Source organism: Cololabis saira, chromosome 22 (assembly GCF_033807715.1).
Source record: "Cololabis saira isolate AMF1-May2022 chromosome 22, fColSai1.1, whole genome shotgun sequence".
Classification (NCBI taxonomy): domain Eukaryota; kingdom Metazoa; phylum Chordata; class Actinopteri; order Beloniformes; family Belonidae; genus Cololabis; species Cololabis saira.
In genome coordinates, this window is record NC_084608.1 from 34,657,044 (window position 1) to 34,729,132 (window position 72,089).

Consider the following 72,089-nt stretch of genomic DNA (forward strand, 5'->3'; position numbering starts at 1 on the left):
GGATATTCATGAAATATTGAGAACAAACGCTGATGGAGGATCCCAGGGTAATGATTAATATCATTTTTATGGTGATACATTTGATACAATGGAACGCAAGAAGTCTTATTGCTAATGGACAAGAATTTAAAAAATATATATCAGAACTAGAATATAGACCGGATGTTATATGTGTGCAAGAAACCTGGCTAAGGCCTCACCTTGATTTTGTTCTGCCAGGATATACCTCAGCTCGGCATGACAGGGTAGACAATCAAGGAGGTGGATGTATTACATTTATTAAAGATAACATAGAGTATAGAAGACTGTCATCACCAGCAGACATGGAATGTGTAATTATCGAAGTATATAATGCAGAGGTCAACATTAAAATTATTAACTTTTACAACCCATGCAAAAAGTTTAGTACCGAAATGTTTGATACAATTAAGCAGGACAATAAAAAAGAAATATGGTGTGGGGATTTTAATGCACATAACAGTCTCTGGGGCAGTAAACACACAGACAATAATGGAAATGTGGTGGAGGAACTCTTAGAAGAAAGATCTCTAGTCTGTCTCAATGATGGCAAAGGAACAAGGATAGATATATATAGAAATACCCTATCTTGCCTGGACTTAACACTAGTATCCAGAAATTTAGTATGCTCATCTGAATGGAAAGTTGATGATAAATCTAACATAGGAAGCGACCATTTTCCAATTCTTTGTTCTATAGAGCTTAATGTTTTTACCCAGGAAAGATACAAGCAAAATAAATGGTGCTTTGAAAAGGCTGACTGGGGTAAATTTCAAGAATACTGTATAGAGCAAGCTAGTTCGATCTCAATGGAGGGAAATATAGAAGAATGTGCTGCTGCAGTGACTAATATGATTCGGAATGCTGCATTAAAAAGCATACCCATAAGCAGTATAACTGGGAAAAGAAAAGTAGTACCATGGTGGAATGAAAAATGTACTAAAGCTGTCAAAGAAAGAAATAGAGCTTTACGAGTACTGAGGAGTAACTTGAACCAAGGAAACATAATAGACTATCAAAAGAAAAAGGCCCTGGCTCGTAGGACTATTAAATCTAGTAAAAAGAGCACATGGAGAGAATACTGTGGTACTATAGGCAAAGAAGTGAAAGTAGCCGATGTTTGGAATATGTTAAAAAAGATGAGTGGTAAGAGGAAGCGTACTAATATACCAATATTAGAGGATGGAGAAACAACAGCTGTAAATGATAAAGAAAAGGCTAATTTGCTGGGTAAGTTTTTTGCAAGTGTACATAATGGAAATCATTTGGACGAGCGGCATAAGAAGAGGAAAGATGAAATACTAAGTGAAAACCGGAATGTAATTAGGAAAAAGGATAATGTAGACTCAACTCTCGATGCCGAACTGACTATGAGTGAGTTAGAAATAGTGTTACATGGCACAGGGAATACAGCAACAGGACAGGACCAACTAAGCTATATAATGTTTCGCAAATTGCCTGTTCAAGTTTTAAGAGTTGTTCTGGAATTATTTAATAAGATATGGAGAGAAGGGGTCATGCCAAAAAGTTGGAAAACTGCACTTATTTTGCCTTTCAGTAAACCCGGTAAAGATCCAAATAACCCTGGAAACTACAGACCCATTGCTCTGACCTCACATATGTGTAAATGGATGGAAAAGATCTTGGTCCGGAGACTCAATTACACACTAGAGCAGAGAGGATTAATGGCATCATATCAGAATGGGTTCAGGAAAGGGAGATCAACTATGGATGCTCTTGTGGAAGTTAGCAATGAAATAGAGAAAACGTTCAAGATGAAAGAACTGATGATAATAGTATTCTTTGACATTGAAAAAGCTTACGATTCCATGTGGAGAGAAGGACTGCTAATCCAGATGAATAGAATGGGTATCAGTGGAAGACTATTTAACTGGGTACTAGACTTCCTTTCTGAAAGAAAGTTTAGAGTTAAAGTTGGGATGGAGATATCAGAAGAGTATGACATAGTCAATGGAATTCCCCAAGGAAGTGCCATTAGTCCAGTTTTATTTAATATAATGATCAATGACATCTTTATGAATCTGGACAGAAGGATTTGCTCGTCCTTATATGCGGATGATGGAGCTATTTGGATCAGGGGGAGAAATGATACAAATGTTTTGGAAAAGATAAAGGAGGCTATTTTGAAAGTAGAACAATGGTCCTACAACTGGGGATTCAAATTTTCAACTGCTAAATCTTGTTATATGTACCTCACCAGGAAGAAAAAGAGAGATGAACAGAATCTTAATTTATATGGGCAACCAATAGGAAAAGTCAAGGAATTTAAATATTTGGGGATATGGCTCGATGAAAAGTGTACATGGAAATTACATGTTGAAAAATTAGAAACAAAATGCAAAAAAGTAGTTAATTTAATGAGAGCTATATCTGGATATAACTGGGGAGCAGATAAGCAGGCATTAATAAATATATATAAGGCATTGATGAGATCAGCAATAGACTATGGATGTTTTGTCTATGGAGCAGCAGCCAAATCACACCTAAACAAAATTGAAAGAATGCAAATCAAAGCCTTGAGACTCTGTATTGGTGCCATGAGGACAACGCCAAATAATGCTGTGCTGGTGGAATCAGGTGAAAGCCCACTGGAGTTCAGAAGGGACAAACTTACATTAACATACTGGATTCGACTGCGAGGATGGGGGGCTGAAAACATCAAAGGTGTCTTAAACGAATGCTGGGAATATAATAGTTTTAAGGGAAAAGGTTTTGGATGGAAGATAAAAGATACAATTGAAAAATATGGTATCAAAGACATTTGTTTTAACTCCTCAATGCCACTAAGTAATGTTCCACCATGGTTTTTCCCTAAAGTCAAAGTTGATTTTAGTATTATGAACCTTAAGAAGGATTGGATGGAAAGGGAAATAGGACAATGTGCAAAGCAGTACATAAAAAATAATTTTTACAAGTTTCTACAGATATTCACTGATGGCTCAAAGGATCAAAACGATCGTGTTGGTACAGGAGTTTACATCCCGCTTTTCAAGATTAAATTGAGCAATAGGATAACTGATCGACTTTCAGTATATTCAGCAGAGATGATGGCAGTTATTTTTGGGCTTCAGTGGGTGGAGGAGGTCAGACCAGACAGGGTGGTGATGTGTGTAGACTCTGCAGCAGTGCTACTAAGCTTGGAGACTGTGAAGTCACTCAGGGAAGATTTACTATATGAAGTTCTTCAGTGTCTGTTCAGGATTCAGAGAATGGGGATTGAGGTGGAGTTCTGCTGGGTACCTGCTCATGTGGGAATACAAGGAAACGAAAGTGCAGATAAAGTGGCAAAAACGGCATTAAGCTCAATACATATCACTAATATCCCATTTGGAAAAGGTGAAGCTAAATCAATAATTAAAAAAAAAGCAGCTGATTTTTGGCAGAAGAAGTGGGACGAGGACAGTAAGGGTAGAACATATTATAGAATACAAAACACAGTCGGAGCACAGAGTATCAAGGGAAGAAGTAGAAGAGAGGAGGTAGTATTAATAAGACTAAGGCTTGATCACACTGGTCTAAATAAAACTTTATTTTTATTGGGAAAAGCAAATTCAGAACTTTGTGCCATTTGTAAGGAAACAGAAAACGCTGAACATGTTATTATGCAATGCAATAAATATAGCAAAGAAAGGACAAGGTTGAAAGACAGGGTGAAAGAGGCAGGGCGTGAGTGGAATCTGACAGGGATACTGGGCACTAAAGGTGATAAGGTGTGGGAGACACAGAAGGGGGTCATAGAGTTTCTTAGAAACACTGGCCTGTTTTGCAGGATATAAGGATATAGTGCTTATATAGCGTTTTTTTTTTTTTTTTTTTTTTTCTTTCTTTATTATTAGAGTTATTTTCTCTCCTCTCATTATTATTATATTAGATTATCTAATGTAAAGCTATAGACAACTAGATCCTGTCCTACATACTCCGGTTCAGTAGGTGGCGGTATGCACCTTACAGTTGGTATTGCAATCCGCCAAAAAACGCAAAGAAGAAGAAGAAGAATTGTTATTTTCCAAGTATGGGTAACTGCAGGCCATGGATGTATTATATAACGCTGCAGGCAGGGAGGGGGGGCGTGGTGCAGGGAAGGGGGCGTGGTGCGAGGGGAGTGGGGGCGTGGTGAGAACTGCAGTGGGTGTGCTGCGATCCAAGCCAATCAGTGGGTTTACAATGACATCTCAATTTTGTATTATATTTATCTAATTTATTATAACTATTTCCATTAAATAATTGCGGATTCATCCAAGTATGTGTTTATCTATAATATATAGGCTACTGCTAAATGCCTAAATTGTAAATTGTGTATATATATATATATATATATATATATATATATATATATATATATATATATATATATATATATATATATATATATATATATATACATACACATATATATATACACATATATATATATATATATATATATATATATATATATATATATATATATATATATATATATATATATATATATTTAGACGTTTAATTCAGAGCGATTTAGGCCTACTAAGCAAGAACAAAAAATACATCAGATATGCTAAGTAGTATAACAGTGTCAAATATTAATTATACGTAAGGGTTAGTGTATCACGAAGATCTGTAATGATACTAAGCATATAGTAAATAGTGCTGTGCCTATATAAAAGATAAAAGTTTACGTGAACTGTGTGTGTGTGTGTGTGTGTGTGTGTGTGTGTGTGTGTGTGTGTGTGTGTGTGTGTGTGTGTGTGTGTGTGTGTATTTGCCTACCATCACATATTCATGCATTATTAATAGTTCCATGCATTTTTAGTGGTGGTGTATATACATGGTTATTAAAAATGAGCTAAAGATAAAAGATAAAAGATAAAAGAAAAAGACAAAGATAAAAGAATAAAATGATAAACGGTCGGGAAATATATGTTCCCCACGTTTGAATTTCATTGGGCGGCTTGGTTTGCGGTACGCCCAGTGCTTAGTTCGCAGCACGCCCCCCTGTGATGTCACTCGCTACTCCCTGCCTGCAGTTACTCATGACTCTTATTTTCTGGCATAGCAGGCGTTGGACTGGATGGATGTTATTTTGACTGCAGTTGCAGCATTGCGCCGCTATGGGGGGCGCTGTTTCAACGACACAGCACCAGCAGAAGAAGACGAAATCTCCAGAATTATTTTCCGTGTTTTCAGGGAAAACCGGCGTCCTGGTTTTCCCTGGCTGTTCAAACAGGTAAATATTGTTTCTTTTGCATCCTAGCATGTCTTGTTTATAAGTCTTATATTCGGTATATACACAGTACTTTAAAGGCGACCTCGCGACCAGGAGAAGCAAGAGTGCAGGTGAAACGGTGCAGACAATTAACGTTACAGGCAGTTAAAAAGTAATAAATCATGTTACCGACGAGATGCGGCAATTTTGTCAGGTCTGAAAGTAGTGCACAAATATGCATGAAAAGTGATAGCGAGGGTCAGAGTGCAGGACGGGAGGCGAGGGGAACGTTAAGCCTGATTTATGGTTCTGCGTTAAATCGACGCTGAACCTACGGCGTAGGGTAGGCGGCCACGTGCACAGTACGCAGTAGGCTCTGCGTTGGTATAACGCAGAGGCATAAATCAGCTTTCAGTCAGTTTCCAAGTCATTAGGAGCATCTCAACGCGAAGCCAACGTGGACGTGATTTAAACATGACTTTTTATTCATCTCTACAGATCTTCTCAAAAACACAGAGCCAGTGGGTTTGACAAACGGTGGCTGAACCAATTCACCTGCTCAGGCAAACTGAGGAAGGTTTGGTCTGTTATTTATGACAAAAGCACTGTGACCCCCATGGAGCAGGAACTATCACTATTTATGTCTGTATCAAAATAAGTACAAAGATACTTAATGCATGAATTGTTTTGTTTAAGGTGAAGACACCTCTGCACAGCAGACTGAAGGAGAGGCATTTGGATGTCTGTTGTAAGGAGGCCATGATGGACCAGACCAGGACCTGGGGCCTGTACTACGAAGCGGGATTTGGGGTTAGCGAGGTAACTTCAGGTTTAACCCTGGGTTTTCAGGACTACGACGGTGGTTCACTTCTTAGCGGGGCACATCGCCATGGTAACTTATGCTGAACAGCTAACCTGCTCCGGAGCAGGTTATGTACGAGATACAGATCGCCGGGTATAAAAGCACCGCCCACTGACCAATCAGCTCTCTTGGAAAATGGCATGCCCTTTCGAAGAGAATCCAGTGGAGCTCGGTGCGCGGATCGTGAGAGGATCCCTCCGATCTTCTTCTTGTCATTTTTTTTTCTGTTTGCTGCAAGTAATGTCAATGCTATTTCATTGTGCTTTTGTATACTGATATCATCCTAAAACAGAGAGTGATAGAAACACTAAAGCCTTGTACTTGTTGTACTTCTAAGATATGAAAGTGAGCCTACTTACCGCTTTGAATTATGTTTTTATATTTATTTTTTATTTGCTCCCATGTGCGTTTCACTCCGCTGGGGTTGCAGCTGAAGGAATGAGGCTACAATTGTCATACACGCCATACGAATACATCTAAGCAACACATCCATTTAACAGAATAGACAACTGTAATTATAGTCAGATCTACTTATGCCCTAATGATGGGGCAGTGATGTTTATATCCCTATGAACTTACACATTTATACAGTCAGCGATCTTTTGCCAGCTGTCTTTCCTGCATTTTGCAGCTGCAACTGTGTTGCTTTTTGCCTGTATTATATGCCTATACTCATCATATTTCCGTAAAATTATTGTTTGCTCTTCGCTACTGAAATAAGCGGCTCTGACAGCGGACTTCTCCATGCTTGCGATTGGTCATGCGCTGAAAACACCGCCCCTTTTATGTGCACGCGCTCATATCCAGATTGGAGAAACCTGGGTTGATATACCGAGTTGATAACCACCGTTGTGTGACCGCTTAGCGTGATTGCAATTGTCCGGGTTAGTGAATCTGGATAAGGAAAAGATATCCTGGGTATGTTGAACTTGCTTCGTAGTACAGGCCCCTGGACCAGGACCAGACCAGACCAGACCATGAGGCCTTGGACTACAAGCAGCATGAGGATCTACGGATGGAAAAATAGGAGGCTGAAATGTTCTCTGTCTGGTTGCAAGATTTGTCAGTAAATGTCTGAAACCCTGCAAAAACTCAAAATCTTACCAAGACTACTTGTCTTATCTCCAGTCAAAATGTTTTATTTCTAGTCCAAAAAAAATCATTACATTTAAAATAAGACAGTCACTTAAAAAGTAACTCGTTCTAGAAAACCATTTTCCCTCATGTGAAGATCAGTGAAGATCTTCTCTTGTTCCATGGGCAGTTTTTTTTTTTCCTTTTTATTTTTGGTAAGATTGAGTTCTTATATTTGTATTTATATTTTTATGTTAATAAAATAATGCTTCAACTTGATGATTGTCATATTGTTTTTACATCTAATTTTCATATAATTACATTCTTTGTAAATTGGTTTCTTGGGAAGAAGGGACAGATTAAATAAGATTCTTTTTCTTTCTGCTCCCTTTCATTCAGAATTTAGGAATGTTTTTGTTTATATTAAATTGTTTTATTTTATCAATTAATGAAATAAAGAATAAATAAATAAATTTTAAATCATATTAGAACTCCCAAAATGCAAAATATCTTGTAAAAAGTGTTTGCTTGAGCCAGTTGAAGGCACGGTTTACCCGCACGCGTGTGATCAGGATGGTGCCACCTCTGTCTCAATTAGAGCCAGGAAAAACCCTGGGAACCTTATTACTGCAGTGCCCAGATCAGCACAAATGTGTAATGTAATGAGGAGGACATACACAGGATCTCTCTTTTATGCACTTTAATACAACAAACAATAAATAACTTAAGAAGTCGTCCTTCCAACCACCGAGTGCAAACAAAGTTATTTTAAATTATATCAATAAACAAAATAAGATAATGGCCCTCATCACAATATCAGACAATGAATGAGATTTCAATTGAACATAACTGAACATGTGAACTACAGCGTTACAGTAGATTTTTTTTCATCCTACTCAACGTGCTTATCAAAGAAATGGTTATACCTCAGCAGGAGGAGTCTCTCAAACCGTTTGTCGGACAACCTGTTCCTCCTCGGAGTCAGTACCAGCTGCCCAGGCTAAAGAGCCTCTCAACTGGTGCACTAGAGGGTGTCGCTGTGTTGTACTTCAGTGATAAAGTCTTTATTGTGGGGAAACGGTGCAGGATTTCCATCTCTGACCCCGACTGCAAATAGTCAATGACTTCAGTTTGGTAGTTGTAGGGGGCTAGATCCTCCTCCTCAAAGTCAAAAAAGTCATTCCTGCTTGTGCTGGAGGTGGGTGTCTGAGGTGTACGTACAACCTGCTCGTTGTGGGAGGAAGCACGGCATTCAGTGATCAGCAATGTCTTTAAGCCATCTCTCCTCTCTTCTTCTTTCAGCCACCGCATTTTAAACCTTGGTAGTGTGACAGCAGCTAGGAGGGCATCTTTGCTGTCCAGCACCAGCTCAAATCGCTTCTTGATGGCCTGCAAATTTGATATGGAAAGATTTAATGAGCGTGGCTGTGTACAGTATAATTTGCAGTGCACAATATAAGATTAATCTACTTATCTGTTATTGCCATGTGAGTAAATGAGGGATTGTGATATATCTGTGGGTTCACTTCAAAAAAATATTTAAGAATAATAATGCATTTACATTTTATGGTGCTTCATGTAGTGTACATTCATTTATTAGATTTTTATATGTATGTAATGTCTTGTGAAGTGTACTGTCCACATGAATGGACCTTTTATTCATTTTATTGTCTTAATAATATACTTCTGATGTGATTTTTGTCTGCCTGCCTAAGGTCAAAAGAAATTGATCAGCAATGAACTCTGATGCAATTACTTTTAATTTGTACTGTCCCTGTAAAAAATAAACAAAATAAATACATGCATAAAATTCATAAAATAATGCTTTTGACTTTCAAATTCAAGATTAAAAAACATCGTACCTGTACTATGGCATTAGGCAGGCCTGCTGTCATCTGGGAGAGCCCACCTTGCAGTGCCAGTGTCCTTGACATCAGAATCTCCAGCGTTGGCATGAGACTGCCATAATAGCAGTTATCTTCGCCTTGTAATATGTCCAAAGTCACTGTGAGCGGTTTCATGACTGTGCAGTATTCCTTAAGGAACTGATATTCCCGTTCAGTCAAGGCTTTCATTTCTAGTCGACTGCATAGAGTGTTCAACTCTGAGATGGGAATGTCAATGATGCGGGACAGGGCATCATGGAAGGAGTTCCATCTTGTTGTTGGTACGATGAGTTTTCTTTTGCATATACTCTCAACAAGTTCAGATGCCACGGTAGAACGGCTGGTTTTATTCCAGAGGGCAGAACACTTCCCGGTTGCACTTCTGTAAACAGCTCTGGAGTCGCAGTTTGCTGTGAGCCATTTGTAGCATCATTACTCGAAATCAAATTAAGTGTGTGCGATGCACATCTCAGGTGGGGGGGGCAGAGAAAACTGTCCCTCTGTATCGGCACCGCTGGAGAGCACATCTTCAACATCTGCGAACCTCACATCTTCATCCTCAATCTCCTCGTCTGAATCTGGCGCTGTCTCATACATTTTGAAAGCTTTAATAAAATTTGACCCGTTGTCAGTTACAGTAGCAGTCACCTTGTGAGACAATCCATACGCTGAGTGAACCTGTTCAATTTCGCCGGCTACATCATCATACGTGTGTCGTCCTTTTACTCTTCTGCAGGCAATTGCAGCTTTCTCACGCTGGATATTGCTTGGGTTAATCCAGTGGGCAGTCATACCTAAATAGCTTTTATTGTGGCTAGTCCAGATGTCAGCGGTAGTTGACACATACTCTAAACTCTCAAAAGTTTTTTTAAGTTCAGTTTCCATCTTGACATAGCACTTATCCAGGTAGCTTGCAAAAGTTTTCCTGTCTGATGACAGCGGCCTCCTCACCTGTATTTTGCCCAGGATGTTACGGAAACTCGGTGATTCCACTGTTGAAATAGGCAACATCTCTTCCACGACGTATGCTGCTACAAGCCTCTGTATCTCGACTGTTGTCGATGCATCATGTTGAAAATCAAGTCTCATCTGCTTGGACGGTGTCGGCTTGTTTTCCTCGGCGTCACTCGGGGTCCGTCCTTCTTTAGCCACTAGCTTGGTGTTAGCATGTTGCCGCTGCAGGTGCTTCGACAGATTTGAGGTGCTGTTTGTGGCAGTGGATAGTTGCCTCTGGCCAGGGCAGAGTTTACACTTCACTGTCCTTTAGCTCAACAAATTTGAAATAGTGCCTATATCTCCACCCGTCAAAAGACGTCCTGAGCGGCTCTTCCATGTTCGCTTCTTCCATTGTTCGCTTCTTCTCTTCATGAACTCGCGCTTAAATGACTACTAGGTCACGTAAAATCCCGTAAAATCACGTAAAATCACGTTAAATCAGACACGTGTTGAGCAGCGCATGAAGACACATGAAAGGCAATTTTGATTTTCTTTTTTGTTCTCTTGTTCTACATGTAGCTGAAAGGCTTAAAGTAACTAATGTAACGTATTTTTTTTTTGTCTTAGAGTAACTGTAACGGGATTACCCAAATTACAACTGTAACGCGTTACACCCAACACTGGGTTTTAGTACCCTCTGGTATGGGGTAGAGTGAGTACCCTCTGGTATGGGGTAGGGTTTTAGTACCCTCTGGTATGGGGTAGGGTTTTAGTACCCTCTGGTATGGGGTAGGGTTTTACTACCCTCTAGTATGGGGTAGGGTTTTAGTACCCTCTGGTATGGGGTAGGGTTTTTTTTTTTTTTTTAAAGTCTGTTTATTAAATTTTTCAAAAATTTTTACAATTGAAAAAGTGGAAAATACAAGTCATATGTCAACAATAAAAGAGAAACGTTCAGGAGTGGTTACAGTAGTGGTATTAAAACAGATTAAAATAAAAGAAAGCAAAAGAAAGAAACACATCTAACATACATACACGTTAGACCACAATCAGACCAGGACAGAAACAAAGACAAAGACACGCTCACTAAGACAAAGACAAAGACAGAGACAAAGACGAAGATATTGACAAAGACAAGGACAAGGACAAAGCCGAAGACAGAGACAAAAACATAGACAACTGGCTGGAGGGAGCATGTACCCGCCTAGGTCAGACGGACGGCACCAGGAGCGGACGCAGCCCACAATTGTACAAGTCAAATCATATAACAGCCGAGCCAGCGGAGAAGAGTAGAGAGATACACTATTTCAACCCTGCGATCATAGAAAGTAAAGGGGCCCATATTTTCTCAAACTGTGGCACCCTGTCGGAGAGAACAAATCTGATACTTTCTAGATGAATAACATTCCCTAGCTCCTTTATCCACATTTCAACTGTGGGAGGGCTCTCCGATTTCCAGAACTGGAGTATTAACTTCCTGGCCACTAGAGTAGCAAGCTTAACTGCCTGGCGTTCAAACTTGTTCCGTGCCCAGCCCCGTTCCACAACGCCAAACAGCGCCGTCAGCGGTTCAGGGGGAAAATCTCTCCGAAATGCTTTAGACATGAAATCAAAAATGCCACTCCAGAAGGCTTGTAATTTACGACAGTGAATAAATAAGTGAGCCAAAGTGCCTTCCTCAGTGATACACTTGCAGCACATAGGAGAACCATTGTGAATTTTGTGCAATTTAACCGGAGAGAAGTGTAGCCTGTGGATTATTTTAAATTGGATTAAAGAATGCCTGATGTTAATGGAGCTCCTATGAACATTGTCAATGCATTCTTCCCACATATCTTCCGGAATGTCTACACCTAAGTCTGCTTGCCACAGCTGCTGGAGGTGAGATGATGATGGGCTAGAGATATTCTGCAGGGTATCATAAACTCGGGAGACCGCACAGGGGGTAGGGTTTTAGTACCCTCTAGTATGGGGTAGGGTTTTAGTACCCTCTAGTATGGGGTAGGGTTTTAGTACCCTCTGGTATGGGGTAGGGTTTTAGTTCCCTCTGGTATGGGGTAGGGTTTTAGTACCCTCTAGTATGGGGTAGGGTTTTAGTACCCTCTAGTATGGGGTAGGGTTTTAGTACCCTCTGGTATGGAGGGTTCGTCCTCCCATGGCTCACCAGCAGGAGGAGACGAGCTGAACTCATGGGTCTTCACTGGATTTAATTTGTTTTTAAATGTCCTAGTTTCTTTTTCTGCCACCTTTTTTCCCTTTTTGGGGGCGTTCCCGTCAGCGCCCCCACCGGGGAGGCTGTGGCCAGTGGACCGGGCTGGTGAAAGAGCTCTGCTGATGCTGCTGTTCACGCCTGACAAAGACCCGCCGACGCGAGTCCGCCGCCTTTGTCTTTGACAGCGGCGCCTGCTGCCGTTTTTAATCCACCACACAAACAGAACTGCTGGGAAATCAACTCTCACAGGCGGCGGTCAGCAAACGCCCTGCAGGTTTGATGCCACCAACTCAGAGCTCTGATTCACCGTTCAGAGAAACAGCTGACTGAGGACGCTTAGCAAACAACACTTCAGAGCATTTTCATAGCAATGCATCCCTCGTTAGCTACAGGTATTTCTGCAGGGAGAGAAGTACAGATGACACAATCCTCACCAGATGAACTTCAGAGCTGCTGCTCTTTGGCCCTGATAATCAATTCAAGGAGAGATCTATCCCTATCGATCACCTGTCAACTACAGACTGGATAACAAGCCCTCTGTGGTGTCACCCAGAGGTTTCTGAAGACTTCAGAGTAAAGCTGCTTTCGTCAACAAAATTATGACTAAATATCGTCGTCAACGAACCTTTATCACCTGAGGAAAACGAGACGCAACAAAAATGCTGTTCATGTGACGATAACGATGATTAAATATATAATGCAATATCGTAGAGGAATAAAAACAAGACTAAAATGTAGATTACAAAATAAAAACTCTTCATTTTCGTTGATCAAAATGAGACCAAATGTTCTACCAAAGATCCTTAATGTCCATGTTTTCAGTAGTTTCTCTGGTTTAATGTCCATGTTTTCAGTAGTTTCTCTGGTTTAATGTCCATGTTTTCAGTAGTTTCTCTGGTTTAGTTCTGCTGGGTGACGTTAGTCCTCAATCCCAGTCGCTGCAGCGGGGAATCAGATCCAGAAGATGCAGCTGCAGAGTTAGAGGCTGATGCCGTTAACGCAGAGCTCTAGTTAACGTCCATTAAAAACAAAGATAAGTAGAGAAACCAGAAATCAAGATACACTTTCCTAGATAGACGTGGAAAAGAAAACCCAATGTGTCGTTGAAAAAGAAAAAGATGGGGAGAAATGCGGAAAAATAAATATGTTGTAAACTCAAATGAGAGTCTTCTGTATCTGGAATGAATGTATTCTTGAGTCTATAAGGTAAAAATAATATAATAAAAAGATAACCTTGTTTGAATTGTAAAATGGGTTTGGCTAAACACAATCTTTGACTAAAACGAGACTAAAATGGACAATTCTGACTAAAATAAGACGCAGACTTTTAGTCGACTGAAACTTGACACGACTAAAAGGAGAATGAACGTGACTAAAACTAATAAAAACTAAAATGATAGCTGGACCCAAAGACTAAACTAAAACTGAAACAGGCTGACAACAACAGCACTACTTCTGAGTACCAGATTTTAGTGAATGGAGGACAGGAACCAACCATAACTCAACAAAACTGATCAAATGTGTGAAATACGCAAACTGGAGAGTGAATTAGATCACACCCACCTCAACTCAGTCACTTAACTGCCCGTTTTAGCCTAGCTCAGCTCCCATTAGCCTCCGCTGCTAACTAAGGTTACCCGTTCCAGATGTTTCTCTGAAAGCAGAGAGGTGGTCCGCCAGATCTCTGAGGTAAAATAATAAAAAGCACAAGTTGTTAAAAAGTAAGGGCAGTAGATCCAGCAGGTGCATCTCATTCTTAAAATGGCAAGAATTATGTTTCTATACAGTCAAAACGTACAAAGACCGGGTCAAATACAGTATTACAAAAGTAATCTGTGCCGATTCGAGCGCTGAATTAAACCAATTCGGTAATTCTACGTCACAATGCCTGCATTCAGGGCTTATCCATAACTCTGCACGGTTTTCTGCAACGGAATGCAGTTAGCATAATAAACTAAATATATGATACTGTATATTAAAATATATATATATGATATATATTATATATTAAAAAAAAAATATATATATATATATATATATATATATATATATATATATATATATATGCCTTAGGTTTTTACCAACATGGTATTAACCATTAATATTTATGCAGACAAGTTAGAAAGTAAAAAAAAAAAAAAAAAAAAAGATTTCTGAGCCTGTAAACTACAACAGTATAATAAAGTCCTGTAATGACGGCTTTTGGAGGCCCCTGGTTGGAGTGAAATGCTTGGACCAGCCGTGCAAACGATGACACTAAAACTCTCTGAGGAGATAAGATAGAGTTTGTTAAAGTTGCAACATCCAGCCTGGGCCTTGGTACTCAACATTCAAATAAAATGAAAATCCCCGACCGTGTGATGAAACCCACTCAAAGACAACGTGCATCAGTGTAATTCCACGAACAAAGCTTTTATTTCAACCTTCTCAGCCCGTGAAGTCGTGCTCACGTGTACAAAGATCACAACAAACACACAAGTCCTCGTGAAGCTCATCTGCCTCATTTCAACCGGCAGAGGACCGGTTCTGTCCCGGAGCCGAGGAACCGGCGTGGTCTGGGCAGCGGTTCCTCTCCAGCCCTGCAGGCGGCGCTGGCGCCATCACCACGGAAGTCCGTTTGAGCTCCAGGTGACCCGAGGAACTTTCATACGTAAAAAGATTTAAAGAACCAGAGTTCTGTTTTAATAATGGTGTCGTCCGTTTTAAGGTATTAACAAACATTCAAGCACTAGAGATGGTTGGAACCATAGACATTTATACCTAGACGTCTTATAGACTGACGCTGCCTATTGGAGCTGACGTTCAGTGCAGCCACCATCTTGGATGGGTCTCCAAAGTGGCCGCCATCTTGGATGGGTCTCCAAAGCGGCCGCCATCTTGGATGGGTCTCCAAAGCGGCCGCCATCTTGGATGGGTCTCCAAAGCGGCCGCCATCTTGGATGGGTCTCCAACGGCCCCAGTGCATTTATTTCTACTGAGGAAGGTTTTATCCCCGACTACAATAATCCATAACTCCCCGAGATTTAGTTATGATACAGGACGCTGTTACACATTAAAAATACGTACTTTTATGCTGAAAGACTTGGTATTATGCTCTTTAACAAAGACATATGGTATGGCATATTGATAAATGTATAAATTAATAAATTTTATATTTTAATAAAGAAACTAGTTTGATTGTTCATTTTAATTTATTTGAAGGGGAGAGGGGTGCGTTGCTGTATTTATTTCTTTATATTTATTTATTTTTTCTTTCTTTCTTATTTATATTATTTATTTATTTTTATTTAATTATTGTTTTGAAAAGTTAAAAAAGGGGAAAATATTGATATTTCTATTGTTATTATAAATCTTTTTTTTTTCTCTTATTGCCCTCAATAAATATAAATAATAAATAAATATCTATACAAATAAATCAAGGTCATTCCAGGGTCTTATACGACCCTGTTAGGCTTGAACTGGGGTTGGGGAGCTAAAACCCTTGAAAAAGAACTGTTTTGGAGCTTCTTGCGTGTGCTGGCTGTAACTGTAACTCTGTAACTGTAACTCTGTAACTGTAACTGTAACTCTGTAACTCTGTAACTGTAACTCTGTAACTGTAACTGTAACTCTGTAACTCTGTAACTGTAACTCTGTAACTGTAACTGTGTAACTGTAACTCTGTAACTGTAACTGTAACTCTGTAACTCTGTAACTGTAACTCTGTAACTGTAACTCTGTAACTGTAACTCTGTAACTGTAACTGTAACTCTGTAACTCCAGTGTAGTTAATTTTGCCTGGAGTGAGGAGACCCATCCAATATGGCGGTGACGCTGGATTACGTTCCAGCGTGTCATGAGGCGTCTACGTAGATATGTCTATGGAACAGCCGGACTGTGCTAGCGGGACTAGTTCCCCGGGCCCCCCCCCCCGTTACTCGTTGATCTCGTCCTCCTCCTCGTCAAAGTTCTCCTCGCCGTCGTTGGCCGTGGCGTCCTGGTACTGCTGGTACTCGGACACCAGGTCGTTCATGTTGCTCTCGGCCTCGGTGAACTCCATCTCGTCCATGCCTTCGCCCGTGAACCAGTGCAGGAAGGCCTTGCGGCGGAACATGGCGGAGAACTGCTCCGAGATGCGCTTGAACAGCTCCTGGATGGCCGTGCTGTTGCCGATGAAGGTGGCGGCCATCTTGAGCCCCCGCGGGGCGATGTCGCAGACGGCCACCTTCACGTTGTTGGGGATCCACTCCACGAAGTAGCTGCTGTTCTTGTTCTGGATGTTCAGCATCTGCTCGTCCACCTCCTTCATGGACATGGGCCCGCGGAAGACGGTGGCCACGGTCAGGTAGCGGCCGTGGCGCGGGTCGCAGGCCGCCATCATGTTCCTGGCGTCGAACATCTGCTGCGTGAGCTCGGGCACGGTGAGGGCGCGGTACTGCTGGCTGCCCCTCGCCGTCAGCGGCGCGAAGCCCGGCATGAAGAAGTGCAGCCGGGGGAAGGGCACCATGTTGACGGCCAGCTTGCGCAGGTCGGCGTTGAGCTGGCCGGGGAAACGCAGCGAGGTGGTGACGCCGCTCATGGTGGCCGACACCAGGTGGTTGAGGTCTCCGTAGGTGGGCGTGGTCAGCTTCAGCGTGCGGAAGCAGATGTCGTACAGCGCTTCGTTGTCGATGCAGTAGGTCTCGTCCGTGTTCTCCACCAGCTGGTGGACGGACAGCGTGGCGTTGTACGGCTCCACCACCGTGTCCGAGACCTGCGGGCCGAGAGAAGAGCAGGTCAGTCCCAGCGTTCCTCCCGGCACCCGCTGAAACAACCTGCTTTATTATTTACTCTTTATTTCATTCATTAAAAGAAAACAAAACAGTTCAATATAATTACAAAAAATCTCTTTCCTTGAATGAAAGGGAACAGAATGAGTGCGTTTACATGGCTACAATTCCTCTTTAATTCAGAATTAAAATTAAATTTGATTTAAAATTAGTAAAAATTACCAAAAAAAAAAACTGAAAAAAACTAAAAGTATTAATGTTTTGGACGCACTAAAAAATCTCACATCCTGTTTTTGCTACTCATTAGGGTGGAAGGATGGAATTTCGGACGCAGCCACGGGCTTCAAAATAAAAAAGGAAGTGTCAAACCCTGACACAGAAAGAAGACTTAGGCTGCGTCCGAAATTGCAAACTTCCAATGAGTTGCAAAATGAGTATGCAAGATTTTTTAGTGCGTCCGAAACATTAGAACGTACTCAACAGTATGTACTATCCATACTCAATAGTATGTACTATCCATACTCAATAGTATGTACTATCCATACTCAATAGTATGTACTATCCATACAAAATAGTATGTACTATCCATACTCATTCTGGAGAAATGTAGTGTGGATTGATGGACACTAGCCGAGCAGAAACTTCCCACAATGCAATGCAGTGGTGTTTGGTTGCTAAGTGATACATATATGTCAAGTATAATATTAAGTATAATAATATTATTATAAAATATTAATATTATAATATTTGTATATAATAATATTATATAATGTCATCTTGTTTGGGCCAGAATAAACGGGAAAGAGCAGAGCGGTGCTGCTACTGCTGCTGTTACCATGGTAACAGCTGCTACTGCTGCTGTTACCATGGTAACAGCAGCAGTAGTTACCACGGTAACAGCAGCAGTAGTTACCATGGTAACAGCAGCAGCTGTTACCATGGTAACAGCAGCAGTAGTTACCATGGTAACAGCAGCAGTAGCAGCTGTTACCATGGTAACAGCTGCTACTGCTGCTGTGACACGTCACTTCCTCCCAACGGCAGGAAGTGACGTGTGCGCTCTGAATAGTACGTCCGAATTAATGCAGACTACTGCTATTTACTCAAAAGTGTGCCGAATTGAAGTATACTTTTTAGTATATACCGTTTAGTATGGCATTTCGGACGCACCGTAAGCTTATTTTATCTGTCCCTTTTTCCTAAGAAATCAAATTTCAATTAATGTAATAATGATAATAAAATAAAATAAAATTACAAATTACGCAATAAAAAAAAAACAACTTTCAAAATAAATAAAACAAAACCAAAACTACAACAAAGTTATAAAATAACACAAAATAGCTGTTGTCAAACACAGACAGTCAAATATATGACAATGGTGGTAAAACAGGTGCTTTCCAACCTTGGGCGAGGGCATGACGCTGAAGGTGTTCATGATGCGGTCGGGGTATTCCTCCCGGACCTTGCTGATCAGGAGGGTGCCCATGCCCGAGCCCGTGCCCCCCCCCAGGGAGTGCGTGAGCTGGAAACCCTGCACACACAATAACAGAGGCGGCTCGGTACCCACGACCGCCAAACTCTGCTGGGAAAACTCCGGCTTCCAGAGGTGTCTTCAGTATTCACATTCATTACTCAGGTAGAAGTATAGATACTAGAGTTTAAAAATACTCCTGTAGAAGTTGAAGTATCAACTCAAGTTTTTTACTCAAGTAAAAGTATAAAAGTACTGGTTTCAAAACTACTTAAAGTATAAGAGTAAAAGTAATGTAAGGGGGAAAAGCCATTAAGGACAAAAGCCATTGAAAATGAATGCATCTTAGTATAATGCAAATATATTAAAGAACCATATATGTGTACTATTGAGCATTAACATGTGTTTCAGAGAGCAGGAGATATGATGACTAGTTGCCTATAAGTATTGTAATGGTGCAAAAAGTCAAACTTCAGAGGCATGTTATCATTTATCCTAACCTTTATTGGAATGTACATCCAAGTTTAGTTGCAGGAATCTGAGGGAACGGATGTAAGAACAAAACTGGACAAGAACATCTGAAACAACCACAACCAAATTCACTCTATCCGGATGGAGCAATTTAACTGGATAGTTTTTATTAAAGGCCGAAATGAAATAGAGTAGAGGCTGTTTTTAAAATGTAAGGAGTAAAAAGTACAGATAATTGCGTGAAAATGAGTACTGACTACGCTGGTTCACATGTTCCCTGGTGCAACTACGGTTGTTTTTGTTTCAGTTTTAGTTTCAGTCTAGTCTTTGGGTCCAGCTATCATTTTAGTTTTTATTAGTTTTAGTTCATTCTCCTTTTAGTCATGTCAAGTTTCAGTCGACTAAAACTCTGAGCATTTTAGTCTTATTTTAGTCAGAAGTGTCCAGGACCATTTTAGTCTGGTTTTAGTCAAAGATTGTATTTAGCCTAGGGTTGCCACCTTTCAGAAATAGAAATAAGGGACGTCCCGATTTCAGCAGCACAGGAGCCAAGAAAAAGGGACGTCCCCAAAACTTCTAAACTGCATAGAAATGTGTTTATTTGATAAGAAAAAACAAAATGCTTTGATTTAAAGTTTAAAGTGCTTTAATAGCATTGAACTTGCATGAATGTACAGACAGACAACCATGTAGCAACTGAACTAGCCTCTGCTCCTACGGTAAATATAAATACAGCTACAGGTGAAGGTCGGAAAATTAGAATATGGTGTAAAAGTGAATTTATTTCAATAATTCAACTTAATAGGTGAAACTAATATATTACCTAGTCTTATTACATGCAAAGCAAGATATGTTAAGCATTTATTTGTATATATTTATATATAAATGTATAATGTATAATTTTGATGATTGAATTGTTTATTGATTTCATAAAATATGGTAATTTTTTTTATTTTTTTTATTTGGTGTTTTCATAAACTGTGAGCCATAATAATCAAAATTATAACAAATAAAGGCTTGAAATATCTCACTTTGAATGTAGTGGGAAGTAATATATTTGTTTCACCTTTAGTTGAATTTACTACGAATGAAGTTTTGCAATATATTCAAATGTTCCGACCTTCACCTGTAGATTATTACATTAATAAATAAGAGCATAATATTTGTCTGTATTGGTTCAATACGGAACGCAACCTTTAATTCCCAATTACGTAACAATTACGTATTTCCATTTTACGATTCAAACAAGGTTATCTTATTATTATATTATTGTTACCTTATAGACTCAAGAATACATTCATTCCAGATACAGAAGACTCTAATTTGAGTTTACAACATAATTATTTTTATCTTTTTCTTTGTCCGACGACACATTGGGTTTTCTTTTCCACGTCTATGTAGGAAAGTGGATCCAAAGATGGATCTTCTTCTTGGACATGAAACCAGAGAAACTACTGAAAACATGGACATTAAACCAGAGAAACTACTGAAAACATGGACATTAAACCAGAGAAACTACTGAAAACATGGACATTAAACCAGAGAAACTACTGAAAACATGGACATTAAGGATCTTTGGTAGGACATTTGGTCTCATTTTGATCAACGAAAATGAAGACACATTTTAGCAGAGTTTTTATTTTGTAATCTATATTTTACTCTCGTTTTTATTCGTCTACAATATTGCATTATATACAGGACTGTCTCAGAAAATTAGAATATTGTGATTTTCTTTAATGCAATTACAAAAACAAAAATGTCATACATTCTGGATTCATTACAAATCAACTGAAATATTACACGCCTTTTATTATTTTAATATTGCTGATCATGGTTTACAGCTTAAGAAAACTCAAATATCCTATCTCAAAAAATTAGAATATTCTGGGAATCTTAATCTTAAGCTGTAAGCCATAATCAGCAATATTAAAATAATAAAAGGCTTGCAATATTTCAGTTGATTTGTAATGAATCCAGAATGTATGACATTTTTGTTTTGTTTTTTTAAATTGCATTACAGAAAATAAAGAACTTCACAATCACAATATTCTAATTTTCTGAGACAGTTCTGTATTTAATCATCATTATGGTCACATGACCAGCATTTTCGTTTTGTCTCGTCTCGTTTTCCTCAGGTGATAAAGTTTGTTGCTGACGATATTCAGTCATAATTTTCGTTGAGGAAAGCAGCTTTAGTTGCAGCAGAAGTTTGAACCCGGCCAGTGAAAAGGCTTCCACGTGTGACTATATCTCACCTGCAGACAGTCGCAGTGCTCACACTCCTTCCTCACCACGTCCAGGACCGAGTCCACCAGCTCCGCCCCCTCTGTGTAGTGACCTTTGGCCCAGTTGTTCCCCGCCCCCGTCTGACCTGCAGCAGCACGGAGCAGAGACAGATCTGTCGGCCGTCAGGACTCCATCTTTATGTGTGTTCCAATGCCATCAAACATCTAGAGCAGGGGTCTTCCACCTTCCAGTACGGTGGCCCACAAGGGCCAAACGCACTGCAACGACCTAATGCGTCTCAGTTAAGGAAAACGGCTTCAAGTACAGAAACGATTCAAACTCACAAACTCAAAACGAGGTACAAAAAGAGGAACGTGGTGCAAATGAAAAAACGTGCTGCAAAAAACAAAGACAAATGCAGCATCATCAAACACGCTGCAAATAGAGAAATGATGCAAAGCACAAAACGATATAAAACCAGAAACCTAGGGGGAACCGTGTCTGGTGAAAAGAAGCGGCCTGCTCACTCCTCAGGTTAAGGAGACCTGAGCTCAGTGCAGGAACTCCCAAGGTTGGTAGAGGATGGAAATGCCCAGGACTGTTAGGTAGGAGCACTGGGTGATAAAATAGGGGAAAAACCGGGATAAAAAAAAATTAAAATAAATAAAATAAAACCAGAAACCTTCAAAAGAAAGACGCTTCATAACCGGTTACCAAACCTGCAGGGGGCGCTCTCGGCCGAGACCGAACAGCTGACTGAACCTCAGTTTTACATCCATGGTTTAAACATACAGCGGGAACGCTAATGTGAAACGGTTTCTGTGAAAGGAATCAATTTATGGAACAATTTGAATAAAGGAAACAAAGAATCCAAATCAAACATTACATTCAAAAGAACAATTAAAGCCTGTATGTTAAGGAAATATAACGAAAAATGTTGAGTTTGATTGACATACCCCTAGGCGGTGGTAATTTTATTTTAATGTTATTTTTATTTTATTTTATTTTAGTTGTTTTTATTCACTTAGTTGTTGTTTTTTTATTATTATTTTTAGTTTTTAGTTATTTGTGAAAGGGGCAGATCAGATAAGATTCTTCTTCTTTCTGCTCCCTTTTCATCACAAGTTAGGAACATTTGTATTTGTATTGAATTGTTTTGTTTTTTGAATGAAATAAAGAATAAAATGAAATGAAAATGAAATAATGTGATGTTTACATTATATTACGAGACGTTTCTTTATTATATTTTAACGTTACAGTCAGCTGTTCGGTCTCTCTACATCCCGTGTGTCTGTCCATTGAGCTGTTACGCTGAGAGCGCCCCCTGCAGGTTTGGTAACCGGTTATGAAGCGTTTTTCTTTTGAAGATGGTTTCTGGTTTTATATCGTTTTGTGCTTTGCATCGTTTCTATTTGCAGTGCGTTTGATGATGCTGCATTTGTCTTTGTTTTTTCATTTGCACCACGTTCCTCTTTTTGTACGATTGTTTTGAGTTTGTGAATTTGAATCGTTTCTGTACTTGAAGCCGTTTTCCTTAACTGAGAAACGTTAGGCCGTTGCAGTGCGTTTGGCCCTCGTCGCCCACCGTAGTCCAGGGATCCTTGGAGGAGAGGAAAACAGAGCAGGGACCCCCGCTTGGAATTCTTATTTTTTCCCTTTTTTTAATGATTGGTCGACACAACCTCTCTCTTTAATGGGTGAGTGTAATCAAAATGACCGTCTTGCCTAAATTGTTATATCTTTTTCAATCAATTCCACTCTCATCACCACCTGTATTTTTCCCCAAAATTAGAAAGCTATTTTTGAATTTTATTTGAAATAATAGAACCGAGACTTAGGCTATCCCTCTTGTATCTACCCTATGACAGGGCTGGACTTCAACATTCAACGGTCTTACTGGGATCCACAATGTTTTGGTTTTCTAAGGGAATTGATCTACCTCGGTTACCTCGTCTCTGCTAACGTCAGTTACGTCTCTGCTAACGTCAGTTACGCTGTTGCAAACGTCAGTTACATCTCTGCTAACGTCAGTTACGTCTCTGCTAACGTCAGTTACGCTGTTGCAAACGTCAGTTACGGCGCTACAAACGTCAGTTACGTCTCTGCTAACGTCAGTTACGTCTCTGCAAACGTCAGTTACGTTTCTGCAAACGTCAGTTACGTCTCTGCTAACGTCAGTTACGTCTCTGCAAACGTCAGTTACGTTTCTGCAAACGTCAGTTACGTCTCTGCTAACGTCAGTTACGTCTCTGCTAACGTCAGTTACGTCTCTGCTAACGTCAGTTACGTCTCTGCTAACGTCAGTTACGTCTCTGCTAACGTCAGCTACGTCTCTGCTAACGTCAGTTACGTCTCTGCTAACGTCAGTTACGTCTCTGCTAACGTCAGTTACGTCTCTGCTAACGTCAGTTACGCTGTTGTAAACGTCAGTTACGTCTCTGCAAACGTCAGTTACGTCTCTGCAAACGTCAGTTACGTTTCTGCAAACGTCAGTTACGTCTATGCTAACGTCAGTTACGTCTTTGCAAACGTCAGTTACGTCTCTGCTAACGTCAGTTACGTCTCTGCAAACGTCATATACGCCTCTGCAAACGTCAGTTACGTCTCTGCTAATGTCAGTTACGTCTCTGCAAACGTCAGTTACGTCTCTGCTAACGTCATTACGTCTCTGCTAACGTCAGTTACGTCTCTGCTAACGTCAGTTACGTCTCTGCAAACGTTCAACGGTCTTACTGGGATCCACAATGTTTTGGTTTTCTAAGGGAATTGATCTACCTCGGTTACAAAGTGAGCTGATATCTACAAATGGCTTGACGCTAAATACCTGTCTGTACTCGGGCCCACTTAAAATCCTATTAAAATAAACAAACAATCCTTTTGTGAGAAACACTATCGCGGTCTGGTATGAGGTGCATAAATATCCGATGATCTGCCTGTGCTGTCATGTTTATCTCCACTTTGACCCGGCCAAGAAAGATAAAGGATTTAAAGGCCGGCTAAATAAAGGGATAACCAAACTTCTAGACCAGGGGAGAAAAACAGAGCAGGGACCCCCGCTTGGAATTCTTATTTCTTATGTGTCAAGTTTTAAGCCTGGCTTATAAAAGCTCTTGAATGTGTTTTATTCTGCTTATATCACCTTATTAACCAATTCCTGACTGGGTTATTAGCCTACATGTGTTTACAGTTGATGAAACTTTGGTCTCGTCAGACGTGGAAGGAGTAACGTTAGGCCGAGCTGTAACATTACAATCTCCAGCTTTAGGCTTCGTTATTGTCACTAATTTATCCATCAGGTCGAACTAATGTTAAATAGGAAATAGCCAAGTCAATTTCGCAACGAATTAGCTAGCTAGCTCGTTTTTTCGCTCTAAAGTTGAAATTAGTCACAACTCACATCATGGGAATCATTTATGTAGAGTTGTAGACTAAATAGTTATTGTCAAAAGCAGATTATTCTCGCCTGTTAATGGAGTTTTCTCAATCATTTATTTATATATATTCATATTTTTATTATTATTTTTTTTTAACTCTCACAAATTATTTTGGTTAAATTGCCTTTGTTTTCTTTTTAAGGTGGAGGACCCCGTGCAGTACCTCCGCGGCCCCCGTAGGGGTCACGGACCCCCGGTTGAAGACCCATGATCTAGAGCCATTGGGGGGTTGGGGTATCAGCTGGGTGGCTCGGTCACGTGGCAGGACGGACACCGAACGTTACCGAAGATGAAGTTGTCCGGTCTGAAGAGCTGCCCGAAGGCTCCGGAGCGAACGCTGTCCATGGTTCCTGGTTCCAGGTCCACCAGCACAGCCCGGGGGACGTATTTATGCGCTGCACAGACACAGACACGGACTTACAAGAGGGACTTATGCCGGCTAGACCTCCCCGGGGGGGGCGTCGGGGACTCACAGGACGCTTCGTTGTAGTAGACGTTGATCCGGTCCAGCTGCAGAGCCGAGTCTCCCACGTAGTTCCCCGCGGGGTCGATGCCGTGCTCGTCGCTGATCACCTCCCAAAACTGCACAGGTCACAGAGGAAACAGGTTGGAAGGAGAGTTCCCGCCTCCGTGATGTGTTCGCGGACCCTGAATAGAATACGCCTTTTCCACCAAACCGGTTCCAGAGCTGGTTCTGGTTCACAACTCGTTCAACCTGGAACCAGCTGAGAACCGGATTGTTTTTCCACAGCTCGGGTGCTAAGAGGAGCCACGTCATTACGTCGCTGCAAACGTCAGTTACGTCTCTGCTAACGTCACTTACGTCTCTGCTAACGTCAGTTACGTCTCTGCTAACGTTAGTTACGTCTCTGCAAACGTCAGTTACGTCTCTGCTAACGTCAGTTACGTCTCTGCAAACGTCAGTTACGTCTCTGCAAACGTCAGTTACGTCTCTGCAAAGGTCAGTTACGTCTCTGCTAACGTCAGTTACGTCTCTGCAAACGTCAGTTATGTTTCTGCAAACGTCAGTTACGTCTCTGCTAACGTCAGTTACGTCTCTGCTAACGTCAGTTACGTCTCTGCTAACGTCAGTTACGTCTATGCTAACGTCAGTTACATCTCTGCAAACGTCAGTTACGTCTCTGCAAACGTCAGTTACGTTGTTGCAAACGTCAGTTACGTCTCTGCAAACGTCAGTTACGTCTCTGCAAACGTTAGTTACGTTTCTGCAAACGTCAGTTACGTCTCTGCTAACGTCAGTTACGTTTCTGCAAACGTCAGTTACGTCTATGCTAACGTCAGTTACGTCTCTGCAAACGTCAGTTACGTCTCTGCTAACATCAGTTACGTCGCTGCAAACGTCAGTTACGTCTATGCTAACGTCAGTTACGTCTCTGCAAACGTCAGTTACGCCTCTGCAAACGTCAGTTACGTCTCTGCAAACGTCGGTTACATCTGCTAACGTCATTTACGTCTCTGCTAACGTCAGTGACGTCTCTGCTAACGTCAGTTACGTCTCTGCTAACGTCAGTTACGCTGTTGCAAACGTCAGTTACATCTCTGCTAACGTCAGTTACGTCTCTGCTAACGTCAGTTACGTCTCTGCTAACGTCAGTTACGTCTCTGCAAACGTCAGTTACGTTTCTGCAAACGTCAGTTACGTCTTTGCAAACGTCAGTTACGTCTCTGCTAACGTCAGTTACGTCTCTGCAAACGTCAGTTACGTCTCTGCTAACGTCAGTTACGTCTCTGCTAACGTCAGTTACGTCTCTGCTAACGTCAGTTACGTCTCTGCAAACGTCAGTTACGTCTCTGCTAACGTCAGTTACGTCTCTGCTAACGTCAGTTACGTCTCTGCTAACGTCAGCTATGTCTCTGCTAACGTCAGTTACGTCTCTGCTAACATCAGTTACGTCTCTGCTAACGTCAGTTACGTCTCTGCTAACGTCAGCTACGTCTCTGCTAACGTCAGTTACGTCTCTGCTAACGTCAGTTACGTCTCTGCTAACGTCAGTTACGTCTCTGCTAACGTCAGTTACGTCTCTGCTAACGTCGGTTACGCTGTTGTAAACGTCAGTTACGTCTCTGCAAACGTCAGTTACGTCTCTGCAAACGTCAGTTACGTTTCTGCAAACGTCAGTTACGTCTATGCTAACGTCAGTTACGTCTTTGCAAACGTCAGTTACGTCTCTGCTAACATCAGTTACGTCGCTGCAAACGTCAGTTACGTCTATGCTAACGTCAGTTACGTCTCTGCAAACGTCATATACGCCTCTGTAAACGTCAGTTACGTCTCTGCAAACGTCATTACGTCTCTGCTAACGTCAGTTACGTCTCTGCAAACGTCAGTTAAGTCTCTGCAAACGTCATTACGTCTCTGCTAACGTCAGTTACGTCTCTGCAAACGTCAGTTAAGTCTCTGCTAACGTCATTACGTCTCTGCTAACGTCGGTTACGTCTCTGCTAACGTCAGTTACGTCTCTGCAAACGTCAGTTACGTTTCTGCAAACGTCAGTTACGTCTCTGCTAACGTCAGTTACGTCTCTGCTAACGTCAGTTACGTCTCTGCTAACGTCAGTTACGTCTCTGCAAACGTCAGTTATGTCTCTGCTAACGTCAGTTACGTCTCTGCTAACGTCAGTTACGTCTCTGCTAACGTCAGCTATGTCTCTGCTAACGTCAGTTACGTCTCTGCTAACATCAGTTACGTCTCTGCTAACGTCAGTTACGTCTCTGCTAACGTCAGCTACGTCTCTGCTAACGTCAGTTACGTCTCTGCTAACGTCAGTTACGTCTCTGCTAACGTCAGTTACGCTGTTGTAAACGTCAGTTACGTCTCTGCAAACGTCAGTTACGTCTCTGCAAACGTCAGTTACGTTTCTGCAAACGTCAGTTACGTCTATGCTAACGTCAGTTACGTCTTTGCAAACGTCAGTTACGTCTCTGCTAACATCAGTTACGTCGCTGCAAACGTCAGTTACGTCTATGCTAACGTCAGTTACGTCTCTGCAAACGTCATATACGCCTCTGCAAACGTCAGTTACGTCTCTGCAAACGTCATTACGTCTCTGCTAACGTCAGTTACGTCTCTGCAAACGTCAGTTAAGTCTCTGCTAACGTCATTACGTCTCTGCTAACGTCAGTTACGTCTCTGCAAACGTCAATTAAGTCTCTGCTAACGTCATTACGTCTCTGCTAACGTCAGTTACGTCTCTGCAAACGTCAGTTACGTCTCTGCTAACGTCAGTTACGTCTCTCCTAACGTCAGTTACGTCTCTGCTAACGTCAGTTACGTCTCTGCAAATGTCAGTTACATCTCTGCTAACGTCAGTTACGTCTCTGCTAATGTCAGTTACGTCTCTGCTAACGTCAGTTACGTTTCTGCAAACGTCAGTTACGTTTCTGCAAACGTCAGTTACGTCTCTGCAAACGTCAGTTACGTTTCTGCAAACGTCAGTTACGTCTCTGCAAACGTCAGTTACCTTGTTGCAAACGTCAGTTACGTCTCTGCTAACGTCAGATACGTCTCTGCTAACGTCAGTTACGTCTCTGCTAACATCAGTTACGTCTCTGCTAACGTCAGTTACGTCTCTGCTAACGTCAGCTACGTCTCTGCTAACGTCAGTTACGTCTCTGCTAACGTCAGTTACGTCTCTGCTAACGTCAGTTACGTCTCTGCTAACGTCAGTTACGCTGTTGTAAACGTCAGTTACGTCTCTGCAAACGTCAGTTACGTCTCTGCAAACGTCAGTTACGTTTCTGCAAACGTCAGTTACGTTTCTGCAAACGTCAGTTACGTCTATGCTAACGTCAGTTACGTCTCTGCAAACGTCAGTTACGTCTCTGCTAACATCAGTTACGTCGCTGCAAACGTCAGTTACGTCTATGCTAACGTCAGTTACGTCTCTGCAAACGTCAGTTACACCTCTGCAAACGTCAGTTACGTCTCTGCAAACGTCGGTTACGTCTGCTAACGTCAGTTACGTCTCTGCTAACGTCAGTGACGTCTCTGCTAACGTCAGTTACGTCTCTGCTAACGTCAGTTACGTCTCTGCTAACGTCAGTTACGCTGTTGCAAACGTCAGTTACATCTCTGCTAACGTCAGTTACGTCTCTGCTAACGTCATTACGTCTCTGCTAACGTCATTACGTCTCTGCTAACGTCAGTTACGTCTCTGCAAACGTCAGTTACGTCTCTGCAAACGTCAGTTACGTCTCTGCAAACGTCAGTTACGTTTCTGCAAACGTCAGTTACGTCTATGCTAACGTCAGTTACGTCTTTGCAAACGTCAGTTACGTCTCTGCTAACATCAGTTACGTCGCTGCAAACGTCAGTTACGTCTATGCTAACGTCAGTTACGTCTCTGCAAACGTCATATACGCCTCTGTAAACGTCAGTTACGTCTCTGCAAACGTCATTACGTCTCTGCTAACGTCAGTTACGTCTCTGCAAACGTCAGTTAAGTCTCTGCAAACGTCATTACGTCTCTGCTAACGTCAGTTACGTCTCTGCAAACGTCAGTTAAGTCTCTGCTAACGTCATTACGTCGCTGCAAACGTCAGTTACGTCTATGCTAACGTCAGTTACGTCTCTGCAAACGTCATATACGCCTCTGCAAACGTCAGTTACGTCTCTGCAAACGTCATTACGTCTCTGCTAACGTCAGTTACGTCTCTGCAAACGTCAGTTAAGTCTCTGCTAACGTCATTACGTCTCTGCTAACGTCAGTTACGTCTCTGCAAACGTCAGTTACATCTCTGCTAACGTCAGTTACGTCTCTGCTAATGTCAGTTACGTCTCTGCTAACGTCAGTTACGTTTCTGCAAACGTCAGTTACGTTTCTGCAAACGTCAGTTACGTCTCTGCAAACGTCAGTTACGTTTCTGCAAACGTCAGTTACGTTTCTGCAAACGTCAGTTACGTCTCTGCAAACGTCAGTTACCTTGTTGCAAACGTCAGTTACGTCTCTGCTAACGTCAGTGACGTCTCTGCTAACGTCAGTTACGTCTCTGCTAACGTCAGTTACGTCTCTGCTAACGTCAGTTACGCTGTTGCAAACGTCAGTTACATCTCTGCTAACGTCAGTTACGTCTCTGCTAACGTCATTACGTCTCTGCTAACGTCAGTTACGTCTCTGCAAACGTCAATTAAGTCTCTGCTAACGTCATTACGTCTCTGCTAACGTCAGTTACGTCTCTGCAAACGTCAGTTACGTCTCTGCTAACGTCAGTTACGTCTCTCCTAACGTCAGTTACGTCTCTGCTAACGTCAGTTACGTCTCTGCAAATGTCAGTTACATCTCTGCTAACGTCAGTTACGTCTCTGCTAATGTCAGTTACGTCTCTGCTAACGTCAGTTACGTTTCTGCAAACGTCAGTTACGTTTCTGCAAACGTCAGTTACGTCTCTGCAAACGTCAGTTACGTTTCTGCAAACGTCAGTTACGTCTCTGCAAACGTCAGTTACCTTGTTGCAAACGTCAGTTACGTCTCTGCTAACGTCAGATACGTCTCTGCTAATGTCAGTTACGTCTCTGCTAACGTCAGTTACGTCTCTGCAAATGTCAGTTACATCTCTGCTAACGTCAGTTACGTCTCTGCTAATGTCAGTTACGTCTCTGCTAACGTCAGTTACGTTTCTGCAAACGTCAGTTACGTTTCTGCAAACGTCAGTTACGTCTCTGCAAACGTCAGTTACGTTTCTGCAAACGTCAGTTACGTTTCTGCAAACGTCAGTTACGTCTCTGCAAACGTCAGTTACCTTGTTGCAAACGTCAGTTACGTCTCTGCTAACGTCAGTGACGTCTCTGCTAACGTCAGTTACGTCTCTGCTAACGTCAGTTACGTCTCTGCTAACGTCAGTTACGCTGTTGCAAACGTCAGTTACATCTCTGCTAACGTCAGTTACGTCTCTGCTAACGTCATTACGTCTCTGCTAACGTCAGTTACGTCTCTGCAAACGTCAATTAAGTCTCTGCTAACGTCATTACGTCTCTGCTAACGTCAGTTACGTCTCTGCAAACGTCAGTTACGTCTCTGCTAACGTCAGTTACGTCTCTCCTAACGTCAGTTACGTCTCTGCTAACGTCAGTTACGTCTCTGCAAATGTCAGTTACATCTCTGCTAACGTCAGTTACGTCTCTGCTAATGTCAGTTACGTCTCTGCTAACGTCAGTTACGTTTCTGCAAACGTCAGTTACGTTTCTGCAAACGTCAGTTACGTCTCTGCAAACGTCAGTTACGTTTCTGCAAACGTCAGTTACGTCTCTGCAAACGTCAGTTACCTTGTTGCAAACGTCAGTTACGTCTCTGCTAACGTCAGATACGTCTCTGCTAATGTCAGTTACGTCTCTGCTAACATCAGTTACGTCTCTGCTAACGTCAGTTACGTCTCTGCTAACGTCAGCTACGTCTCTGCTAACGTCAGTTACGTCTCTGCTAACGTCAGTTACGTCTCTGCTAACGTCAGTTACGTCTCTGCTAACGTCAGTTACGTCTCTGCTAACGTCAGTTACGTCTCTGCTAACGTCAGTTACGCTGTTGTAAACGTCAGTTACGTCTCTGCAAACGTCAGTTACGTCTCTGCAAACGTCAGTTACGTTTCTGCAAACGTCAGTTACGTTTCTGCAAACGTCAGTTACGTCTATGCTAACGTCAGTTACGTCTCTGCAAACGTCAGTTACGTCTCTGCTAACATCAGTTACGTTGCTGCAAACGTCAGTTACGTCTATGCTAACGTCAGTTACGTCTCTGCAAACGTCAGTTACACCTCTGCAAACGTCAGTTACGTCTCTGCAAACGTCGGTTACGTCTGCTAACGTCAGTTACGTCTCTGCTAACGTCAGTGACGTCTCTGCTAACGTCAGTTACGTCTCTGCTAACGTCAGTTACGTCTCTGCTAACGTCAGTTACGCTGTTGCAAACGTCAGTTACATCTCTGCTAACGTCAGTTACGTCTCTGCTAACGTCATTACGTCTCTGCTAACGTCAGTTACGTCTCTGCAAACGTCAGTTAAGTCTCTGCTAACGTCATTACGTCTCTGCTAACGTCAGTTACGTCTCTGCAAACGTCAGTTACGTCTCTGCTAACGTCAGTTACGTCTCTCCTAACGTCAGTTACGTCTCTGCTAACGTCAGTTACGTCTCTGCAAACGTCAGTTACGTCTGCTAACGTCAGTTACGTTTCTGCAAACGTCAGTTACGTTTCTGCAAACGTCAGTTACGTCTCTGCAAACGTCAGTTACGTTTCTGCAAACGTCAGTTACGTCTCTGCAAACGTCAGTTACCTTGTTGCAAACGTCAGTTACGTCTCTGCAAACGTCAGTTACGTCTCTGCTAACGTCAGTTACGTCTCTGCAAACGTCAGTTACGTCTCTGTAAACGTCAGTTACGTCTCTGCAAACGTCAGTTACGTCTCTGCAAACGTCAGTTACGTCTCTGCAAACGTCAGTTACGTCTCTGCAAACATCAGTTACGTCTCTGCAAACATCAGTTACGTCTCTGCAAACGTCAGTTACGTCTCTGTAAACGTCAGTTACGTCTCTGCAAACGTCAGTTACGTCTCTGCTAACGTCAGTTACGCCTCTGCTCTAATGGAGACGTGACTGATGGAGACGTGGGTCAAGGTTTCAGCGGCAGAGAAGGAGAGTGATGGACGGAGACGGGCAATATTTTTGAGGTGGAAGAAGGCAGTTCTTGTGATGTGGTTGACGTGGAGTTGGAAGGAGAGGTTACTGTCCAGAATAACTCATGGAGTTGGAAGGAGAGGTTATTGTCCAGAATAACTCATGGTATTGGAAGGAGAGGTTACTGTCCAGAATAACTCATGGAGTTGGAAGGAGAGGTTACTGTCCAGAATAACTCATGGAGTTGGAAGGAGAGGTTATTGTCCAGAATAACTCATGGAGTTGGAAGGAGAGGTTATTGTCCAGAATAACTCATGGAGTTGGAAGGAGAGGTTACTGTCCAGAATAACTCATGGTGTTGAAAGGAGAGGTTATTGTCCAGAATAACTCATGGAGTTGGAAGGAGAGGTTATTGTCCAGAATAACTCCGAGGTTGCGGATGTGAGGGGAGGGGGACAGAATGGAGTTGTCAACAGTGAGAGTAAAGTTGTGAGCGGTTTTGGTGAGGGATTTGGGGCCGATGATGAGCACGTCTGATTTGTTGCAGTTGAGTTGGAGGAAGTTCGAGTGCATCCATGATTTTATTTCAGCGAGGCAGTTGGTCAGGGTAGAGTGGGTTGCAGAGGTGAGGGATTTGGTGGAGATGTATAGTTGAACGTCGTCAGCGTAGCAGTGGAAGTGGAGGCGGTGGCGACGGATGATGTTGCCCAGGGGGAGCATGTAGAGGATGAAGAGAAGTGGACCAAGCACCGACCCCTGGGGGACGCCTTGTGACAGAGGGGCAGTGGATGCATGATGCATGCATGATTTGTGGTTCAGTTTTCAGTCAGTGTGGTTTACCATTTGAGTTGAGTTGTTGAGTTATACTTTAATGACCACTAGGGAAATTTGTTTTAGGCATCAAATACATGCATATAAAAACACATACTGTACAATCAACAAATTCATATCAGCAGGTGCTTTTTGTGTCAGTTAGGCACACTTTAGCATTCCCGACACTTAGCAGACACCCTTTCTACTGCCGTTAAACTTTAACTGTTAAAGTCTGAAGCGCCGGTGTTGTGCCAAAAACTGATTGCCTGCCAGAATCTGATTTGTGGCCGCGGGAGCGCGCACAGCAGCCCGTTGAGCGATAGCGCTAAAACGTAATTTTCAGATTATAAACCTCAAGAATGAGATCAAGTCACATTTAGGCAGAAACAACTTTTCATTACTGTATTTGATCTTCAATCAATTTTTGGCAGGTGAAAATGCCTATTTTGTGTTGTAATGGTCCTTTAAAAGAATTAAAAGCAATCCTGTGAGCTCTAGTGTTTATATTATGAAGCTCAAGAATGAGATCAAGTCATATTTAGGCAGAAACAACCTTTCATTAACTGTATTTGGCCTTCAATCAATTTTTGGCAGGTAAAAAGACACATTTTCAGGGGAGAAATCAGATTCTGGCAGGCAATCACTATTTGGCACGACACCGGATGTTTACAAGGTCTCGGCGAGACGCCTTCAAAGTAAAAGCACTAAATATCGGTCTCCTTAATATATAACAAAAAAAATAAAGGCCTGGCGTTAATGAGAAAACAAACATAAAAATACATTTAAAGAAATACTCATATTAAACGTAATTCACTATTTCCATTATTTTATTTTATTTTTTCGAAAATGATGATTTATTATATTATTATTATTATTATTATTATTATTATTATTATTATTATTATTATTATTACTTTAGAGTTTTTAATGCTGATCTTGTCATTTTATTTAGTTTTTATCAGCTAAACCTTTAGATTCGGTACCTTGGTTCCGATCTGGTTCCCGCACTGTCCCGCCTGGATGTGCACGATCTCCCTCATGGTGGCCTCGCTCCGGTCCTGGTTCTGGTCCTGGTTCTGGTTCTGTTCCTGGTTCTGGTCCTGGTTCTGGTTCTGTTCCTGGTTCTGGTCCTGGTCCTGGTCCTGTTCCCAGCTGTGTCTGAGCAGCAGGAGTGCGTCGGGCTTCATGTCCTCCCGGGGCGGGCACGGGACCACGCCCCTCTCACACACACACACACACACACACACACACACACACACACACACACACACACACACACACACACACACACACACACACACACACACACACACACACACACACACACACACACACACACACACACACACACACACACACACACACACACACACATACAAGAGTGAATAGACTGTACAGTAATATGCAAATAGAAGCCAACACAAGCAATATTGGAACCAAAAATATTGAATTTTTTGAATAAATCGGTTGCTGTTGTGAAAGCAGTATTGTACAAAACATAAGAAAAACAAAACAAAGTACACCAACAGCTACCAAAAAACAGACATTTATGAAAAAGTGTGTGTGTGTGTGTGTGTGTGTGTTGATGGGGAGAGCTAGTTGGGTGTGCATTTAATAGGGGTGTAACGATACACTAATCTCACGATACGGTACGATACACGATATTGAGGTCACGATAACGATACGATATTATAGCAGTATTTTTTAAAAACCTTGAATGAGGAACATATGACTGGAAAAAATGGTCTTTTATTATTATTTTATTTGAAAAAAACAATACTGTGCGTTTGCCCTATTGTTACAGTTTGTAATGCTTTATAACTGTTTACGTTTTAAAGAGAAAGCAAGGCCAACCATTTTCCACAAACTGAACTAAAAGTAAATGTCAGGTTTGCATTATGATCTTCAGTTTCATACAAGTACAAATATTTATCCACAAACTGAATAGTTTCTCTCATGTATGACTTGACTTTTTTCTTTTCCAGAAATTTAACAACTAAAATTAGATAAATAAATAAAAGTACAATTTTCTACATCTATTCTACAATTTTACATCATAAAACAGATTGATTCATGCTCACCTTATAAGTGTAAGAGGAGATTAATTTTTGTTAAGAAGGTTATTTTGGTAATTCAGGGTTGATTATTTTATAAATATATTCTTTAAATTCTGTAAATCAGGGGCTATAATTACACTAGTCAGTTAATCTGTAGTTGTTTAGAATATGTTTTAGATTGGGCGGAGTGAGACGCCACAGTACGGCACTAGCTGCTGTGTTGATGTTCTAAAATCCTACACTGTTGAGGGACATTAAAGTACACTGGAACTCAGCAGAAGTTTCCCCGTGTTTATCCTACTCACCACCCCAAAAAGGTTTAATTTAATAAGGTAATGCTTAACTCTACACCCTTACATAAGTAAAGGTTCAGAGCTCAAAACGGAACTAGTTTCTCCTGAGCGGAGGAAGATTTTGGTCCGCGCAGTCGAGGCGCGCGGCCGCGGTCGCGGTCAGCTGCGTGTTCTAGTCAACACAATAGATTAATATTAATAACCCAATATCGCGATACACTTTGTCACCTCCACGACACGTATCGTGACGTTTTTGTATCGCGAAATTTCGTGGCACGATATATTGTTACACCCCTAGCATTTAGGGTCCGTCTCTCCTCCGGGCTGGGTCTGGACACAACACTTCATCCACGTCGCATGCGATATTTTCTCTTGCCAAACATCGAGGAAAGAATCTTCTTGAGTGGCGTATCCAACCTTGGATAGAAGCAGCATCAATGTCACCACATGCTTCCTCCATTCCCTGGAGAAGTGAAAGACGGGCATAGGGACGATGATCATACACTTTCCAGTGTTGAGAAGAATTCTTCAATCGGGTTCAGAAATGGTGAATATGGAGGCAGATTGACAACAGAAAAATGGGGATGGTTGACAAACCAATTGTGGACCAGCTGGGAGCGATGAAAACTAACATTATCCCACACAACCACAAATCTTGCCTGGTGTGGATTCTCTTCATTTGGAGCAAGAATACCATGAATAGCATCCAGAAATGTTAGGATATGTCCAGTGTTGTAGGGGCCAAGTGTTGCATGGTGGTGCAGAACTCCATTTTGCATTATGGCAGCACACATGGTGACATTTCCTCCACGTTGGCCCGGGACATTGATAATTGCCCTCTGTCCCATGATATTTCTCCCTCTCCGTCTTGACTTGGTGAGGTTGAATCCCACCTCATCCACATAGATGTATTCATGGAGAATGGGGTGGGCATCCATCTCCAATAGTCTCTGTATTACAGTAGATAAAAGAACAGGGGCCGGATTCACCAATATCTTCTTAAGAAAATCTTAAGAAATGTCTTAAGATCTAAAATTAAGAAGTTCGTAAGAAAGTTCTTAAGTGCAATTCCTCAATATTTTCTTAAGAACCATCTTAAGAACTGTCATTTCTTACGAATTTCTTATTTTTCTACTTAAGAACTTCTTAAAATATGGCTGTATCCGAAATCACTCAATCAATTCAGTAGCCGCTCCAGCAGGCCGTTCAGCAGTAGCAGCCAAGTATCCCAGAATGCATTTCGCACCAAAAGGACAGCGGAAGCCGAGAGCTAAAAGCTGCTTTAATTTCCGCTGTAGCGCTGTTAATATGCCACTTTATTAAGTTTTAATATTTTTTCAGGCGTAAAAGTAACCGTTAAGATCCCCAACCTGGACTCAGTTTATCCAAATAACGCCTGTTGAGGAATTTGCTCCGACGTTTTCGGGGATGAGAAGAGCCGGCGGCCGCGGGGAGCAGCATTAGCTCACGGCCAGGGGGAGAGGATTATAATAATAATAATTTCATTATATTTAGTCTATTCACCTGAAGCGAGACTTCACTACACCAATGCATCGCTCCACAATATTGCAGATCTTTGTTTGTGCATGTGCAAATGTGTGGAAAAAGGTGATATTAGAGTCTTACCTTTTCACAGACGAAATCTTAAGACAGGTCAAGGTTGTCTTAAAGTTAAGAAAAAGTTAAGAACAAATTTGAGAACTTTTATTTCAAGAATACCATTTATTCTTAAGTTTTTTCTTAAGAAGAAACTTAAGAAGAAAGTTGAGAAAATACTTAAGAACTTTTTTGGAGAATATGACTTCTTCTCTTTTTTCTTCTTAAAACTGAACTTAAGAAAAAAATGACACTTAAGAAGATTTTTTTTCTTAAGAATGTTTTGTGAATCCGGCCCCAGATCAGGATATGCACACAACACAGTAATCTGTCTCAGCAGGTGAAAGTCTGATGTACTGGAAGTGCTATGTACATACCTCCACGTACTCTCGCCGCAGGTTCTTCACTCTGTCACAGTTCCTTTCAAACGGGACCCTGTACAGCTGCTTCCGTCGCAACTGATTCCTCTGCAGGACACGATGAATCGTCGACAAACTGACTGCATCAATATTGCTGAATATGGCAACATCTTCCAAAACATGACTTCAAATCTCATGAATTCTAATGGCGTTATTTGCCAAAACCATATTTACAATTTGGGTCTCCTGGGGTCCGTTTCACAAAAGAGGTTCAACAAACTCTGAGTCTAATCCTGAACTCTTAGTTGATCTACTCTGAGATCGGAAACTCTGAGTTTTCGGTTCCAGATCAGCAGATTTGAGGTAATTTACTCAACTCTAAGTAGTTTCACCTGGAGTTAAGCTTGTGCGTGAGGGAAATCAAAAGCCATCATCAGTAGATCGCTGATACAAGGATTCACCATGGCAACCGGCGACACAAAAGAGCGACGTACATTTTCTTTTTTTTCTTTTTAACTTTATTTATCTTTTCAATTTACAAAATCCCTTTGAGGAAACATCAGTTTGCATCTCAAGATCCACATACTTCACGCCACTGGAGTTAGAAGTGTTAATACGTGCGTATGGTGAGTATGAGAGCATATTTTGGAAAAAAAAATGAAATTTTATTGTCATTTAGATCAGGGCCGTCAATTGGGTACGGCAGCTGCCACACCTCGGCTTCAGGGGAAAATCTGTGAATCACAGAGAAACAGCGAGATAGTCACAGTCCCACGCATGCGCAGTCAATAATAAACCGCTGCTGACCGTGCAAGCAACAGTTTAACAGTGTGTGCTGTTCCTCGTATTTTCACAGGTAAATAAGTATTATCTAGACATTCCGAAGGATGTTAAAACCTTATGTGAACTGTCAGTGACATGTTTGGTAACGTTTTGAGAGTATTTAAAGAGAGTTTTGACCGGTAGTTTTATTTTTTTGACGAAGTTTCATCATGGCTGCGGCCAGAGAGAGTTTCTCCATTGTGTTCCCACACAGAAAACACACGTGGTGCGCGTGCACGTGCGTGCGTGCGTCGTGTGCCTGAAAAACGTTTGAAACGTATTTTTCATTTGTTTACAATATAGTTGAGTCATGAACACCACTGAATGTAAACTGTATGAGGTTTAGGAAATGTATTTTTGATGTATATGTTAGGTTATTGTTCTTACTACAGTTCTATGTGTGGAATGAGACTACAGATTATTTATTTTTGCACTTTATTTTTTGTTTAAAGGAGAATACTGTGAATTTTTGGTATTATTTGGTTTATTTGTATTTTGTATGTTATTGTGAACTCAAATGAAGCTATTGACATTGATTTTGGTATGTTGAATTGAACAGTATTTTGATATTGATGTTATAAATGAGTATTTTGATTATTGAAGCAGTCAATAATAAACCGCTGCTGACCGTGCAAGCAACAGTTTAACAGTGTGTGCTGTTCCTCGTATTTTCACAGTGCTTCCCGACCTGTGAACACCTTGTGCCGACCCAGATAACCCCTAGGTCTGAGGCCGGTAACAATTGCGTAAAGGCCCATTGGCTGAATTGACGCCACTGAGGGAGGAGACAGAGAGAAACTCCAGGGCCCTCATTTATCAACCGTGCGTACGCACAGATCTGTGCGTAAAGCGTGCGTACGAGCATTCCCACGCAAAGTATGGTATTTATCAACATGTATTTGTGCGCAGAAACACGTGTAAATATACGCACAGCTCCAACCATGCGTACACACAAAACCTAGTGGTAGAACAGTGAAACTACAAATAGAACCCATTAAAAGAGTCTCAAACTTTACATGTGAAGGCACGGATATCCTCTATCCCCCAGGAGATAGCCATAAAATTCTCCTGCAATTGCACTTATAACACAAAGTTAGACACATGAATATTCGCAAAACTGATCAATATAATATTAGTAATATAACGCACTCTGTAGAAATGTGGTGTCAAATTTGATTCCCTACATCCTGCATCCTGCACAGAGCCTGGCCATCTCGCCTCCACGTTTGATATTAGATTTGCAGCATCGCCCCTCCTTGAACCGCCACATTACTGTGGTGGAGGGGTTTGTGTGCCCGAGTGATCCTAGGAGCTATGTTGTCGGGGGCACTTTCGCCCCTGGTAGGGACTCCCATGGCAAACAGGTCCTGGGTGACGGGCCAGACTAAGAGCGGTTCACAAGCCTTCCATGAAGAAAAATAAATCAAGGACCGTTACGTCGCCCGGATCGGCGTCACCGGGGCCCCGCCCTGGAGCCAGGCCTGGGGTCGGGGCTCGTAGGCGAGCGCCTGGTGGCCGGGTCTTTGCCTGTGGGACCCGGCCGGGCTCAGCCCGAAACGGCGACGCGGGTCCGCCTTCCAGTAGGCCCACCACCCGCAGGAAGGACCATGGCAGGCCGGTGCATTGTGGGCTGGGTAGCAGTCGTGGCGGGGTGCCTCGACGACCCAATCCCTGGACATCAACCCTCACAGTGGGGACATGGAATGTCACCTCGCTGGGGGGGAAGGAGCCGGAGCTTGTGCGTGAGGTTGAGAGATACCGGCTAGAGATAGTCGGGCTCACCTCCACACATAGCTTGGGCTCTGGAACCCAGCTCCTTGAAAGGGGCTGGACCCTCCACTACTCTGGAGTTGCCCAGGGTGAGAGGCGGCGGGCTGGTGTGGGCTTGGTTATAGCCCCCCAGCTCAGCCGCCATGTGTTGGAGTTCACCCCGGTGAACGAGAGGGTCGCTTCCCTGCGCCTTCAGGTCGGGGATAGGTCTCTCACTGTTGTTTGTGCCTACGGGCCGAACAGCAATGGGGAGTACCCGGCCTTCTTGGAGTCCCTGGGAGGAGTACTTGATAGTGCTCCAACTGGGGACTCCATTGTTCTACTGGGGGACTTCAACGCTCACGTGGGCAATGACAGTGATACCTGGAGAGGCGTGATTGGGAGGAACGGCCTCCCCGATCTGAACCCGAGTGGTGTTTTGTTGTTGGACTTCTGTGCGAGTCACAGTTTGTCCATCACGAACACCATGTTCAGGCATAAGGGTGTCCATCAGTGCACGTGGCACCAGGACACCCTAGGCCGGAGGTCAATGATCGACTTTGTTGTCGTTTCATCTGACCTTCGGCCGCATGTCTTGGACACTCGGGTGAAGAGAGGGGCTGAGCTGTCAACTGATCACCACCTGGTGGTGAGTTGGATGCGCTGGCGGAGGAGGAGGTTGGACAGACCGGGCAGACCCAAACGGATTTCGAGGGTCTGTTGGGAACGTCTGGCTGAGCCCTCTGTCAGGGACATCTTCAACTCCCACCTCCGGGAGAGCTTCTCTCGGATCCCGGGGGAGGCGGGGGACATCGAGTCCGAGTGGACCATGTTCTCTGCCTCCATTGTCAACGCGGCGGCTCGAAGCTGCGGACGCAAGGTCTCCGGTGCCTGTCGTGGCGGCAATCCTAGAACCCGGTGGTGGACACCGGAAGTACAGGATGCCGTCAGACTGAAGAAGGAGTCCTACCGGGCTATGTTGGCCGGTGGGACTCCTGACGCAGTAGATGGGTACCGGCAGGCCAAGCGGGCCGCGGCTCGGGCAGTCTTGGAGGCAAAAACTCGGGTCTGGGAGGAGTTCGGGGAGGCCATGGAGGAGGACTTTCGGTCGGCCTCGAGGAAATTCTGGAGGACCGTTCGGCGCCTCAGAAGGGGGAAGCAGTACTCTGCCGGCACCGTTTATGGTGCTGGTGGGGAGCTGTTGACCTCGACTGGGGACATTGTCGGACGGTGGAAGGAATACTTTGAGGATCTCCTTAACCCGACTGACATGCCTTCCACTGAGGAAGCAGAGGGTTGGGGCTCGGAGGCGTGCTCATCCATCACCCAAGCCGAGGTCACCGAGGTGGTTCGTAAGCTCCTCGGTGGCCGGGCACCGGGGGTGGATGAGATTCGCCCTGAGTACCTCAAGTCTCTGGATGTCGTAGGGCTGTCTTGGCTGACACGCCTCTGCGACATTGCATGGAGGAAGGGGACAGTACCGCTGGGGTGGCAAACCGGGGTGGTGGTCCCTCTGTTTAAAAAGGGGGACCGGAGAGTGTGTTCCAACTACAGGGGGATCACACTTCTCAGCCTCCCGGGGAAAGTCTACGCCAGGGTACTGGAGAGGAGATTACGGCCGATAGTCGAACCTCGGATTCAGGAGGAACAATGCGGTTTTCGTCCCGGTCGTGGAACACTGGACCAGCTCTATACCCTCCGCAGGGTGCTCGAGGGTTCATGGGAATTTGCCCAACCAGTCTACATGTGTTTTGTGGATCTGGAGAAGGCATTTGACCGTGTCCCGCGTGCCATTCTGTGGGGGGTGCTGAGTGAGTATGGAGTCCGGGGCCCTCTACTAAGGGCTGTCCGGTCTCTGTATGATCGAAGCAGGAGTCTGGTTCGCATTGCCGGCAGTAAGTCAGACTTGTTCCCGGTGCATGTTGGACTCCGGCAGGGCTGCCCTTTGTCACCGGTCCTGTTCATAATTTTTATGGACAGGATTTCTAGGCGCAGCCAGGGGCCGGAGGGGATCCGGTTTGGGAACCTCAGGATTTCATCTCTGCTTTTTGCAGATGATGTTGTCCTGTTGGCTTCATCAGACCGGGACCTCCAGCATGTGCTGGGGCGGTTTGCGGCCGAGTGCGACGCGGCAGGGATGAGAATCAACACCTCCAAGACCGAGGCCATGGTTCTCGACCGGAAAAGGGTGGCATGCCTTCTCCGGGTGGGTGGAGAAGTCCTGCCTCAGGTGGAGGAGTTCAAGTATCTCGGGATCTTGTTCACGAGTGAGGGAACAATGGAGCGTGAGATTGACAGGCGGATCGGTGCAGCGTCCGCAGTAATGCGGTCGATGTACTGGACCGTCGTGGTGAAGAGGGAGCTGAGTCGAAAGGCGAGGCTCTCGATTTACCGGTCAATCTACGCCCTTACCCTCACCTATGGTCATGAACTTTGGGTAGTGACCGAAAGGACAAGATCGCGGATACAAGCGGCCGAGATGAGTTTCCTCCGCAGGGTGGCTGGACGCTCCCTTAGAGATAGGGTGAGGAGTTTGGTCACCCGGGAGGAGCTCGGAGTCGAGCCGCTACTCCTCCACATTGAGAGGAGTCAGCTGAGGTGGCTTGGGCATCTGTACCGGATGCCTCCTGGACGCCTCCCTAGGGAGGTGTTCCAGGCATGTCCCACCGGGAGGAGACCCCGGGGAAGACCCAGGACACGCTGGAGAGACTATGTCTCTCGGCTGGCCTGGGAACGCCTCGGACTCCCCCCGGAAGAGCTGGAGGAAGTTTCTGGGGTGAGGGAAGTCTGGGCATCCCTGCTGAGGCTGCTGCCCCCGCGACCCGGTAACGGATAAAGCGGGAGAAGATGAGTGAGTGAGTGAGCATCGCATCATCTGGCAATTGAAAAAATACATTTTCAAACATCATTAAGAGAGCGCTCAAAAATAAAAGCAGCTTACGGTTCCATTATACCTAATTGGGCATTGATGCTGTGGAAACCTTTCCTGTTAACAAAGTCAGCCTCATTTTGGGATGGTGCTGTAATTGGCACATGTGTCCCATCGATGCATCTAATAACGTTTAGATAGCCTGCAAAGTAGCCATTGCTCATTAAAGGTATTGTGACATAATTTTTAATATGCTTTTAACACTATTAAAAGTCTTGGCCAACATCCCTCAAATGTGTCTAAAAAGGTGTAACAAGAAAAACTTCACTCCAGTACTCCATGCCTGGCTTTTTTATGACGGTGTTTTTTGCGTGGTGAAAAACGCGTCCTTTTCCCCCTTTCCTGTCAATCATTGCCCCGCCCTCCCATCCTCCTCTCCCCCAAACTCCCCGCCCCTCTCAGATGAACGAAAACTTACAGTTTTTTTCCTCGCTGCCATAGCAACACCGAAGGACACGGCAATAGTTTTTATTTATTCCAAAACTTTTTTTTATATATACAATGGCGGCTAATGCGCATTTTATCGACCCCGGATCAGATCCCGAAGTAGATCTTTTACTTCAAGATAGTCCACAACAAGTTCGTCCACGACGCACACAGCAGACAGTGGATCAATGGTATGTGATTTTGTCTTGCCAATCATATGCAAACTGTTTACAGTATACCATACGATAACGTTTTCAACGTTAGCCTCAACTAGTCTTTGCTCAGCATAAGCAATAATGTAGATTACCAGACCAGCTATGTATTCAGTTTGTTTTCTGTACACGTCATGATATATTCTCAACACGTTGGATTTCAAGGACTCCCAGTTTGATGGGCAGGGAGCTGGGTGGAGGGGGCGGTGATTTACTGGACCTATACGTAACGGTCCGCCACCAAACCAGATGCGCCGTTTTTGCATAATTATGCGGAAACTCCCAGAAAGCACACAATACACTGAATGTTAAAAGTTCGTTTTTTTTGGGTGTAATTGATGTCAAGACACCCAACAAAACACAAAAAATCAAGAAAAATTTGTTTTTCATGTCACAATCCCTTTAAAATGAATTACAGACGATAATGTTGTTAAGTGGAAGAAAACGGTAGTTTCTAGTGTCACCACCAGAGGGCGGTCTGTTCTCATTATCGCAACAACATTCATCAAGCTTTCTGCAGAAGAATAAAAAAAAACTACGGATTTACTTTATTTTTTAAGCACTTTAAACAAAAAGACAATATTGACAAGACACAAGACATGAAACATAAAACAGATCATGAAACCTAAAATAGAGAAGAATCGAGGATCGGACATGTTTAACATACCGGCTGTGATTTAAATTAATTTGGATTATATTTAAAATCTTTAAAACTAATAACTGAAACAAAAGCACAAAAATGTTTGAAGTGTTAAGACATTTTCCCACTGATTTAGAAGACTGATATCCTTACTTACCCCTTGTATGGTGGACTTTGCTGTATTATTTTACTTAAATGTCATGTATTTAATTTATTTATAATCGTCTCTTCTCTTTTTTAAGGGTTTTCCTTGAGGTGACAGTTCCGGTTATAGTATAATAAAGTTATAGTATAATATAGTTTATTTTTACAGTATACACGAATCCGGCGACCGGTTTGTGTGCGCCGCCATCTTGCGGCGGCGCCATTGCTGCGGTGGCAGGTGTCAATCTGCCACCGCAGCGCTGTTATTGTAACCTGGCGCTACAGCATCATTATAGCTGGATTGATGATGTTAGACAGTGGCCTTCCATAAATAATGAAGGTATCTTAAATTAATGCTGATGTTAATTTATAAATAATGATTTGTTTGAGCGATAAGCAGGAAAGAATAGAGGAATAGGGAGATAAGGGAGTGTATGATTAAACACTGTAATATAGCTCTCTCCACCTCCTCTCCTTACGAGGCACGTCTGCACAATTAAATATTACCTGTTTATGTTTTGTTTAATTTTAGGTATCCAAGAATATTTTATTGATCGCCTGGCGTCCGATGACGAAAAAAAACGCAATTACAGGTCTCTAATTGAAGGGCAGAACTATCTCAGCTCCGGATGATACATAATACATACATACATAACCCCAATCTGCAGATAAAACTAGTTTGTTGAGGAAAAAATATTAACTCTATTTGTAGCTGCAGAAGAAAAAAATAATCTCACGAGGAAAAGAAAAATATTGCTCTCGCCTCTTCAGCATAAAAAAAAAGAAAAGAGAAGTAAGAGTAATAAAAAAGATGTACTGTATGTTGTACTATTATACTAATTTATTGAAACACATGGCGAGTCAAACATTTACCAAAGCAGCTGCCAAACACTAAACAAGGTAGTAAGACGTGGGTTGTGCAGAACTGCGGCAGTAAATCCTCATCGCAGCTCCACTCTTTAGTAGTGATTTCATGAACCCAAACCGTTAATAATCATTATTTTCTCCATATACCGCTCCCTGGCTTCCTTGTTTAAGGTATCCAGGTAAATTCCAGTTCCTTTCCAGCAGTTTAACATCTTTTTTTGCGTTCCGTCTGTTCACTTGGTGAAACAGAAAAGTAGTTTTTAAAGTCCATCCCTTCTTCATTCACTATCAAAACAAATGCACGTGACGGGACAGGAGTTTTCCGATGATACAAATGCATTAAGAGAGCCTGGCAGGGAGCGGAGTAATAGATCCATACGTATATATGTCTATGGGCTGGAGCGGAGGAGCGCAGCCGCCACCGCAGTAATGGCGGCCCGCTCGACTTCCGGGTTTCGCCGGATTCGTCTATATATTATGTAATAAACCGAGTTCTATGGTGTTTTTTCAATAAAGGATTGCAACAGTTCGCCCTCTAGCGGTTATACAAGGTAACTGCAGTCAGTGTAAAGTTAGAAGGTTTGAATGACAAAAGTACTTCCTGTTATTCCTTTCAAAATAAATCCACAATAAAGTTAAAAAGGCAAAACGAGTCTGTTTCGAGGAGAAATTAGTGCAAAAACAATCTTCATCTGTCTTCTGTCATTAATTAATGTAATTACAGTCGGTAATCTATGAATAGTTCTGTAATTAAAATGAATTACAGACGATAATGTCGTTAAATGGAAGAAAACAGTAGTTTCTAGTGTCACCACCAGAGGGCGGTCTGTTCTCATCATCGCAACAACAGTCATCAAACTTTCTGCAGAAGAACAAAATAAAAGCTACTTTATTTTTAGCACTTTAACCAAAAATAGCGGACAAAGTGCAAAACTGCAATAAAAGACAATATTGACAAGACACAAGACATGAAACATAAAACAGATCATGAAACCTAAAATAGAGAAGAATCGAGGACCGGACATGTTTTATTTAAATAAATCTTTATTGACAAGGATTACAATATCCAGTCTAAAGATGTGAACGTCCAGTGAACAGTAAACAGGTGGAACAGAGAACAGAAGAGCCAGGGGTTACAGTGGATTATATACAAACTTTGGAGAGGCTGCAAATATTCACAGTCTTAATCGCCTTTTGATTAGAACAATCAATAAGTGAACGACGCGGCCTCTGGGGCTTTTCCATTTACTCGGCTCCTCTCCGCTCGTCTCTTCTCTTTTTTAAGGGTTTTCCTCGAGGTGACAGTTCCGGTTATAGTATAATAAAGTTATAGTATAATATAGTTTATTTTTATAGTATATATTATGTAATAAACCGAGTTCTATGGTGTTTTTTCAATAAAGGTTTGCAATAGTTCGCCCTCTAGCGGTTATACAAGGTAACTGCAGTCGGTGTAAAGTTAGAAGGTTTAAATGACAAAAGTACTTCCTGTTATTCCTTTCAAAATAAATCCACAATAAACAGTTAAAAAGGCTAAACGAGTCTGTTTCGAGGAGAAATTAGTGCAAAAACAATCTTCATCCGTTTTCTGTCATTAATTAACGTAATTACATTCTGTAATTTATGAATAGTTCTGTAATTTAAATGAATTACAGACGATAATGTCGTTAAGTGGAAGAAAACGGTAGTTTCTAGTGTCACCACCAGAGGGCGGTCTGTTCTCATCATCGCAACAACAGTCATCAAACTTTCTGCAGAAGAATAAAAAAAAAAAGTTACTTTATTTTTTAAGCACTTTAAACAAAAACAGCGGACCAAAGTGCAAAACTGCAATAAAAGACAATATTGACAAGACACAAGATATGAAACATAAAACAGATCATGAAACCTAAAATAGAGAAGAATCGAGGACCGGACATGTTTAACATACCGGCTGTGATTGAAATTAATTTGGATTATATTTAAAATCTTTAAAACTAATAACTGAAACAAAAGCACAAAAAATGTATGAAGTGTTAAGACATTTTCCCACTGATTTAGAAGACTGATATCCTTACTTACCCCTTGTATGATGGACTTTGTTGTATTATTTTACTTAAATGTCATGTATTTAATGTATTTATTATTGTTTGTACATTATTTTCATATTATATTACTGTATAATTGTCATGGGACATTCAATCTGTGAGCAGCGGCGGCTACCACCAGGCCAGCGGCGGCTACCACCAGGCCAGCGGCGGCTAACACCAGGCCTCCAGCACTCACAATGGCCGACAGCAGGCCTCTCCTAGCAACAAAGTGGCTCCTACCAGCAGCCAGGAAGCTTCCAGCAGCAACTGGTTAAAGGCATATATTATACATATATTATACATATTATACATGTATATATGTCTATGGAATCAGTACCAAGATGGCTACGAAAAGAGACATGGAAGAACTGAAGAGATCGAATGATGAACTGAGAAAATCCTTGGAGTTCATGGGACATCAAATGGAAGCTATGACAAGTAAGCAAGACATTTTAATGGACATGATAAAAGAGATCAAAGAACTGAAGAAGCAGAATGAAGAGAAAGATGTCAAGATTGCACAATTGGAAAGCAGATGATCAAATATGGAACAATATACTCGGATGAATGATGTCATTGTGACAGGACTGTGGATAAGACCGGGGTCATTTGCTGCTGCATTGAAGTCCGGGGCGGAACAACCAGAGCCCACTGAGCAGGATCTGGACTCAGTGGAGCAGCAGGTGGTTACGTTCCTCCAGAATAAGGGAATCAGTAGAAACAAGGACAACATAGAAGCCTGCCACCCTCTGCCCCAGAGAGACAAAAGCAAGCCAGCAACCATCATCATGAGCTTTGCAAACAGAAAATACAAAAGCAATCTTCTGCAACAGGGTAAGAGGCTCAAGGGAACAAATGTTTACCTCAATGAACATTTAACCAAAAATAATGCTGATATTGCAAGAAAAGCGCACTACCTACGCAAAGAGAAAAAAATTCAAGCAACATGGACCTCCAATTGTAAAATCTACATAAAGCTAAATGGCACACCTAAACAGGTAAAAGTGCTAGTGGTCAGAAGCATGAAAGATTTGGAAAAATATGCATAGAAGGAAAATTCTGCTGTTGGTTCAGGTGTGTGGGACTTTGACTTTGTGTTTAGTATTGCTAATTGTTCTTTTGTTCTTTCTGACATCCATCGGCATAGCTGACTTTATACAATATGTCTATTAAACTCCCTGAAAAATAAGGTGAATGAGTTGAGTAACATTATGTTAGAAAATGATCTACACATAGTGGCAATTTCTGAAACTCATCTGGATGAATCAATGGACAATACTGAAATATGTATACAAGGCTACAATCTAATCAGACTGGATAGAAACAGACACGGAGGTGGAGTAGCTTTTTATATACAGGATCATATTCCAACAAAATGAAGAGGTGATCTTAACTATCCAGACGTGGAAGCAATCTGGATTCAGGTTCATTTGCCTCATCTCAAGCCATTACTAATATGTTGCTGTTATAGGCCACCGAACTCTGATGCTGTTTATCTTGAAAACATCTGTTCAATGCTTCAGAATGTTTCAGACACAGACAGAGAAATGTATTTTGTAGGAGACTTGAATATAGACTGGCTCTCAAAAAGCTGCCCTATGAAAAGAAAGCTTAATGACATTGCCACTGTATGTAACCTATCTCAAATGGTAAACTTACCAACCAGAATGAATATAAAGAAATCTGGTGTATCATCTTCAACCTGTATTCATCATTTCTTTACGAACTCAACTGATAAATGCTCAAATGTTGTGTCAGTTCCTATTGGTTTCAGTGACCATAACATGATAGCCACAGCAAGAAAAGCCAAAGTCCCCAAAATGGGTCCTAAAATTATATATAAAAGAATCTATAAGCATTTCTGTGATAGTACATTTATTGAAGATATGCACAAAATAAAGTGGGACAGTGTATTACAGTTTACTCATACTGAAGATGTTCTACATGAATTTATGACGTTGTTTTCCTCTGTCTGTGACAAGCATGCACCACTAAAAAAACTTACCGTCAGATCTGTCAAAGCACCTCGGCTCGACTCTGACTTGAGAAAATTAATGAAAGAAAGAAATCAATTGAAAAAAAATGCTACAAATTCAGGGTGCTCAGAGGATTGGCTGGTATATCGCTCTTTAAGAAACAAAGTGACCAAATTAAACAAACAGAAAAAAAGGCTTTACTATCAATCAAAAATTGAAGAAATGAAACATGACAGTAAAAAACTTTGGAGTACTCTCAATCAAATCATGGGTAAAGATAAAATGAAAAAATCCACATCTTTCATTGAATCAGGTGATGGTTTCATCACCAAGCCCAAAGAAATTGCAGATCATTTCAATAATTATTTCATAGATAAAGTAAATACAATAAGAAACAGTATGCTGCCTGGAAATAGTCAACTTTCTGAATCAATTATAAAAAAACATATCATGCACGACAAAAGATGTCAATTTAAATTTCTGCCCACTAGCATGTTAGAAATTAAAAAACTTTTGTCTGAATTGAAATGTGACAAACCTTGTGGACATGATCATTTAGATAGCAGACTGTTAAAACTCTCAGCTGAAATTGTAGCTGGACCAATATCCCATATTTTCAACTTGAGTTTGGAAGAGGGTATTTATCCTCAAGTGTGGAAGTTAGCTAAAGTCACTGCTTTACCTAAAAATAGAAAAGAACCATTCACTGGCTCAAACAGTAAGCCGATCAGTATCTTACCTGTTTAGGGAAAACTTATGGAAACAATTGTATTTACACAAATTCAAAATGACTTCTCTATAAATAATATCAATTCTGATTTTCAACATGCGTATAAAACTGGATATTCAACATGCACTGCTCTCACACACCTGACAGATGATTGGCTTAAATAAATTGATGGTAAATTATTGGTGGGAACAGTGTTGTTGGATTTTAGTGCTGCCTTTGATATCATTGACCATGAACTGCTCCTTTCCAAACCAGCTGCTTATGGTTTCCAACCCTCATCTATTAGCTGGATGAAAAGCTACCTATTCAATAGAAGGCAGTGTGTCATGTTTAATGGAACTTTTTCATCTATTAAAACATTACATTGTGGCCTTCCTCAAGGAAGCTGCCTGGGTCCTCTACTGTACTCGTTATTTGTAAATGATATGCCTTATATTTAAACAAATGCTCACACTGCAATTTATGCAGATGACACAACAATATATGCATCTGCAAAGAATGACACAGATCTGAGCAGTATTGTTCAAAAAGAGTTAACGCAGATTTCTAAATGGGTCACTGAAAATAAACTGAAACTGAATATATACAAAACGAAATGTCTTGTTATTTGCTCAAAACATGCTGGAAAAAAGGAACACGGATTATGTGTGTCCTTGCATGGAGCTGAAATTGAGCAAGTTAAGGAGGCCAGATTACTGGGTGTTACGATTGATGAAACATTGTCTTGGGACACTCACATAAACAACATTGTAGCAAAAATGAGTAGAAGCATCTCAATCATTAGAAGGAGTGCCTATTTTGTAACCAATACAATTATTAAACAAGTTATACAATCTCTGGTTTTGTCACATATTGATTACTGCCCAGTAATCTGGTCTAACGCCTCCAAACATGAAATAAATAAGATCCAGCTTACCCAAAATAGAGCAGCGAGACTCGCTCTGCATAGCTCGTATAGATGTAGTGTCGAAGAAATGCATAATAAACTATCATGGATGAAAGTCAATGACAGACTAGCATGTAGCCTGATACTGTTTTTAAACAATATTTACACATGTCATACTTATCTCTTTGCTCAGTTGCTTCTTGCTAGTGATAGCCACAGCTATCATACTAGACATGAGAGGTGATTTCACCTGCCCAAACCTAAAACCCATGCACTAAAAACAACAGTAATGTACAGGGCAGTTACTTACGGGAATAGACTTCCAGAAAATCTTATTTCAACTCGTGGCAGAGTTGAAGCTTCAAGAGGAGACTAAGAAAGGAAGTTCAAAAGAAACTTGTTGTTTTAGATTGTGTCTAATGGTTTTAGCTTATTGATTTAATTGAGTTAGGTGTTATATAAATAAACATATTTTCTTGTTCTGCATTTAATTTCAATTCTTAGTATTTTATTTTGCTGAGGTTTTGTGACGTTTCCGGTTGTTTTCACTATTTTAAAATTTTCTTCTATTGAAATACGTTTCTTTGTTTTTGTTTTTGTATTTGCCTCATTTAGTATGAACTTATTTATCTTTAGTTGGATTTATCTTTAATCTATCTGTTTTTGGTTGTTATTATTTTTTTTTTTTTTTTTCACTTAGGAAAATTCCTTTTCTTTTTTTTCATTGTTTTCTGCTTATTATTATCTTTAGTTTTTATTTGTTTTTGTTTTTTTTGTCTTATTTTCTTTTTAGTTGTTGTTCTTTGTACTTGTTATCTACTTTGTTTTATTCTGTTTAACTAACATTTTATATTGTACTGTAAAAGTTTTATAGAAATGTATATTTGTACTGTTGGACCCCAGGAAGAATAGTGGCTGCTGAGGCAGCAACTAATGGGGATCTGAAATAAATAAATAAATACATCTTTTCCATCTTTAATCTTTTGTCATTTACAAGATCCTTCCATTTAGAATTAATTAAATGATCATCCTTTAACCAATTTCTTGTAATTTGTTTCATTAATGCTGCTCTTAAAACTAAAAACAAGTGAGTTTCTTTCCTCTTCATTTCTTCTGCTGTTTTTCCAAGTAATAACACCAGTGGATTTTTATCAAAAGAAACACCAAAAATATTCTCCAATTCTCTGACAGAGTTTTCACTAAATTCACTTCTAACTAAACACGACCAGAATACATGACTGTGGTGTTTTATCTGCTCCTGCATTTTCTACAACAATTTGAATTTAGATCACATTTGTACTTACTTTAAATTTGGGGTGTCCTAAAATATCTAATTAAAATCTTCCACGCAAACTCCTTCCAATAATTTGAATTAGTTGTTTCATAAATGTTTTTACACATTTGTTCCCAATCAACAGAAGAAATATTACAAAGAAGTTGATTCTCCCATCTTTGTTCTGTTTTTGATAACAAATTCAAAACAAATGCTGCTTCAGCAACTTTTAGTAAATCTTCTATCCCGGTACTTTCTACCGTCTACAAATGCAGAAATGTTCATATCCTTCATTCCATTTATGAAGTGATTCGTCTCCTCCTGGTCTTGGTTTCTCCGTGTTTAGAAGAACTTCCCGGACTCAAAAGACCAGGATTCCTTGTGAACAGAGCATGAGCAGAAAACAGATTCCTGTTCCGTTTGATGGGGATATTCCGTTACGTTTACATGACCCAATATTCAGTTTTAAAAGGAGGAACCCAGGGCTCATATTGGGGTTTTTAAAAACCAGAATATGAGCATATTCTGGTTATTCAAAGGGGTTATTGGTGTTTACATGGCCGTGCAACCGGGTTATTGCTGATATTCAGGTTTTAAAAGGTTATTAATGCTGGAAACACAGTCAGTGCAGGCAGGTGGGAACTCCTCAAAGCTGCTGCTCAGGTTCCCGGCAGGGAAACTTCCACATCTTTTTAGGGCTCTGCTTTCTGCAGAAGGTTGATGAGTGGGCGAGGGAAAGCTGCTTGAACGGGACCTGCTGCAGGACTTTTCCTTCCTCTCACAGGAACCTGTGGTGGAGAGTTTTAGAGGACCAGAGGAAGGCGGAGCGTTGCTCGCTGGGATCGCCTTCATTCTGATAAAAGGCTCACATCCTTCTTCCAGGTTGGAGTCTTCTTCTTCACGCTGTTGTGTCTCTTCACTGCTGCTTTCAGCAGATTTAGGAGCAGGGACAGAAGGAATGTTAGTCTGAGAGCAGGAAGGTGCGGTGGGAGCAGACCTGGGTGTTTTTTTTACAAGTATATTCATTGATTTCAAAGGGTCAGACAATAGTGAATTAAATGACTTTACATCAGTGGTTTTCAAATGTTTTCAGTCAGGCCCCCCTTGGGGAATTGGAAATATTTCAGAGCCCCCACCTAACGATTCCCACCTAGACTGGTAGAATTAATTGTATATAATTGTACAAACATTACTCTACAAATAATAAGATACAAAACCCAACTATCATTTTATATTGTATTATTAATTGAACATGAACAAAAGTGCTTGTAATAGCAAATGATTCGATGACACTGTGAAATAATTAGAATAATAAAATAATAATAATAATAATAATAATAATATAACTTTATTTGTATAGCACTTTTCAATACAAATACCAACCAACAATTATGATACTAACAATAATAAGTAGTAATTGAAACTAGACATTCCTCCCTGAGTATAAATTTTTTTTTAGAACTTATTTTATGAACATATATTAATAGACATGAACTCCTATTTGTGCTGCAGGTTGCAAATAATCACATGACTATTCCGTTCCTATTCCACACTCTATCAGTGACTTGTGTGTGCTTGTTTCCCTTGCAGATCTTCTCAAACCAGCTGTTGTCTCTAGATATTCTCCAAATATCTGACTTTCCTCTCCTTTGTTTGGTAAAGATCTTCTTTGAGGTTTATTTTCCACGTCATTGATCTCCACCTTGTTGCTAGACTCCATCCCAATCCCGCATTGACCCGGCGGGACCCGATCCCAATGCAGCCGTCTGGTTTCCAGCTCCGCTCCGTCTTCCTCCCCCCCTGCAGTACCTCCACGTCCCACTAGGGGGGCATTACATCAATATGCACTCTCTTTTAGACGAGGGTATTTGACGAGGGGAGAGGTGGAGGTTGGTGGAGCCACGTGCTGCACTCTCTGTTTGGTTCCACTTTGTTCTGCAGATAAAAACAGATGAGACTGTTGTTTTATTTGACACTAAACTCACGACATCTGGAAATAATTTTAAAGTTACACCTGAAATCACAACAAGACTGTAAAAATATGAGAGTTTATGGAAACTGACATGTAAAACCATGGTGGCTCTAATGAATGTGAGCAGGTAAATAATGATGAGTGAGGCAGAGGTGCGTGCAGCGTCCCAGCATGCACCTCTGCTCACACTGAACTGGCTGCTCTGTCTGATGCTGAAGCTGCTTCTGGGTCTGGTATCAAACCTGTCCTTCCTGATGAGGAACCTGGGTTTCTTCCTGAAGCTCATGTTCAATCCAGAGCCAACGCTTTAGCTGCCATGGTTGAGGATGCTGGAAACCAGCCTGGAGTTCAACACCTTCCTCCAGAGATCTGATCAAGAATGACTGAATCTCCTCCTGAACAAGATCAGTCAATACTTGGAACATTCAGTCAAGTCTCTCTGTCATTCTGGGAACTGTGGGCACCATTCAACCCCAAACGTCTGGATGAGAGAAGAACTAGCAGAGAACCCAGAACTGGACCAGGAAGACTGTTCTACTTTTCTGAATCTCTACGAGGCTGCTGGACCACAGAGATCTCAGCTGGTAATGAAACACTGATTGGTCCAGGACGGCTGATGGATGAAAGCCTGGATTCTTCTCAGTCACGGAGCTTTTGGACAGTTTGACGTTAAGGACATTTATTGGAGGAAGTCAGGTCCATTTAATGTTGATGTTCTCCCCTCAGTTCTGTCCCGGTTTGGAGTTCATGTCCCAGTTTTGGTGTTTAGGTTCCTGTTTTATTTTGAAACTCCGTGTCCTCGTGTTTCAGTTTTGTCTTGACTTCCCTTGTTCAGAGACTCACATGAAATGATAAGTTTACATATTTATGCTCATAAACAAGGAGAGTTCTGCAGAGTTCGTAACCTGGATGAACCAATACGACGACTATTCCATCAACTGAACCTATTTATGATGAAATAACTGCACAAATATTTAATTCTTATGAAAAATACAGTCCTGTTTGTATATTATTATATTATCAGTAATTAGATTTTAAAATACTTTAAAATACTTCTTCTACTAGACCAGGGGTCAGCAACCCAAAATGTTTTAGATCCATATTTGACCAAAAACACAAAAACTAATATTTCTGGAGCCGCAAAACATGAAAAGTCTTGTATCAGAATTAGAATGAAGAAACACATGCTGCATGTTTCTATATTAGTTAGAACTGGGGGAGATTTATTTATTCATTATCCACTTCAAGAAAAAAGTGGAAATGACGAGAAAAAAGACGAAATGTCGAAAAAAAGTCGAAATGTTGAGAAAAAACTCTAAATGTCGAGAAAAGTCAAAATTTCGAGAAAAAAGTCTAAATTTCGAGAAAAAAGTCGAAATTAAAAAGGAAAGGAAAAGGGGAGAAGAAAAGAGAAAAAAAGGAAAAAAAGAAGAAAAAAAAACAAAGAAAAAAGAAAAATAGAAAAAAATAAAAAAAGGAAAAAAGAAGAAAAAAAAAGGAAAAAAAAAAATAAAAGGTGAAACATTTCTGAAAAAGCTCCAGGGGCCTCTAGGGCGGCGCTAAAGAGCCACATGCAGCTCTAGAGCCGCGGGTTGCCGACCCCTGTACTAGACCAATAATGTGTTAACTTATTATATTATTGGTTCAAAAACTTAATTCCATTCTTGTTTGTTCCTGTTTTTGTTCCGTGTGAAACGGCCACATGGACGAGGTTCTTGGTGGATTTTCCATTCTGGGTTCCTTCACAGTTCAGAGCTGCAGTGGAGCAGCTGTGTGTCTGAACATCCTGGAAGGCCGTCAGCTGGAATACTCCTTTATTTGTGGACACGTGAACACCAGCACAACACTGGTCTACAACACACATCTGGATCCTCTGATCCTGCAGCCTGTCATCATCCTCCTCTCACAGCTTTACTGGGGAAAGCAGCCGCTGAGAAGCTGCAGCTTCACTGGAAACACTGGATCTTTGATAGACACTGGTTTTAGTAGAAAACTGCTGGAAGCAGCAGGACCGACTCCAACCTCCACTGACCTGAGAGTCTGCAGCTGGTAGTGTGGACTCTGCAGCAGACCAGACAGCTGCTGCACATCTGCAGCCTTCAGCAGGTTGTTCCTGCTCAGGTCCAGATGTTTCAGGTGGGAGGGGTTGGACTTCAGAGCTGAGACCAGAGAAGAACAGCTGATCTCTGACAGACCGCAGCACTGCAAGCTGCACAAAGACACCAGAGAAGAAGAACCAGAGCAGTCAAATAGTCAGTGTGGATCAGCAGGAGATCAGTCTGATGGTCAGTGTGGATCAGCAGGAGATCAGATGATGGTCAGTGTGGATCAGCAGGAGATCAGTCTGATGGTCAGTGTGGATCAGCAGGAGATCAGCCTGATGGTCAGTGTGGATCAGCAGGAGATCAGTCTGATGGTCAGTGTGGATCAGCAGGAGATCAGCCTGATCTGCAGGTTAGTGTCAACACAACTTTCACATCACATTCATCTGAACACAAAACTAAAACATGTCTGACCTCAGAGTCTCCAGTCTGCAGTCTGGACTCTCCAGGAAACCACACAGATGTTCCACTCCTGAATCCTTCAGGTTGTAGTTGTCACTCAGGTCCAGATGTTTCAGGAGGGAGGGGTTGGACTTCAGAGCTGAGACCAGAGAAGAACAGCTGATCTCTGACAACACGCAGCCCTCCAACCTGAATGAAGAAGAAACAGCTGATGACTTCTGTAACTGTGTTGAAATAAATGTTTCAGAAAACATATTTGTGTAAATAAGTTCATAGTTAAACAGCTCTGAAGTTGAAATGTTAATAAGTCCTTGACCAGCAATAATGTTTTGGTATTGTTCACTAAGTGATGTTATTAAGGTAAATGTCACTGAAAATGCTGAAATGCTGAAACAAAAGTGCACAGTTTTGAGAATCTGAATCTTTTTTTTGCGTAAGCAAGAATTCCACCAACAAATTCACGTTAAAATCCACACACTCTTTGTACACGAGGCCCCTGGACTCTCATGACACCGATGCACAGCTTCTGTTCCTGGATTACAGCTCAGCCTTCAATCCAATCAGGCCGCTGAAGCGACCACGAAGCTGGCAGACCTGGAAGTTCCCGCTCCCACCCAGAACTGGACCCTGGACCTTCTCACAGACAGACCACACGTGGTGAGGATGGGAGAGAAGGTCTGCTGAGCTCACAGTGAGCACAGGAACCCCGCAGGGCTGCTGCCTCAGCCCACAACTCTTCTCCCTCTACACACATGACTGAACCTCCAACCAGGACAATAACATCCCCATCAAAGACGGGACGACACCTCCATCCTTGGTCTGATTACAGGGAAGGACGAGTCCTCTCACAGGAACCTGGTCCACAAAACCACTGTCTCTGGGGGAGACAATGATCTGGTTCTGAACCTGGACAGAACTAAAGAATTCATCCTGGACTTCAGGAACCCCCCCCCCCTCTGCAGCCTCCTCTCCTCAGGGGACTGTGGTTGAGCGGACTGAGAGCTCCAGGTTCCTGGGCCTTCAGATCAGTGAAGCCTCAGCTGGAACAGCAGAACACACTGCAGCTCTGGTGGAGAAAGCTCAACCCCCTCACAACGTACGATACAATACTTACACAAGCACAAGTAAAATGTGCAATAAATCTCTCATCTACCTGCTAAATGTCCTGTATTTAACGGTGATGCAACTCAGGGTCCTCAGCTATACAAGGATATTGTATACGGTGTATATATTTTTGTATATGTACATTGTTGTTATTGCAATATATGTTGATTGTCGTTAGTTATTTATCCTTTTGTTATTTATGTGTATTTCTGACTTGCCTGACTTTGGGAGAACGCAAAACCGTCTGGTGCAAATGCTATTAAACCTCTATTCTATTCTATTCTTTTCTATTCTATTCTATATTTAATCTATTCTATTCTATCACTTTAGTATTTTATTTTATTTTACTTTATACCACGGTCTGTGTGAATACTGGATTCTGATTGGCTGACAGGTTTAGGTTAAAAATGATAACAGACACCTAGAAAACAAGTTTGGTCAAATTGCCTGATAACTTTAATATCATTACTGGATCAACTGCCAGATGGTAACCACGGCAACAGAGATTCAGGTGGTAACCACGGCAACGGAGATTCAGGTGGTAACCACGGCAACGGAGATTCATGGGTAACCACGACAACGGAGATTCAGGTGGTAACCACGGCAACGGAGATTCAGGTGGTAACCACGGCAACTGAGATTCAGGTGGTAACCACGGCAACGGAGATTCAGGTGGTAACCACGGCAACGGAGATTCAGGTGGTAACCACGGCAACTGAGATTCAGGTGGTAACCACGGCAACGGAGATTCAGGTGGTAACCACGGCAACGGAGCTTCAGGTGGTAACCACGGCAACGGAGATTAAAAGAAGAAGAGCCGGCTACCGCAGGACAGAGACATGAGGAACTTTCTAATTTATTTTAATTTATTTGGTGAATTTAACAATTTTGATGACTGGGATGCAGAAGAGGAGAGAAAAGAAAATAGCTGAGCGGACTAGAATATCTCCCGTTACCAAGGAAACGGACTAGAATATCTCCCGTTACCAAGGAAACGGACTAGAATATCTCCCGTTACCAAGGAAACGGACTAGAATATATCCCGTTACCAAGGAAACGGACTAGAATATCTCCCGTTAACAAGGAAACTGAGTTATGGCTTGTTAAAAAACTTCCAACGGCTGGTTGAGAGATTAAATAGTCACTCAGCCGCTCCGCTGTGGCTTGTTATAAAACTAATGATTTACACTGAAAACACATTAAAGCATGAATAACTGATTTAATATTTATGTTTTTTGGTAAGTGACCGTGGTATAAGCGGATAATGTTCTTCCAGGTGACATTATCATAAATATATAGACTTCGTGGAGGCAAACCGCCCCGCGTCGTCCATATATTTCTGATAATGTTCACCTCATCGGGCATTATCCCTTACATATTCTATTCTATTCTATTTTGGACAGAACCTTTAGAGCCAGTTACATCTTTGGAGGATGATAAGTGGATAAATGTGGACTGACCTCAGAGTCTCCAGTCTACAGTTTGGACTCTCCAGTCCACCAGACAGAACCTTCACTCTTGAATCCTGCAGGAGGTTCTTACTCAGGTCCAGTTCTGTCAGATGGGAGGGGTTGGACTTCAGAGCGGATGCAACAACTTCACATTCAGTCTCTGAGAGTCCACAATTAACAAATCTGTGATGAGAGAAAACATGATGTCAGTTGTAATAAAGTCTGATTTAAAGCCAGACTGACCCACAGGAGTTACAGGACGGTGCAGGAGATCACAGAACCAGAGTTACTAGAATTAAAGTCACGTACCAAGTACAACTGTGTCAACATAAAACTATTGTAGGTTTACAACTCTGAGCCGTTTAAACTTGTAAACTTCTTCAATAATCTCAATGAAAATGTCTGATCTGATGAGTTCTCTGTAAAACTGTCTGTAAGTTCACATCAACAAAACTCCCCGGTGGTTCTGATGTTTCATCTTTCTCCGTTACATAGATTCATCTCTGAGCAGCAGAAACATCAACTAGATCAAGTGTTTGAAACATGAACCTCTGGTTGACGTGACTTGAGGTGACCCAGAATAAAACAAACACATCTGACTTCAAAAGTTTTCATTTTCAAGATCAAAACCAGATTTGAAGAAGTGAACTGCTAACTGATGGTGTTATTGATCCATCTGGACTCACCGAGCCTTTCTGCAGTTCCTCACAGCTGGAATCAGTCTCTGTCCACCCCATGGTGTGTTGTACTTGCTCAGGTCCAACTCATCCAGAACCTCCTCCGACATCTGCAGCATGTAGGCCAGAGCTGAACACTGGATATCAGAGAGTTCCTGCTCTGATCTGTTCTCTGACTTCAGGAACTCTTGGATCTGCTGATGAACTGAGAGGTCGTTCATCTCCACCAGACACTGGAACATGTTGATGTTTCTGTCAGGAGAGATACTGTCAGTGTTCATCTCCTTCAGGTTTTTGATGACTCTCTGGATGGTTTCTGGATCGTTCTCCGTCTGGTTCAGCAGACCTCCTAACAGTCTCTGGTTGGACTCCACAGAAAGACCATGAAGGAAGCGGACAAACAGGTCCAGGTGGCCATTTTTACTCTTCAGGGATTTCTCCATGACTCTCTTCAGGAAGTCATCCAGAGATGAGTATCTGTAGTCTTCTTCCAGGGAGTCATCTATGGATTCATCTGAATCTTCTTCCAGGGATTCATCCGTGGATTCATCTGAATCTTCTCCCAGGAAGTTCTCCATGGATTCATCTGAATCTTCTCCTAGGAAGTTCTCCAGCACATCTGTGTTCCTGGTGGACCAACAGTGGAGCACGTAGACTGCAGCCAGGAACTCCTGGATGCTCAGATGAACAAAGCAGTAGACGGGTTTCTGGAAGACCTCACACTCTCTCCTGAAGATCTGGGTACAAACTCCTGAGTACACCGAGGCCTCTGGGACATCAAGACCACACTGCTCCAGGTCTTCTTGGTAGAACATGATGTTTCCTTTCTCCAGATGTTCAAACGCCAGCCTCCCCAGCTTCAGGAGAAGGTCCCTGTCAGCCTCCGTCAGCTCCTGTGGACTCGTCTCATGTCCCTCCTGGTACTTGTTCTTCTTCCTCTTGGTCTGGACCAGCAGGAAGTGGGAGAACATGTCAGTCAGGGTCTTGGGCAGCTCTCCTCTCTGCTCTGTGGTCAACATGTGGTCCAGAACTGTAGCAGTGATCCAGCAGAAGACCGGGAGTTGACACATGATGTGGAGGGTTCTGGATGTCTTCATGTGGGAGACGATGCTGCTGGACCGCTCTTCATCCCTGAACCTCCTCCTGAAGTATTCCTCCTTCTGGCCGTCGGTGAAGCCTCGTACTTCTGTCACCCTGTCCACGTGTTTGTGAGGGATCTGATTGGCTGCTGCAGGTCTGGAAGTGATCCAGATGAGAGCTGAGGGAAGCAGGTTCCCCTGGATGAGGTTGGTCAGCAGCACGTTGACCGATGAGCTCTGTGTGACGTCAGACACCACCGGACCGTTGTTGAAGTCCAGGGAACGTCTGCTTTCATCCAGGCCGTCAAAGATGAACAACGGTTTCCCGGCAGCCAGCTGCTCTGCTGTGAGCTTCTGGAACGATGGATGGAAAACCTGGATCAGCCTGAGAAGACTGAGCTGCTCATCTCTGATCAGGTGCAGCTCCCTGAACGAGAGCAGAATCACCACGGTGACGTCTTGGTTCTCCGAGCCCTCGGCCCAGTCCAGAGAGAACTTCTGAACCGAGAAGGTTTTCCCAGCGCCAGCGACGCCGTTGGTCAGAACCACTCTGATGGCTCCACGTTGGTCAGGTAAGGCTTTAAAGATGTCCTGGCACCTGATTGGAGCGTCATGGCGGCTCTTCATCCTGGAAGCTGTCTCCAGCTGCCTCACCTCATGTTGGGTATCAACCTCTTCACTCAGTCCCTCTGTGATGAAGAGCTCCGTGTAGATCCTGTTGAGGGGGGTTCTACTTCCTGGTTCATCAGTTCCTTCAGTCACATGTTCACATCTGCTCCTCAGACTGGTCTTGTGTTCATCTAGGACCTCCTGCAGACCAGCATCTGCTGAAAGACAAGAAGAACTCTGAAACTACAGAACAAAAGTGTTTCCAGTAGTCAGAAATGATTCCATCAGCAGACAGAAGTTCAGTCTTACCTGGTACAGTTCTGCTCTGACTGGACGGCTGCTCCTCCACACCAACTCCTCTCCTCTTCCTCCCTCTGTGAACACATGTCTTCATCACTAAAGTCATTTCTGACTGTTGTAGAAAAACATCCAGATGAGTCAACAGTGTCCAGAAGCTCATGTGGTCTCAGAGAGTAAAAGTGCGGCTGCTTTTCTGTTTGAATTCAGCCTCCAGACGGGAATAAAACTGATGCTTCTGGAAGAGCACATTCATTTATTTATGTGTATATGTTTTACATTCATACGTTTATGTGTATGCCAGTAGTGGAAGAAAGAAAAACACCAGAAAAAACGAGGAAAACCAGTTTGCCCGGGCGAGATATTAGGATCCAGGATCGGTTTCCCTTTTCTTCTTCCACTTATTCTTCCAAGTGTTTTTTCATCCGTTAATGCGGCCCGGACCGTAACGTGCTCCCAGGCATGGCAGACACCAACACGTGCGTCTCCATCGTGCCTTCCCTGGCTGTTACTTTTCTCCGTCAATAGTGTTACCGTGGCAATGCTAGACGGCAAAAAGTGGAGAAAATGGCAAAGATTCCTTCCTAATTTGCTCGGCCGTACTTTATCACAGAGGCATCATTCAAACGTTCAAAGACTCTTTAGATATTATTTTTGAGTTTGTACATTCCTCCCCTTTAATCAATAAAGAAGAAACAGCAGATTTTCCTTGTCTTGGTTTTTCCAGCCTCATAAAGGATGGATTTTCCATCTTCTGCCACTTGGACCGTGATCTGACTAAAGCACCTGGGGCTTTGTTAAGGTCCAACTGCTCTGATTGAGTCTGAGTGTTTGAGATTCCTACTTTATCTTCTTCCCCCCGATTCTGACTAGAGTAATAATGGAGCAATGTTTTCATCCGTTTACCAAAAGCAACAGAGAGATTTCTTATTGCAAATTGTAGATATTCCCATGTTTGTATTTGGGAAAGGTTGGTACTATTATTAATGTCTAACATCAATTCTTTGATTTTCATTCTTTAAGAGGGATGATTGAACTTCCAATGATCTTTCCTTTTCCTGGAGAGTCTGATTTGAAAGTGTCTTATTACCCAGTATAGAAACAGTGGAAGTGACTTTAAACTGCATCATGAACCAGAAACTAACCAGTCAATTGTCCCTTTAGCATTCCCATCAGGTTTTAACGTGTAAACTGTGTTGTGTGAGGATTGCTGGCTCTCCACACGTCCAACAACCATCCTCATTCTTAAAATGATCAATAATAGTGTTGGGTAGCACTGTGAATACTTAGAGGTCCATCTATCTAACCATTCACCTGGACCCACATTAGATATATAAAATAAAAGGTTTATTCATATAGAAGTAGAACAATGGGAGGTATGAAAGGATCAATTTTAGTTTATAAAGAAATATTAAAACCAGATCACGTGTAATTATATGAAAGTTGATTTCTGTTGTTTAATAATCTTATTGATGTTTTTAATCTATATATTTATCAAAACATCTTTAACAGATTAGTTTTTAATGTCATCAGTTTCTTGCTGGCGGCTCATAATACATGAGAGCAGGAAGCAGCAGCTTCTGTCTGTTTTTCTTGTGTCAAACCTTTACATGAAATAATGCCTTACATTTGTAACAGGAAATAAAAGGCTTATTAATATAGAAAGAGAACAATAAGAGGTGTGATACGCAGTTGTCTTACTCTGTGTCTGAGGGTCCAGGTTCTTTACTGAAGACTGGAGGGTTTCCTTTGGACCGGTCACACCTCATAGACGGACTGATGGATCCTGGAGACTCTGGTCTCTCCTCCTCTTTCTCCACACAATCATCCATCTTCTGGACTTCAGTCATTCAGAGACATGAACCACAAACACCCACCATCTTTGAATCTGTAGACAGAAACTTCATTAGAACAAGACTAAGTCATGAAATCAATGTAACAACTTTCCCTGAAGGACTTTGTCCAAAATGGTGAGGAGGAAGAAAGAGGTTTTACTGTGTAATGTCACGCCCGGGTCTCGGGTCGCTTCTTCTTTTCCCGGTTGAGACGTCGACCTGAAAACCGTCTGAATAAAGTAAAGAACTCCTGGAACTGAATCGTGTGTGTGAGAAAGCTAACGGAGGAGCCGCATCTGTCTATCTCTCGTTGGGGCCCTCTCGTTGGGGCCCTCTCGTTGGGGCCCTCTCGTTAGGGCCCTCTCGTTAGGGCCCTCTCGTTAGGGCCCTCTCGTTGGGAGCTCCCATTGGTTTCTTATTTATTTTGTCGACCAGAACTGAATCATTCTGAATCCTTGTGAGCAACATAAGAGACGATCGACTGTGGACGGACACGGTGTGGCCGGCCGTGAGGTTACCGTGGTTACCGTGAGGTTACCGTGGTTACCGCCCTCAGAAGACATCAGGACCATGGACTCATTCCATCTATTCAAGTCCAGATAAGACCAACACAATAAAAGCACCCGGGTCGTGTTAGAAACACCAAGTCAGAGAGAACTCTTCTCTCCTTTCACTTTAAAGGAGACGAGCAGTCAAGAGAGAGAAAAACTCAGATCTTTCATCTCTGGAAAAAAGGGACTCTTTTATTTCAACTTTGTCTTATTTTATTTCAGTTTTTTGTATTCTGAAAGAGCTCTATTTTGTAATATATGTTATATTTTGTTTATGCAAACACTTGCACTGCCATATAATTGCTGCTGAGGCAATAAAAGTTGTTACTGTTCAACTTCACATCCACTCTGTCCTCGTGAGTCAGTTCATTCATTCAAGGCATCATCTTTATTCCAAACCTGGTGAATGTTAGTGTCATTATTATAGTTTTGATCTATAGTTAAGACTAAAGGCGCTACATAGGGCTGTTCGATTAATCGATTTTAAATCGTAATCGCGATTATGTAATTATAACGATGTTAAAACGTGAAACTCGTAAAAAATCGATTTTTCACTTTTTTTTTTTTTTTTTTTTACCTTGTCTGAACACATATTAATGATTGATACCATATTAATGATTGATGGAAATACCTCTCAATACCTGCGACAAGTGCCCCATGGGAGAGGCTCTTTAGTGTAGGAGGGGGCGTTGTAACCATGGTGATATACTAACATGCCACCGGGCATCCCTCAAGCCAGATGCGGTAGACCGGCTCGTGTTCCTTGCAAAAAACTTGCAAATGTGAATAGCAAATGTAATGACTGACATTACACACCTCTACCTCCTTCATGGGTTGCATTATTATTTAGCATGCAAAGACCCAGTTTAGTTTAATTAGAAAATGTCTTGTTTTATTTAATTGGAAATATAACTTACTGTATGTTTGCAAGTGCTGATTTGCTGATTTTTTTTCAGAGATAAAACTTTATATTTTATTATATTTTTTAAAACTTTTTTTCAACTTATTTTACAGAGTTTTGCACTTTATTCATTCATTTTGGTTTAATAAGAGCAAAGTTTGCACTTAAAGCCCAATGGGGCAAATGTTCAATAAAAAAACAGCATATTTGAAATCATTTCTTTGCCTTTTGTCAATTCACAAAATAATCTTAATCGTAATCGAAAATCGGATTTTGAGAGAAAAAAATCGAGATTTTATTTTTGGGCAAAATCGAACAGCCCTAGCGCTACATAACCTTTGTGTTAAATTCAAGTCTCAGAGAGAAGAGTCTAAAATTTTGAAGAAGATAGAAACGTAGAGCTTAAAAAAGTCTGTTACTGAAATAAATCAAACTTGTAGAATCTGTAAAAATCTTCTGAACATCAGAATCACACACACACACACACACACACACACACACACACACACACACACACACACACACACACACACACACAGGTTGTGTTGTGGTGTTTCCTCCTGTTTTAATTCAAATATCAACAAAGTAACATCCAGAACTCCCTGCCTTTACACCAGACAGTGATGTCAGAGAGTCATGTGACCCTTAAAAGGAACCCTGGCTATTAAGACATGTAGTCCCTAATTAGCCACAATTGTTCTCTTATACTAAAATATGTTGTTAGAAACACATAAAATAATCTAATTGCTTTAAAAATCTACAATGTTTATCACATATTTTGACCTGCGGGAGGCGCCATGTTTTACCTGCGCAATGTATTCTGGGGGCGATGACGTAGAGCGGTGGCTCTGGGAAGATAAGCCGCATTAGTTTAACTGGGACAGGTATCTAAAACATAGATGAGCAGCACTCTCCCGGCCGTGGAGGCTGACGAGGGAGCCCATAAGACGTCTCGGTTCAGGCAAACTGGATCAAAGTTCTGTGATGCACGGGAGATCTGCAAAAATGATCAATGTCGTGCGCATCTTACCAGTGCATTAGGCTCCTGCGTAGCCTACGCCGTAGACGGCGTAGTCGGGGCTTTAGAGCCTGCAGCGCACCGCCATCTGCTCTCCGCTGTCGCCGCCGCCGGGATGGAGACGCCGGTGGGAGGATGCACGTTTGGGTGGGCATAACCCACCCCTGCCCCCCCCTAAAACCGGCTTCGGTGCTGGGTGATGACAGACCAGAGGCTGAGGGGACTGGCCCGGGACTTTGACGAAACGGGAAGCGCAGACTTCGCTTCAAATAGGCAAGAATATCTTTATTTAATTTAATGACACCAGATCTGGCTGGGGTTTTTATTGTAGCATCGGCTATCTGCTAGCTGAAACGTGTGGTCGGTTAATCTATCTGAGTTTTATGGTGTTTTTATAGTTCATGCTGTAGCCTATGGTGCTGTACTTTTTTTTTTTTTTTTTTTTAACTTTGTTGTAGGTGCGCCATCACCTTAATGTTTAGCTGTGTTTTGATCTGTGTTTCTGGTGCGCCGTCACCTGTTTAGCTGTGTTTTCATCTGTTTCTGGGTGTCAAAACAGTGTACGGGGGTTAGCAGGAGCCACCGTCTGACGTCACTACCCAGAATGTAAACAACAATGGCGACCTACATGTTAAATTATATTTTCAAATTTTATAAAAACTAAGACATCAAAAAGGTTTTTTATATCACATTGTTATAATTGATACCAACATGTATCTTTTAAGACCTACATGACTTAATAGCCAGGGTTCCTTTTAAAGGTGAAGTTAGCTGGATGTCAGAGAGTCATGTGACCCTTAAACGTGAAGTTAGCTGGATGTCAGAGAGTCATGTGACCCTTAAACGTGAAGTTAGCTGGATGTCAGAGAGTCATGTGACCCTTAAACGTGAAGTTAGCTGGATGTCAGAGAGTCATGTGACCCTTAAACGTGAAGTTAGCTGGATGTCAGAGAGTCATGTGACCCTTAAACGTGAAGTTAGCTGGATGTCAGAGAGTCATGTGACCCTTAAACGTGAAGTTAGCTTGATGTCAGAGAGGCATCGCAGGTCCTTCCTCCCCGCTGCATCAGACTGAACAACCAGGCTGATCTCAGTAGCTAACGGACAAGAAATAACATGTGCAATAACAACATGTGCAATAACAACATGTGCAATATCTGTGTGTTACCTCACACTCATCCTACCTGCTTTTTTTCCCTTTGCACTACTTTTATTTCCATCGCAATGTATATACTGTCTGTATCCTGTAATTATATATATATATTTTTTACTTTTTACTTTTTAACCCCCTTCCCTGCATGTGTGTGTTAAGTTACTGCTGCTGACATGTGAGGGAGTAATAAAGGAATATCTAATCTTATCTTAACTGCTTCCAAAGTCTCTTTTCCTGTGTTTGATTAAACCTGATACAGGAACGTCTGAACACATTTATCTCACCCCAAACTATTTACTTCTTTTTTTTAATACTTTAATCCTGTTTTTTCTCCATTTTATCCCCTGTGCTCCTAGCTGAGTCAGTGCTGGGCGTTGCTCCCTCTCCCAACCCCAGGAGTTCCTGCTCTGAGCTCAGGTCTCCTCCTGACTTGAGGATGAGCAGCTTCTTTCCACCAGACAGGGTGGGGTTTCTCCGGCCGGACGTAGCGGTGGAAGGATCACGTTATTCCAGCCAGATCCCCCCATGTGTTTCCCCGGCTGGCCAAAGGGGGCAGTAGAACCAGGGGGGGCAGTAGAACCAGGACTGGCCAGAGGGGGCAGTAGAACCAGGACTGGCCAGAGGGGGCAGTAGAACCACAGGGGGCAGTAGAACCAGGACTGCTGCATGTTTTTGTGAGGGAAACTCACATTAGCTACCAAGGGAACACGGGGAGAACATGCAAACTCCACACAGAAAGACCCAGGGCTTAAAGTTAAAACAATTCCTGAGCCTGAACTTTTTTCCGGGAGCGGGGGAACATGCGCTCGACAATTTGGCAAGCAACAAAAATGACATCATTTGAATATTATTTTCCTTTTCAGTATGGATGCTTTTGATATCAAGTTTCGCTAGTTGTCATTGTGTTTGAAAGGGTATAAGATGACCTACAATCTAAAATATGAATATTTTAAAGGTCATAATGTTATATGGGCAGGTGAAACTCAGGCAGGCTAATTAATTGGTGGAATTATTGATTAGCAACCATTTCATTCAGTAAAGGACAATATTTATATATATATCACTTCCATTATTTATTTATTTGCAAAACACCTAGAGTGCAACAGCTGAACAATAAAAGAGAGGAAAGAACGTGGCTGGCCCGGAGGAGGAGGTTGCTGGTTCTCCCTCCTAACTGGTGTCTCCAGTCCAGTCCTCTTTCCCTTCATAACGACACAATTGTCCAGTAGAAACTTGTGACTTGTTTCTTCTCAAGCTCATAAGACTGCAGGATCTTCTAGTTCCAGCAGAAGTGCTGAAGCATCGGCAAGATTCACTTTTCTGTTTGCCAGATGTTGAGTTTTTACTCTGGCCATATCATCATCAAAAAAGTGAACAAGTACTTTCATAATGTTGTCCTGCTCTGGCCGGTGCTTCATCAATGTTTAATGAAAACTCTCTTTTTGAGCTTCTCTGACAGACGTTTTTTAAATTCTGGTTCTGTGTCCACACCTGTCAAGTCTCCCGTTTTGGCTGGAAACTACCGTATTTTACCCTCTTTCCCACCGTCCTCCCGTATTAGTATTTTCCCGTAATTTACCGTTTTATAATATAATGATTTTCAAAAAGGGGTTATTGTGCCTATTGCGCCTCTCGCAAGGTTAGTGGCAACAAAGGGAACAAACTCGGAACAACAAATCAGATGGATGGATGTAACGAGAGAGAAGACTTTTCTGCCAGAAAAGTGAAGACTATCTTGTAAATATATCTAAAAATGGGAGCCAGAGACCCACACGAGTGACAATGACAAATTAAAAGAAAATGTTTTACTTGAGGACAATCAATTTGTATATAAACTGAAAATATTTAAAATAAATAAATGTGCTTTAAATCCCCTTTGTTTTCATTTAGGCTCTATTATAGGAATTGCATACAGAGGAATGTCCACAGCATTTCAGTGTCCACAAAGGTACATAAAGAGCACATAATTGTAGTTTGTAAGTGATTGACAGGTAGATATTTTAAATATCTTGTAAACCTGTCTGTAAAATGTAATACTGGACCTCGGTTGAGCTGGTTGGACAGCGGGTGGCGGAAAATTTGCCTTATTTTTTTAATCCAAAACTTGACAGGTATGTGCCATGAGTATTCATATAACTGGCATGCTGATTAGAAATGGTCAGGCTCCTCAAAGCTCTTTATCAACCGCTATCTTTCTACATAGATTTACAAGCGGTTGAGTAATAGAGAAGGATTCATCATGTTCAGCAATGTCAGCCGTGGCTGCGCTGAAGAGACAGCAGCTCTATTACGGCTGATTTATGGTTCCACGTTACACCAACGCAGAGCCGACGGCGTAGGGAACGCGGCGACCCGCACCGTACGCCGTACCCTACGGTTTAGGCTCTGCGTGGATTTAACGCGGAACCATACTGTAATTTAACCTTTAGCGGGATCTCCTTTGTGGCGAGGTACAACTTTTACCGGCGTAGGCCTACGGTAGGTTTTTAGAGCAGAGCTAAAGCACCTGCTCATTTCTGGCCCCAGCTACCCAAACAGCTGCTGTCTCCGCCCGTTTCTTCCATCCACGCCCAGAAACCATTTCATTTTCAGTTTTTTTTTTGGGCAAATCATCCTCTACAGACTTCATGAATGTTTTCTTCATGTTGAAGTCGGTGATACACAAGTGTTCATGTTCCTGAGGGCTAAAGCCAGCGCTCTGCGCCCTGCTGCCGTCAAAGACCCGCCCAGCTCTACTTCTGATTGGCTAGTGTTGGTTTGGTTGAGCCAGAGCTGCTTTCCTCTCATTCCATTGGTAGACGAACTCAGTTGACTCAAACTGACAGCCTATCAACACATCTTTATCTGTAAACTTTTAGTTATTCATCTTTTAATTATTTTTTTTTTTAATCAGTCAAACTCTGCACGCCGAGAAAAAAAAACAAAAAAAACTCCATACGCCGGAGATCCGGCACGGTGCCGGAATACTTTAAGCCCTGAAGACGTTTCACCAACCCCACCCAGGGTGAGGGTTGAGGGTTCAACCCCACCCAGGGAGCTGGAGTCATGGGGGAACTAACACACACTCAGCGCCCACAGAGTCCCCGAACTATTTAGTTCTTTAGTTTCAGTCTCAGACACTTTAACAGCAGCAGAAAACAAACACTCACCTGGTTCCTCTGCTGCTCCGTCCACGTCCACATGGACTCTGAACTCTGACCTTTGAATCTGTCAGGTGTTTTTCACCTGCAGAGCTGCTGCTGCTGCTCCTCCTCCTCCTCCTCCTCCTCCTCCTCCTCCTCCTCCTCCTCCTCCTCCTCCTCCTCCCTGTATTTACAGGAAATCACATGACCACTGATGAGAGAGAGTTTACAGTCTGACTCAGACACTTTATCAGCAGCAGAAGAACTTGACACACGTGGAGACGACGTCACGGAGCAGATAAAACTGCTGACGGCTGATGATTTTCATAGAACCTGCATCAGTTGTCAAAGAGCCACGTTTTGGATTCTGGGAGAAAGAACAAGAACAGAATCATCAGGAAAGAACCAGATGGACCTTAAATGGTTGGTTTTGCTGCTTGCAGATGTTCAGATGTTCTCCAGAGCAGAGACGGCTACAGGAGACGGCAGAGCCAGGACTGTTCAGCTGAGCAGCTGGTATTTTCCATGTGGAGCTCCAGTCCTTCTGGACCAGAGAGGAACCACAGACACAGAAGCTGCTGCTGAGGTGACCAGCACATCTGCTGAGGTGACCAGCACATCTGCTGAGGTGACCAGCACATCTGCTGATGCTGGACCTCATTTGAACTCTGACACCCCCATAGAAAATCCATGGAGCAGCTGCTTCAGAAGTCACCACGTCAGTAAAAAGAGTCCACCGGTGTGAAATGTCTTACAAATACAACTGCTCTGTGAAGCCTCAGAGGTCTGTTAAAGAACACTAGTGAACACCTGCAGTCATGGAAACCCAGCAACACCAGACAGGTCAGGGAGGAGGGTGTGGAGAAGTTTGAAGCAGCGTTAGAGGAGAAAAGAATCTCCTGGAGCTGCTGAATCATCACCTGAAAACAGAGAGTACGGGACAAGCACAAACCCACCTGATTTACTAAAGGTTTGCGTGTGTAAAAACGTGTGCAAACTTGACATCACCCGCAAACCAAAGTGCCAGCTGATCTACTAACAGCGTGCAAAGAGGACTGCGCCTCTCAAATGCGCAAAATAGCACACGCAATCTATTTAGTACTTTTGCCCTGATGAATAATCAATATGGGGCGTACCCGCCAGAAATCGCTAAATACTGGGAGGGGAAGATGCAAATTGGTCCATTTACCACGCGCAATGAGATTTACCAAGCCTGAAAGTTATTGCGGGGATTTTGATTGCGTCTGTATTTAATACGTTCGTAAGGAAGGTGCTAATCTCCACATGCAAAAGGAGAAATATTTTATTTGAATGTTAAATCGAGTATTATTCAGTAAAAGGTTGCCACAGGAGGCACATTCATTTTTTTATTTGTGATAATAAATAAATCACGTGTTTTCATGGAGAAAAAAGTGTTTCTTATTGTGCGCCTGTTCTGCAGTTGTCATACCCGGTGTTGTGCCGTATTCAGCGCACCCCTGCCGTGAACATATAATAAAAGGCTTGCAATATTTCAGTTGATTTGTAATGAATCCAGAATGTTTGACATTTTTGTTTTTTTAATTGCATTACAGAAAATAAAGAACTTCATCACAATATTCTAATTTTCTGAGACAGTCCTGTATGTGTCCATTACCTTTGCTTTGAATAATATCTTGTATGCTTTTATTGAGTTTGCTAGTTTAAGGTAATAATAATAATAATAATAATAATACTATTAGTAATAATAATAATAATACATGTAAATGATCATTATTCAGCCTCACAACAACCCGTGAGGCTCATTTTTCCACATAAACAACAGTAA

General features: G+C 42.1%; 1 protein-coding gene across 1 annotated transcript; it reads right to left on the minus strand.

The window, feature by feature from the left end:
- Positions 1–15,929: 15,929 nt before the first annotated feature.
- tubb6 (tubulin, beta 6 class V) lies at positions 15,930–34,084 on the minus strand. The gene is made up of 6 exons (XM_061713279.1): positions 33,965–34,084; positions 25,018–25,126; positions 24,829–24,939; positions 21,140–21,255; positions 18,345–18,473; positions 15,930–16,926 (listed from the first exon to the last, which is right to left on the minus strand). Exons 1-6 carry the CDS (start codon positions 34,019–34,021, stop codon positions 16,108–16,110), a joined length of 1,341 nt encoding a protein of 446 aa, XP_061569263.1. The 5' UTR covers positions 34,022–34,084; the 3' UTR covers positions 15,930–16,107.
- Between the last annotated feature and the right edge of the window lie 38,005 nt (positions 34,085–72,089).

Coding starts and splice junctions, on each gene's coding strand:
- tubb6 (XM_061713279.1), bottom strand. CDS start 34,021: ATGAGGGAGATCGTGCACATCCAGGCGGGACAGTGCGGGAACCAGATC. Junction 24,940..25,017: donor CTACTACAACGAAGCGTCCT/GTGAGTCCCCGA, acceptor GTGTCTGTGCAG/CGCATAAATACGTCCCCCGG. Junction 18,474..21,139: donor AGCACTGCGACTGTCTGCAG/GTGAGATATAGT, acceptor TTGTGTGTGCAG/GGTTTCCAGCTCACGCACTC.